Source organism: Manis pentadactyla, chromosome 1, assembly GCF_030020395.1.
Source record: "Manis pentadactyla isolate mManPen7 chromosome 1, mManPen7.hap1, whole genome shotgun sequence".
Lineage (NCBI taxonomy): Eukaryota > Metazoa > Chordata > Mammalia > Pholidota > Manidae > Manis > Manis pentadactyla.
This window is the reverse complement of record NC_080019.1, coordinates 25,881,820-25,953,486: the sequence shown is the minus strand read 5'-3', so window position 1 is coordinate 25,953,486 and position 71,667 is coordinate 25,881,820. Positions and strand designations below refer to the sequence as shown.

The 71,667-nt window shown below is 36.5% G+C and overlaps 4 protein-coding genes and 1 long non-coding RNA gene across 8 annotated transcripts in view; 3 read left to right on the top strand and 2 right to left on the bottom strand.

The window, feature by feature from the left end:
• Positions 1-2,967, top strand: part of FGG (fibrinogen gamma chain) — an 8,140-nt gene extending 5,173 nt beyond the window's left edge. The window contains exons 8-9 of the mRNA XM_057496883.1: positions 328-605; positions 2,017-2,967. Of these exons, the coding sequence (XP_057352866.1) occupies positions 328-605; positions 2,017-2,213 (475 nt within the window). The 3' untranslated portion in view covers positions 2,214-2,967. The remainder of the gene's footprint in view (positions 1-327; positions 606-2,016) is intronic.
• Positions 2,968-5,129: 2,162 nt separating this feature from the next.
• LOC118913720 (uncharacterized) lies at positions 5,130-12,345 on the bottom strand. The gene is made up of 3 exons (XR_005025304.2): positions 12,174-12,345; positions 9,742-9,843; positions 5,130-5,642 (listed from the first exon to the last, which is right to left on the bottom strand). It is a non-coding gene; the product is annotated as an uncharacterized LOC118913720 (long non-coding RNA).
• A 1,641-nt stretch (positions 12,346-13,986) lies between these two features.
• On the top strand, positions 13,987-22,052 carry FGA (fibrinogen alpha chain). The gene is made up of 7 exons (XM_057496881.1): positions 13,987-14,144; positions 16,215-16,340; positions 16,803-16,986; positions 18,066-18,211; positions 18,815-19,317; positions 19,537-20,414; positions 21,136-22,052. Exons 1-7 carry the CDS (start codon positions 14,007-14,009, stop codon positions 21,843-21,845), a joined length of 2,685 nt encoding a protein of 894 aa, XP_057352864.1. The 5' UTR covers positions 13,987-14,006; the 3' UTR covers positions 21,846-22,052.
• Positions 22,053-41,590: 19,538 nt separating this feature from the next.
• FGB (fibrinogen beta chain) lies at positions 41,591-49,090 on the bottom strand. 2 transcript variants are annotated; one of them, XM_036887782.2, is made up of 9 exons: positions 48,956-49,087; positions 48,712-48,729; positions 46,078-46,269; positions 45,440-45,623; positions 44,289-44,516; positions 43,623-43,736; positions 43,095-43,220; positions 42,594-42,879; positions 41,591-41,997 (listed from the first exon to the last, which is right to left on the bottom strand). In XM_036887782.2, exons 1-9 carry the CDS (start codon positions 49,025-49,027, stop codon positions 41,766-41,768), a joined length of 1,452 nt encoding a protein of 483 aa, XP_036743677.2. In that variant the 5' UTR covers positions 49,028-49,087; the 3' UTR covers positions 41,591-41,765. The 2 variants fall into 2 exon arrangements, with proteins under 2 accessions (XP_036743677.2, XP_036743678.2); XM_036887783.2 differs by lacking the exon at positions 48,712-48,729 and having other exon boundaries at positions 48,956-49,090.
• A 2,761-nt stretch (positions 49,091-51,851) lies between these two features.
• Positions 51,852-70,554, top strand: PLRG1 (pleiotropic regulator 1). Of its 3 annotated transcripts, none has more exons than XM_036887872.2 (15): positions 51,852-52,194; positions 58,574-58,680; positions 59,746-59,888; positions 60,591-60,644; positions 61,479-61,572; positions 61,789-61,876; positions 63,138-63,239; positions 64,214-64,306; positions 66,042-66,191; positions 66,278-66,379; positions 66,907-67,009; positions 67,780-67,888; positions 68,949-69,088; positions 69,583-69,776; positions 70,334-70,554. In XM_036887872.2, the coding sequence occupies exons 1-15, from the start codon at positions 52,141-52,143 to the stop codon at positions 70,391-70,393; spliced, it is 1,593 nt and encodes a 530-aa protein (XP_036743767.1). In that variant the 5' UTR covers positions 51,852-52,140; the 3' UTR covers positions 70,394-70,554. The 3 variants fall into 3 exon arrangements, with proteins under 3 accessions (XP_036743767.1, XP_036743768.1, XP_036743771.1); XM_036887873.2 differs by lacking the exon at positions 51,852-52,194 and adding an exon at positions 57,093-57,238; XM_036887876.2 differs by lacking the exon at positions 51,852-52,194 and adding an exon at positions 58,964-59,035.
• The last annotated feature ends 1,113 nt before the right edge of the window (positions 70,555-71,667 follow it).

Below are 71,667 nucleotides of genomic sequence, written 5' to 3'. Positions count from 1 at the left end.
TGGAAAATGTGGAACTAGTCAGATTCACCCACACATTTGGGTTTAATAGTAGGATCTTATAGGCAAAAACCATCCAAATGGCTGAAGTTTTAGTTTTCACAGGGATGCCCAAAAGGCTTCTGGACCCATCCTGGGTGTTGGTGGTAAGATCTGAACCGGTTTACACATCTGTTGCCTCTTGCTGGATTTGTGGAAAAATATTCAATGAGCACATTTCACATTTAAGAAGCAAAATAAAAAATTCCAAACAATTGTCCTATGAAAGAGGGACCTTCTGAGATCCTTAGTGAAGCTCAGGATACGATGTCTCTATTCTCGTTTTTATAGTACTGCCGACTATGCCTCGTTCAAGGTGGCACCTGAAACTGACAAATACCGCCTGACATATGCCTACTTCATTGGCGGAGATGCTGGAGATGCCTTTGAAGGTTTTGATTTTGGTGATGATCCTAGTGACAAGTTTTTCACATCCCACAATGGCATGCAGTTCAGTACCTGGGACAATGACAATGACAAGTATGACGGCAACTGTGCCGAGCAGGATGGATCTGGTTGGTGGATGAACAAGTGTCATGCAGGCCACCTCAATGGAGTTTACTACCAAGGTAAGGCTTTCTTCATAAGATACACGAATTAGTGTACCGTCTATATTTTTATGAAGCAATAAATAGATACAAAGAAATGAGAAATAGCTAGTAAAGATATTGGGATGGGTGGTTATCATATAGTTCTTTATTTTAAACCAGAATTGGATTAATACTAAATTTATACTTCAAATTCCTTCTACAAGAAACCCACCTGCTGCAAAATACTGAGTGGCTTGTCATTGTGCCTGAAACTACCACCATCAGAATTGACACTTTCAGTTATGGTGTCTCCTCTAGACCTGCCATGTATATGATCCTGATGGACTAACATTACCATATCTTTGTAAACAGATTAGTCTGGCTCAGTTTCTGAATCAGATATAATCAGTGAGCAGTGAGCAGGTGTCTGGAGGAGTGGAATAAAGAGCAAAGGACTATGGGTAAGGGCAGGGTCCATGAAAGCTTGAGAGGAGAGGCATCCAACCTGAGGACTATAGGCACTTATTTTGGGGTGGGGGAGCGCAAGCTACAGTTTTCTCTAAGGCTGGAATAGTTCTAAACACTAGACTTACTGACAAACAATTTTTACCACTCAACAGTTACCTGTGGAGAAGCCCTACTGAAGCTAAAAGATCCATTAGACTAGGCAATCCTACCTCCTTAGGGCACTGTCCTAGTCAATAGATAACATGGAATCCTCTTAAAACTATTTAAATTTACCTTTTGGTTTTCACAGTATTCTTCTTCTTCTTTTTTTTTTTAGAAGCGTATCTTGGCACCTACAAATCATATAATTAGAAGAAACTCTCAGGGAAGGTGTTTGATCCATATGACCCAGGGTATTCATGTTGACAGCCTGTGGTACACTCCAGCGTTGGACTTAGACAATCCCTTACAAACTTACATGAGATCTGGGTGCCCAGGGACAAGGAAAAGGCAAATCAACCTGGTCTCCCCTTTATATTGGAGATGTAAAATAATGTTCTAGATCCATTTTCTGAAGTTCCTCATATTTTCCAGGAAAATTGTGTTTTCAGATCACTTGAGATAATAAGACCAGGAAGTTTGACTCCTGCTATTCTAACTTGCTTGCAGAAAGATAATCTATAATCACTGTGTCCAAGATGGCTAAGCTTAGGGAAAGAGACCAACTGGGGAAATGTAGGATTCTAGACCTATTGGTAGTGAATACATTTAAAGTATGGATGTGACCAAGAAGCACCATACAGACATAGGAGTTGTTTAATATTAAGTTTATTTATATTGTAAACCAAGATTTCAGGAAATCCTTAGGGATATTTTCAGTAAGTAGATAACACTATATATTTGATGTGAGTGACAATGGACTTCATAATGGATAGTTTTTTACAGATTTTCTGAAGCAAGGGAATTCAAGAGCAATGATATGTACATCTACAATTTGTTTTAGGTGGTACTTACTCAAAAACATCTACGCCTAATGGTTATGATAATGGCATTATTTGGGCCACTTGGAAATCACGGTGGTATTCCATGAAGAAAACCACCATGAAGATAATCCCACTCAACAGATACTCCGCTGGAGAAGGACAGCAACACTTCCTTGGGGGAGCTAAACAGGTTGGGCCAGACACCATGTTGAAATAGAATATAAATAAATCATCTTACTATGCAAGATAATTGCTAATTTTTGTTAGTCCACAAAGCTTCAGAAAAACTTTCTGAAAGTTTCTTCTCATTTATCTCTTACTATATTTATTAATTTTAAGTCTTTTATTAAGGATAGTTAGCCTTAAATGGAAATTAAAACTCACTTGGACTGTATTCCCACATTACTGAACTTGGAGTTATTTAAAATTTATTTGAGGAGATAACATTTTAGCTTATTTCCTAAGTATATAATAATAAAATTGTTGCCATATTTTGCAGTTTGATATTTGCAGATTGTTTAGTTATTTTGCATAGTGATCATGTGTTGTTTTCTTAGCGATTTTTCATTTTTATTATTTCTTAAATATTTTATTATATACCAGAAATATCTGAGTAAATGATAGCATTTAAAATCCCAAAGTATTTTTCCATGTTTATTACTCCTATGTCATTCATATTTAATTCTTCTTTTTAAATGGAGAGAATTATACATGTTTAATATTCTTTTTTTTGTTTTGGTCATAGGCTGGAGACATTTAAAAGACCACTTCAAAAGTGATTAACTTTTTTTAAAGGACTTTATCTGAACAGAAAAATATAGTATTTTTCCTGTGGGACAATGGACTTACAGAGTCTTACTTCATTTTAAGAGTAAAAACAATGACCCATATTGAAAACTCCACTAACAGTTTTATTTTGGTGATAATTTATCTACATGCCATTGCAATAAACATTTTGTTTCCTAAGACTAGATACATGGTACATTTTATTGACTATTAAAACCACCACTTTGATTCAATTTAGTAATTACAATTGGTCAAGCATCAGTAGTTGCTGAGTCCTTATTTCATGTTATATACACTCTGGGGATTTATGAAGGAAATAGCAATCATTGCCTTTGCCTTTCAGGGGATATAAGACAAATAATGGGAAAATATAGTAACCCAAAGTCACAAAATTTGACATAAGAACATAAATATAAGTCACAATCACATAACTGAGGTTCATGGTACCCAAAGTACAACTGGAGATAAAAAGGCAGTTTGGGGATTCTCCCAGAAAAACCTTTTAACTCTGGACCCCTGTGGCCACATGTGGGTGTTCTGAGAGGACTACAGCTCAGAGCAGGGGGCTTTAAGGAACAATCTTCTTGGTCCCTCACTGGTGAATGATGAGGTGAGTGGAAAAGAGCCATTACTTCATTCTGAATCCAGGGATATTGACTTTTTAGCTGCCAGGGATTGGCAACTTTCTGTAAGGAATAGCAAAGTCTATATAAGTTGGTGTAAGGTTGACAAGGAAAGTAACTAACTGACTTTATGAGAAGAGAGTGTGGTTGTTCTGAAGCCCTGACCTATTGCTTTGTCTTCTCTTTCTCTCCAAAATTTCCTTCCTAATTCTCTCACTTTCTTGTTCTCCTGAGTCCTGATTTTAAAGTATCCTATTGAGGAGAGAAAAACAGTACATCAACTTCTAAGTGTACAACCAAATATGTGTGAAGCTTTGAGAAACAGGAATTAATATTCATTGTCTGCAGCACTCAATCATTCATGCATGCATGAAGCGTTCATTCAGTGAATACTTACTGAATGCCTTCATTGTACTAGGGTATGGGGGTATCACACAGAGTAGGACCTTCCTCTTTCCAAACCTGTTCTATTCCATCCAGGTCTCAAGTTCCAAAAACCCACTGACCCATCCTCTAGTCTTCCTTCTTATTCCCTCCTTTGATCATCAAGCCTGTCAAATACACTTCCTAGATATTTATTATATTCATTTTTCTCTCTATACCTGCTGCCACCATTCTAGTTGGGATATGCAACATCTCTTGCCAAGATAATGGCAATCTTGCTGTCTTGCTGTCTTACATCTTGCCTCCGGCCTTACCTGCTCCTACCTTGTCATGCTCGAAACAACCATTAAAATCAGAATGCATACAGTCTACCCATTGTAAATCTATAAAATCCATTGGATGAGCAATTTGGTGGTAGATAGGAAGAATTCTATAAATATTCATAAGTTTGGATGCAATAATACCACTCTAGTGATTTAGCCCAAGAAAATAATTTTTGAAAAACAAAATACCTATGGACAGAAATACAAATATAGACATACATTTAGTGACAGTGGGAAATTTACAGAATATCTAACAGTGGAAGAATGGACAAGCAAGATGATATATTAGTACAGTGGAATAGAATGATTGCATAATAAGCATAATATATCCATATGAACTTGAAATATTTACAAGTAATAAGGGAAATTTTAAGATGAAAATTCTACAATGATAATTATGTAAAAAGTCTGTGCATATACATTTCGAACAAAATATAATCTTGACAGATATGCATTCTTTGTACATATTTGTTCTCCCCCAACCAATCTATAATGTAGAATTTAACAAACATATTAAAACACAAAATAAGTATAATGAAGTCAAGTCCAAAAACTTCTGATTTTTCCCATGATTGCTTGTCCAGTGCTTCTTCTGAAATATCAACTACAACATTCTTTCAAAAACACTTTGGAGCCCCCTTTTACTGTGAGTGTCCCGACTACACACTTGGTTTACATGTTGGGTAATCCAGCATTGATTGGTAGAGGGGAACCTCTAACTTTCTCTTTATAAACCTCTGTATTGTTTGACATGCTATGAGTACATATTAATTTTGAAGTTAATTTTAAAACCTAAAGGTAGAGAAAAGCAGAGAAATTCAAATTTTACTTAGTTATTAATATTTGGTGGTGAACATTAAAGGGCTACAGTTTAAGAACAAATGCATGAGAAATACTTCTAGGTTCAGTAGGATCAGGCCTCCATCAATAAAATGGAAACTGAAAGAACTATCTTGATAAATCAACTTTAAAAAATCTACTTTTAAGTGAAACAAAGAGTTTGGAGCCTTCTAGAGACAGTTCATTTTTTTCCACAGCTCAAATCACAGGCAGTTCTTACTCAATCCTTTCCTAGGCATATAAAAACTCAGGCCACTGCAAAATAAGGAGCCTAAGTGCAAAGCAAATGTGTGTGGTCATGCCCTTCAAAAAACCTACAGAGGGAAGCTTCCATGAGGGAAGGTACTGACACACATGTACAGATACCATGACTTCAGGTCATGCAGTTCTAAGGCAGAGTTGTTTAATCAGCGGACAGAAGTAATCCTTTATTGGACAAATTATCAAGCTTTATTTTAAATATAGTTCTGAAGTGTTGTAACTTTTTTCAGTTCTTCCTATGTTTAGTAGTTACACATTTGTAAAATAAAATGAAGTCTGTGACCCCCCATGATGGTCGCCCCACAAGCAAAGAAACTATGCCAGCCCTAGAGGGCCCAGGCTGCCGGGTCAGCTCCCGTTCACTGTGAAGATGCCCCGCAGCCATCCTTGCCTGTCACGAGCAAGTCAAAGACTGTGACAAACGTTCACCTGTAACAAGTGGGGTGTAAAAAACAGCCTGGCATGCTTAAAGAACAAAAGACAAAAAAAAAAAAAACTGGTCTGGTCTTGTCTTTGGTAGAATTTTTCAGGAGAAAGATGAACAATCCTAAACCTTGATTCCTCTCACACACAGATAGCATCAGAATGCTCAGACTGTTCTCTTAAGACACGCCCTTGATGTATGGATTAATGTAACTTCTTTCTTGCACATAATTCCCACCATAAAAAAAGTATTAAGTTGTCTCCAAACAAAGGGCTTTGGAGTGGCTACACAGAACTCTTTGATTGTGGTCCTCAGTAAGACTCTGAATAGCTTCTATCTTTCTTAAACACATAGCCAGGTTGATTACAGATGACACTTTAAAGGTTATTTTTTAGATTTGTGGAGATAGGTAGACAGTGAATGGGAAATGAAGAAATATAGTACAGACAAAATACTTGAGAACTTTACAAAATGTAATGTTCTTTGACTCTGACCTTAACCAATATAAACTAGCGAAGGTATTTATGGTAGATACATTTGTTTTATTGAGATGATAAGAGTGAAAACAAAGTACACAATTTAACCCTGGAGAAAATATATCTCCCCAATGATTTCTTATCAGTTTGATGTAACTCAAAAAGAATGGGGGAAAAAAACAAATATAGAAAGATGAGTTAAAGTAGATGGAAAATAGTAACTTGGTGATAAAGAGACCAAAAGTCTGGGAAAGGCTGTTTCATATACCTTTTTGGAGTGTGCGTGTGTGTGTGATTGTGTGCGGGTGTGTGTCCCTCAGCGGCAGAAGTTGAGTTAATCTTACTCTTCGTACACCATTCTCATTCATCTGTGCTGGGTCCCTCTCAGGACTGATTGATTCTCTTTTATTCAAACTTCCTTTTCTTCCCTTTATCCCCATTTTAAACAATCATTCCAATAGATTTGATGTGTTTCTTTATTTGAACACATTCTTGTAAATTGTAAAGAAACACAATTCTATTGAGTAAAACTGAAGATCTAATTGGCTTTATTAAGTGATACATGGATCAGGCAGTACCTCTTCTGCCAAATAGAGATGCTCCAAGAAACTGTACAAAATGGAAGGTTTTTATAGGCTGGAGGGTAGGGCAAGAAGTTATTAACAGAAGAAAAGAAAGGATTGTTGGCAAGGTCACCCTCCCTTAGGGTCTTATCATAGGGATTACCTCATCCTTTGGGTGGGAAGGAGAGGGTTTCTGTGCTGACCAGAAAGTTCCTGATTGCCTGTTAAGACTGCATTTCTGGGGGAGGTTGAAACTACCACTGTGTTAAGCACTAAGCCCAGGTTTGGTGACCTGGCACAAGTACCTTGCTCTTGGGCTCATGGCTTTCTTTTTAACAAAATCATGGATTGTTCTTTTGTGCTGTGTATTTTAAATTATTATAAATGGCATTGTGGTATAAACCAGTGTTACTCAGAATGCTGGTCCTCAAATCTTTTGTCTTTGGTCTGTGCTAAATTAAAAAATTGAGAATCAGCATGTAGAAACATTTTTCCTATATTATCTTTGCTCTGATCATATTCACTGAAATGCAACTTTATGTCTTTGGGATCTAATAATAAAAATTTAGGCCCATATTTTGTATATCTTTAGTTCTTTCATTTGATTTTCTAATAATTGTTTTTATTTCATCTTATAATCTAATGGGTCTGTGATTGGTTGGAAATTAAATAAAAATGATCCTTTACCACAAATACTTCAAGAAGTACTGTTAAGGTCTTCTTTGTACTCGTTTTCTTCATTCAGCCTTATGTTAAGATCTACTCATGATCTGAGTAATTTATCACTTCCCTTGATTTCTTTTAAACCCAAGGATTATAAAGTAAATATTATTTGGCTCCAAAGCTTATAATTTTTAAAACTGTTTTTTAATTATTTACTATTTATTGCCTATGGTCAGAAAACATAATTGCCATGATACTGATTCTCAAGAGAGAGATTTCACAATTTTGGGACAGAGAAATTATCAGAGAATTAATTGACCATAAAAGTGTATATAAACCATAATCACTCCCCAGTCATACCAGAAAGCTATTAATATTTTTTCCTTTAGAAAGGACAATGAACAAACTAAAGATAGACAGTTATTGGCCACAAAAACAAGAGTTCTGGTCCAAAGGGTGGGTAGCCATGGCCTGCTATGAGTGTTAATAGTAGGTATGGCCGCTGGCTTGTAGAACAGTCCTCTGTATCAAGTTTGAAAGGCTTTTGGGAAGGCTGGCTGCACAATTTCAAGCTCTTGCTTCTCTCAGTTTCACTGGGAAATATTTAAAGGTACAAAGTAAGAGAAATTCAGGATCACGACATTTAATCAGGTCTACAACTGGGTCAGAAATGTGTTCCCAGAACCCAGCATTCAGTATTCTTGGCCCTTATTCCCATTTCCCAGGTCCTCACCCAGGTTTTCTTCTGCTGACAATTTCAAAAGCACAGAGTGACCCAAGGTAGATGGGAAACCTCCCTAAAAATAAATCTGAATGTTGACTCTCCCTAAATAAACACAGTAGGGCAGATTCTACTCTGTGATGTAAGTGGCCTCTTTCAAATCCTCAGGGGCAAATAGTTAAAGTGTGACTTTAAAAAAAACATGGCCTAACATGTCAGAGACCCTTGGACTGGAAATGTTTTTCTTCCTTACATCACAAAGCTGTCTGTGGGAAGGGTCAAATGGGATGACACATGAAATTTCTCCAAGTCAAGAATGAAAGACAGACTTGAATGGCTTTGGCTGTGAAGTTGGTATTGCTGCATGGGATTTGAATCCCATGTCAGTTAAGTTTGGAAATACAACTTTAAAACTTTAATATTTTTTGCTTTGACTTCTCGATGGCCTTCTTATTTGGGAACGATTTTTCTACTTACAGAACTTTATAAAGATCCTGCAGAGAGTTCCCCATCCTTGTCATCTCATGTCCTCTCACGTTAACATCTGACATTCCCACGGCTCCTTTGCCAAAACTAAGATACCAACCTCAAGTGGTTACTATTTCCTAACTTCCACAATTTATTCAGATTTCATCACCTTTAACATTAATGTCTTTTTTCTGTTCCAGCATCTTATTCAGGAGACCACACTGCATTTAATTGTCACATCTCCTTAGTCAACTTTGGTAACAGTTTAATCTTTTCTTGTTTTTTATGACCTTAACACTCGTCAAGTATTTTGTAAAATGCCCTTCAATTTGGGTGTTATTATCAATAATTTTTTGTTGACTTTTATCTAAGCAAAATTTTGCCCAAGTGCCTCCTTTAAATTGCCCCAGTTTTACTATAGACTGGCCCATTAAAAATAGGTAATAAGAAAAACCACAGAGAATTAAATGGATCTTATAATTAAATAACCCCATATTTGTCCTATAATTCCTTGGTATGGAAAGTCTAAGTGGCTTACAGATGCTGTTCTCCCAGATTTCAGTGTATCACTATTAAAGCAGTAGCAGCTGACAGCTCGTTTGCTAAACTTAATAGAAGAACCCCAGTGAAACCAGCGAAGAAGAGTGCCAAATGTAATGGTTTAAGGTGTATGATGTTAAGAATGAATTCACTTTTCACGAATAACGTTTATGCTTTAATATGTATTCAACGCAAACATTTTATGAATCTAGTAACATTTAGGAAAGCACATTATAAGTTAAGTTCATTTGTCTTGAAAAATAAATAATTAAAAATGAAAAGCAATAAAGCAGAGGGGAAAACCCAGAACCTCGCTTTCACCCATGTCTCCTCTACATCTCCATCTCCCTCTCTCTCTTTCTTTTTCACTAACAGACATCACACACACACACACTCATAACTACTTAGTGGAAACTTGATTAAAACTGCTTAAGTAAAAGACCATGAAAATTATGCTTAAGGACAAAAAAAAGAAGAGAATGATTGTTATACTATTGGGGCATTATCTAATTTAATTCCAAAGATGCTAAAAAATTATTCAATTAAAAGTTATTAATCTGGGGACAGTTCAATTATAAGAAATAAAGTAGGTTTATTTCCTGAATAAGGAGATTATGAAGAACTACAGTTCTCCATTAAAGTTCTTTTTTTCCCTTCTCACTTTTGTACTTACAGTTCAGAATCATGGCTGTGTATTTAAGGAAATTTCCATCTTCTCCCCACAGCTGTAACTTCTAGGAAAACCATCTGGCATCAGGGTATTTATTGATGAGTTCTGAAAATGAAAGTTCCATTAGTTAGTCTTACATAGATTTTCATACCAGCTCATTCACCTTTCATAGTAAAGAAGCTTGGTTAAAAATAGGCTTTTGCAGTAGCCTTGGAATGCAGGAGACAGGTGGAGAAAAGAAGATACACAAAGCTAATTAGCCTTGCCAGTGTTTTCCCATGAATCCTTTTATAGCTCAGTTGCTGTTGTAAAAAGCTGACGCAGAAGCCCTGAAAGTATTGAGCGCTAGAATCTCCTAAATGTTTGTAATTCAGGCATTTCAAAATTTAGGAGTTAATTTTAGTACTTTCCAATTGTGCATTAATTTTGTTTTAACAAAATATTTCCTATCAAAATACCATTATGTTCATTTTATTAGATCAATACTAAATGTACAGATTCATATAGATTGTTACGCTAGAAGACGTAATGTGCATTTTTCAGAAAGATCTTCATTTTTAGACGTGAATGAAATCTGACATACTTAAGGAATATTTTTAAGGACATTTTTAAGGAACATTTTACACAAAATGTAACAGAAAGCAATACAGAAATGGTATATTACCCTATGTGCTGTGTTATAACAGTACTTTGAATATACCTTGCAGAATTTTTTCCATTGTTTTGTATCAGGGTAAACCACATGAAATGGCAGATATTCATTTCATCTACAAAAATGCAATTTTTATATGGTTTAACATTTTAGCTGCATATGTATTGGATTTCCTCACCAATTGCAAGCAACTTAAGGTATAAGTCTATACATTATTTGCATTTCTATCTCAAGAACATAGTGTGCAGAACGGACAAATAATAGACATACAATAAATAAATTCATTTAAATGAATGAATACGTGAACTGCTCTCAGAATTCCATACATTTAAAACAAATTGGTAAAGAAAGGATGTTCTCTCACTTCCCTGAGATATAACCCAAGGACAAGCACGCCATTCAGAACAAAGCCCCTGAGGGCTTGTTTTGTTCTGTTTTGTATTTTTAAGTTATGTTTACATATGACAAATATTTATATTGTTGGCTATATGTTTTACTCTTCTAAGTTTTGATGTGTAGATACAGTTAAAACTGAAACAGTCACAGCTATAGAATTTCTATTCTTTTTACATACATTACATGCCACACAAGTAAAACCTATGCCAGTGCAGCCAGACGTTACAGCATAACAAATGTATGAATCCCTGCACTTAAATATTTATACTTTGTGGAACATTATGTTAATTTCAAAAGGATAAATAAACGAAACATCACTCATTGTTGCTAAGGGATTTAGGATATAGTCATCTCTGGAAAAAATGCAATAGATAGAAGTTGTGGTTTAATAAACTGAAAAATCCTCAAAATTATTCCTGCATTTTTACATTTGTAAAGATAACCTTATTTTCACATACTTTAAAAAAATGATACTCCTTGTATTATTGTGATCTGTTCATCTGCACCGCCTCCCAGCTAAACAAAACCTATTTCTCCATAGCTTATGCTATGACTTGCTTATGGGGAAGGGGGCCGGGCTAGTGCTCAGTCCTGCAGTGCCAAACCAAAAGAGTGTCTCACAGAAGTGCCTGATTAGAGGATTCTGGCACTGGAGAGATAATCTGACAACTTTCTATTTGGTGGGACATTCTAGGAACAATAAAAGCAACCATCTGGGGGTCCTTGATGTGTATATCTAGCATGCTATGTATGCCATTTTACGTAATCCTCCCGACAGCCCTGCAAGATAAATACTGTCACCCCATTTTACAGAGGAGTAAACTGGCTCAGAAAATTAAATTTGTCAATGTCACTTATCTAGAATCCAGAACTCACTCTCTGCAAAGGCCATTCCCCTTCCACCATCCTGTGCTGCTTCTGTGAGAGCCCCCATTCCTCCAATAAATGCTTGTTAGTGTTTACTCTCTACCTGACATTGTACTAGGCAGCATGTCTTGACATCATGAAGCTTAGTGTTGGGAGACATAATTCATTTTCCAAATACATATCATCCACTGGGGATAAAGTACTAAGAAGGAAAACAAAACTGGGTTAATGGAATGGCTATACTTCAGGTAAGATAGTCAAAAAAGGCCTCTCTGAAGAGGTGCCATCTGAGCAGTGCCCTGGATGACCTAAGGGAGTGAGGTGCACAGGTACATGAGGGACCCACTGGACAGCAAGGATCAGCCCTCCAATGGTGCCTCAGAATTGCCCTGACGTACTCCCAGAGAGGCGGCACTCAAACTATTTTCTGTTAACTTACTTTTAATCAGATTATGTTCAGCTAACTCGCCTGCAGCCTCCCAGGTTACTCTTAGAAACTGCTTCCATACACCATGCTCACCTCCCAAGAGGAGCCCTTCCTGTGGGCAAAGGAAATCGTCCATGGAGGTCAAGCCTTGAGTTGCTGTTCAGACCTGTCCACTTGAGTCACTGTCGAGTGTAACCCAGCTTTCCATAGAATCACTGCTCTCCAGAACCTGGGCAGGGCTCTGGGGCTTCCTCTGGGCACTGCAGCTGCCACTAGAAATCCAAAAAAAGTCACATCAGGAGTGAGCTTGATCAGAACAGGGACTTTCCATAAAGCAAGTGGTGAAGGAGGGTTCTGCACTGTGTGGGCCTTTCATCCATTTACAGTAAGCTGCACATGCTGGCAGTACCCGAGAGGGAGCAGGCCAACCTCACAACAGTGGAACCTGTTCTTGCTTTCTTGCTCAGTGAAGGCCCATACCTTCAGCGGAGGGTATAAAGAACAATAAAATATGCCAGTTGTCAAGTTTGTGATCTAGTGGAAGAGATGACAAGTCTCCCACAGCGATAAATGCCAAAAGTGGTACATGGTCAAAGGAAGCATGGAAGAGTAAGGTTGCTATAAACTGCAGAGAAGACAAGTAGTGACTCTGTAACATCTCACTAGGCTGATGTACAGTGACTGTAATGGGGTGTGTGTGGGCGACTTGATGATATGGGTGAATGTAGTAACCACAATGTTCTCATGTGAAACCTTTGTAAGATTATATATCAATGTTACCTTAATTTAAAAAATTTGCTGTGAATTGGAGAGATGAAATCAGGTACTATGTAAAGTGTCTAGCAAAGTGCCTGATACTTAGCAAACACTCAAAAAATACTAGCTATTACTAGTTTGAGGACTGGCTTCACATAGGAAGCAGACTTTGAGGCAAGGTAGGATTGCCAGACAGATTAAAGAACTACATGGTGCCCAGTTAAAGGTGCATTTCAGAATAAACCTCCCCCTCAAAATTTAAAGTACATCCCAAATATTACATAGGCATACCTAAACTAAAATGTATTTGTTATTTATCTGAAATTCATTTTTAACTGGGCATCCTGTTTTTTTGTTTGCTATATCTGGCAACTTCTAGCCAAGCAAAATTTTTACATGGAGATGAAAAGCCGGGAAAGTAAGTAAACATAACTAAAGGCATAGAAACAGGAGGGAAGTGGAATTTTTCATGGCACTGTATGTTCTTCTGTAACTGTTGACACTCCCTGAGTGCTTACCATGTAACAGTCACTGTTCTGAGGGCTTACAAGGATGAACTCATTTATTCTTCATAAAACCGTGCGGTAGGATGTCGTTACCCTTATTTTTAAAATGAGGAATCTGAGGCATAAAGAGGTAATCTGTTTAAAAGTACAGAGCTGGGAAAGGGTGTAGCTGGGATTCTAAACCAGGATGTTTAGCTCCAGGGGTTACTGTCTCAGCCCTCTGGGTAGAGGAATATCATCTGCTCAAGGTCAGCATCTAGAAGCAATTCAGGGTGAGCCAATCATCACAGTCATTTTTTAAAAGTCAGGTCATCCAGCCATGATTCCTCCATCAAGTGAAATGTCACTCGCCAGCTCTCCGCTTCACAGTGGGCTACAGCTGGCCCGTCCCAGCTGCCTCTGCTGTTCTTTCCAATACTCCAAGTACGGTTATGGGCTGCTGTGTTTCCATTTGCATTTCCAAAGTCCCGCTGTTCCTGGAATGTGGGATCTTCCCCGAACTGCTAATGCCTTTGCGACAGCTTATCAGAAGCAAACACGCTTGGGGAGTTGAGCAAGAACTTCCAGGACACCAGCCTTACAGAAGGGGCAAGGGAGGTAGAGCGCATGTTGACTGTCTAAACAGGACAAAGATAATGATTAATCAAAGGTCCCGCAGATTTAAATGGGATGGGAACCAGGAGTGGAGGTGATCCTTCTCTCCTTCAGCAGGAGCCCTCATCGGGAGCCAGACCCACCCTCAGAAAAGATGCTCTCCGGGAGAATCTTCTGCCTGGTCCTGAGTGTGGTGGGCACAGTTTGGGTATGATCCCCTTGGTTTTCTCTCTTGCTTTCTTTCTGGTGTTTCTTCCATAAAGAGCTTGCAGGTCTAAATCAGCCTCTTGTATGCCCTCCCACACTGTTGGCTTTATAAGCCTTAGGCCATGGAGGCCCCTAGATGGGCCTGACACCTCCAGACTGCAGGGAAGCTATCACATCTACAACTCAGTCTTAGAACTTTGGTGTTTTCTTTTAAAGGGAAGAAATCTTTGCCATCTTTGTCACTATAAAGCCTCAGGAGAGTTAATGTTAGTGAACAGAACAAAGCATTCTAATGATAAGAATATTAAACATCTACTAATTTATTTCTATTTGTCTATAATAAGCAGAACAGTGGTTTAATATAATTTTTTCTGTAAGGTTGTTTTTGTGTTTCTAGACAAATTAAAAGCAAATTAGTTCTCTTTGAAAACATATTACATAGCAAAATCAGAAGAGATTAATTGATTAGGTAATATGCTTTTGGGGAAGCAATTGTATTCTTTTAAGGTAATTACTAAATATTGAAATAATTTGTAAAGTTTGACTCCAGGGACTTTTAGAAAACAAGAGAAACTGCCTTCAGCAAGGCTTTTGGAATACTTTGGTTTTATAAAAACATGATAAATACGGTCAAAAAATTCAGTTACTTCCAGACTGTAAATTATTCTAGTCTATTTCTTCCCATTTACCACTCATAAACCATAGTAGCAGAGCAGAACAAACTAAAGAGGGTTTCTGACTTAACTTTTTCCCTTGTAATAAGATAATAAGTAAAAAAATTAATGCTGAATAAAACTAATATCATTTGTTAAAGTGATATTCTGTATGCTGCTTGATCTTCAGTTATTTCTCTCTTGTTGGCTAATTTAACTTTTGCCAGTTTTTATAATTGTGCCATTTTATTCTGAAGCATGTTTGAATTAATAATTGTATTTCTTGAATGAAAAGATTGACGGTGACTGTAATGGGGCATGTGGGGGGGCACTTGATTATGGGCGGAATCTAGTAACCACAATGTTGCTCATGTAATTGTATATTAATGATACCAAAGTAAGTAAGTGAGTGAGTGAATGAAATAAATAAATAAATATATGTGTGTATATATATATATATATATATATTTTTTTTTTTAAAGAAGGAAAGATTGTACATGTCCCCTTATATATATATTGTTCTTGATTGCTTGAATTAGTATTATTATTACTGGGGTATTTTTAAAACAATAACATGGCAAATTTTAATTGATTACAAAAATAAATTATTCAAGGTTCAAATAATCACAGCAAAATCCTTATAAGTTGATGATACAAAATAAAAATAGCTAAAACCCACATTCGTTTATGAGGATATAAAGTCATGTTGGAAGAATATTTTTATAACCTATTTCACCTTACAATAGATCACAATGGAAATTTTTTTTAATCTGTATTTCTCATTATAGGATGTTTAAAAAAAGTTGTCAGTCATAGGCCATTAATTTTGCTTTCAGTCCTTTTTCGTTGCAAATAAAAAAATAATATTGGATGAGTGAATAACCTTAAAAGCCTTAAGTCTGAATGGCCACATTTTTGTGTTTGGTATATATGACTCAAATTATGGACCATAAATATGGTCATAGAAGAAACTTGAAGGTTAGACAGACATGAAGATGGTGTATTTTCCTACTGAAACAAGAATTATAGTAGAAGGAACTCTGAATCTGTCAGTTATCATTTTATCTCCAGACATTAATGAAAGTGATAAGGTAAATTTTAGCTATTTTTTTATTTAATTAATTTTCCTTATTAGAGTGAACCCTTTAAAATGCCTACCATTTATTGGAGGCTTTTCAGTGTCAAACATAGTTACAAAATTTGTACACTTTTTCTCCTTTAATTCTCACAACTCCATAAAAATGGGTATTAGGATTTTCATTCAAAAGATAAACCTGAAGCTTGTAGAGGCCCCGGAGCTGGTGCTCTTAATTTCTGCCAGAGCCTCTCCTCCTTGGACGTTATAGGCATGCCAGGGTCTCCTCCACACCTGACTAAGGGTGCTTCTCTCTTTTATGTGTGTAAATGAACCTCTGAAGACGGCAGAAACCGAAGGAGGTGAGTTTTTAGCTGAAGGAGGAGGTGTACGCGGTCCAAGACTTGTGGAAAGACAGCAATCAGCCTGCAAAGAGACGGACTGGCCCTTCTGCTCGGATGAAGACTGGGTGAGCTGGGGGCATAGGGAGCAGATGCTGGAAGAGTGCACAGCATGACCCCTGAGGTCACAGAAAACTTTTCCAATGGGAAATAATGGAATAGTTCCTTATATGTTAAATTAAAGAAAACACATGAAAAGGAACCTAGTCTTGAGAGCACTACTTCAATTACCTTCCGAACTTCAGAGCCCTGGTGCAATTAACAGATTGAATTTTAGTTCCATATTCAGGCATATACTGGGAACCTGAGTATTATGGCCTCAAGATTTTGTGGGGCCGAATTTATGGTTAAGTGGACCCACATTCCAGAATTTCTCTAAGATCTCTGACTAGCCCTCTTAAACTATTTGTAAGTTGATAGATGATCTGAAGATACAGGGGAAAGAAACAATGGGGGCTGTATGGAAACCTTCCGAACTGTACTGGATCCAAGACACAGACCCTTAATGTAATTTTCCTCTTCACTTGCAGAACTACAAATGCCCTTCTGGCTGCAGGATGCAAGGGTTGATTGATGAAGTCAATCAAGATTTTACAAACAGAATAAATAAGCTAAAAAATTCACTCTTTGACTATCAGAAGAACAATAAGGACTCTAGTTCAGTGACCAGGAATATAATGGAACTTGTGAGAGGGGATTTTGCCACAGCTAACAGTAAGTATTATATTTAGTGCTTTGATTTTACAGCATACAACAAAAACAAGAGAAGTCCCAAATAAATATGATGTCCACACAGAGCAACTGCAATTTTATTCCAAAATACCTAGTATAGAAACACATGCCTTTACGATATCCCTGAATTTTTAAGAGGGGCTTGTTTTTTGTTATTTTTATAATATAGAAAAGGTTAGGTTAGAACTGTTTAGTCACAAGGTAAATCAGGGTTTTGGATTAAGGATTAGAATAAGTGTGTTCTTTTCAAGAGCATATACAGAAAATGTGATGGGCCCAACCTGTTGAGTTTCTGTTTTTGTTTCTATCCTTCAGAGAGGAAACTTTTAGAGGTTAAAGGACTTGTCAAAGACACAAAGTTATCATGTAATGGAGCTAGAAGTTCAACCCACAGACTTAACTGAGCTGATTACAGCTTTCTTTAAAATTTTAAATGTAGAGCTATATTTCAGCTCTCTCATAGGATTAGGACTAGGTCCCATTAGGACTAGGAAACGCTGGATTCACTCAGCACATGAGCAGCAAGGTTAGTGAGGCCTCAGTTCCTGAAGCTTTGCTTTGACTTTTTTGTATTTTTAGGAGACAAGTGACTAAGTTAAAGTCAGTGGTGCAATAGTAACTGGCAAGTGAGTAATCCCGTTGACCTAAAAATGCTCAGGAACAATTTAAAATATATAGGTAAGAAGAAAGACTCAGTAAGAATATCCAAGAATATGTTCAAGCCCCTTGATTAAGGATATAATGAAATAATTGTAATGTTCAAACTTACTATTTTACCTCCTAATTACACCTTTAAAATTCCAAAGAGATTTCTTTCTTTTCATTTAGTTAGATCACTCCTTGCTAGTAGGGCATCTTAATTGACATCTAGTACTAACAAGGATATAACATTGTCCAAAAATCAAATGCTTGCTACATTTGGAACTCACTAATATAATGTCCAGAGAAAAAAACTTATCAAAAAATAAAGGAGAATATTTGTAAACAAATTTCCTTCTTTTGCTGGCTATTATAAGCAAATCACTCAGCAGTTACTTCAGTATCCATATTTTCTGTTTCAGACAATGAAAATACATATAGTCAAGTAATAGAGGATCTGAGAAGCAGAATTGAAGTCCTAAAGCGCAAAGTCATAGAACAAGTACAGTATATTCAACTTCTGCAAAAAAATGTCAGGGATCAACTGGTAGATATGAAACGACTGGAGGTAAGTAAGCATGTGGCTCTGACACCAGATTACTTTGTTTTTTAAATAACAGTGAAAAGAAAGGCAATGCTCATTCATTGAATACCTACTGTATGTATATATAGCAAAGTATTAGATCCATCATCTGCCTACAAAAAGGTATTATTGCCCCCACCCTACAGATGAGAATAAAAGCTCAGCTACATTAAGCAAATTTTCCAAGGGCATATAGATAGTAAATTTCAAAAGCAAATATTCAGTCCCTGCTTGTCTTATTCCAAAACCCAGATAGTACCTTGCCTCTGAGACTTCAACCTCAGTCTCATGAAGGATCACTTCTTCATTGTTTTCTTTAAGAGGAAATTGTATCTTACTCTTAATCTGCTTTAAGTCTAAAACGAATCCAAATACCTCCTATTGCTTATTCTGGCTTGCTTATAATACTTAACATCTCTTTCACTGAGGATACTATATAAATGGAAAATAGAGTATTATTTGGAAGGTCTCCAAATCAAAGAAATTAAAACAGTTTCCAAAAAATAAACAAACTACAAAGAACTCAATAGACATAATTTGTTTATTTATAGCCACCTTTTTTCTTAATTGTTCTTCACCTCTCTCTAGGTGGACATCGATATTAAGATTCGATCTTGCAAAGGGTCATGCAGTAGGGCTGTACCACATGAGGTAAATCTAAAGGACTATGAAGATCAGCAGAAGCAACTTGAACAGGTCATTGCCAAAGACTTACTTCCCTCTAGAGATAGGCAATACTTACCAGTGATAAAAATCAGCCCAGATTCAGACCTGTTTTCCAGAGAGTTCAAGAACCAGCTTCCGAAGCCCCCCCCAGAGTGGAAAGCACTAATGGAAATGCCCCAGGTAAAAATGGAGTTAGTGGGGTCTGGTAGAGATGGAAATACTCGAGGAGACTCTGCATCTCACGTACCAGGATCAGCACCTGAAAGCCCCAGCAGCCCTGGGAGCTCTGGACCTGGTAGTGCTGGCGCTTGGAACCCTGGGAGCACCGGAACTGGAAGTTCCAGCACTTGGCACTCTGGGAGCTCTGGACCTGGAAGTTCCAGCACTTGGCACTCTTCGAGCTCCGGAACTGGAAGTGCTGGTGGGTCCGAACCTGGTGGTGCTGGCACTTGGCCCTCTAGGGGCGCCAGAACTGGAAGTAGCAGCACTTGGCATTCTGAGAGCTCCGGAACTGGAAGTTCCAGCACTTGGTCCTCTGGGAGCTCCGGAACTGGAAGTGGGGGCAGGTCTGAACCTGGTAGTGCTGGCACTTGGCCCTCTGGAGGCGCCGGAACTGGAAGTTCCAGCACTTGGCACTCTGCGAGCTCCGGAACTGGAAGTGCTGGCGGGTCCGAACCTGGTAGTGCTGGCACTTGGCCCTCTGGGGGCGCCGGAACTGGAAGTAGCAGCACTTGGCATTCTGAGAGCTCTGTTTCTGCTGGTGGTTCTAGGAACCTTGGGAGCTCCGGAACTGGAAGTGCTGGCAGTTGGCCATCTGGAGGTTCTGAGCTTGGGATTTTTAGGCCAGACAGCGGCACAGGACATGGGAGCACCAAGCCTACCAACCCAGACTGGGGCACATTTGAAGAGTTGTCAGGAAGTACAAGTGCAGGGACAAAGAAAGAGTACCACACAGGTAAACTGGTCGCTTCCAAAGGAGACAAAGAGCTTCTGATTGGTAATGAGAAAGTCACCTCTGGTAGTACAACCACCACTCGTCACTCATGCTCTAAAACTGTTACTAAGACTGTTATAGGTCCTGATGGTCGCAAGGAAGTGACCAAAGAAGTGGTAAATTCTGAAGACGGTTCTGAGTGTGGTGACTTGTCCCACATGTTATCTAGCAGGGGTAGCCTAGATGAGCTCCTTGCACAACCTGGTAAAACTTCTTTCTTTGACCTACCCTCCACTGGAAATTCATTCGCGAGTAGATTCCCATCTACAGGCTTAGAATCTGACATTTTCACAGACTTAGGGGAAACTAGCTCTCGCTTGGATGTACCTGAGTTCCATTCCAGCAGCAAAACTTCAAGTCAGAGCAAACAGTATGTAAGTAGCAGCACAACTTTCAACAGAGGAGACTCCTCATTTGAAAGCAAGAGCTATAAAATGGCAGATGAGGCTGGAAGAGAAGCAGATCATGAAGACGTCAGAGAAGCACATACTACCAAGAGAAGCCATGTTAAAACTCGCCTTGCCAGAGGTATCCATACTTCTCCTTTGGGGAAGCCTTCCCTGACCCCCTAGACTAAGTTTATTATTCCTGCAATGTGCTCCCATAGCACCTTGAATTTCTTTCCTAACACTCTAAATGCATTATTGAAATTACACTTCTTGTTATTTTTTGTGCTAGACTGTAAGTTCCATGGGGGCAGGGTCTTTGTCTATAATGTTCATCTCTGTATTCCCAAATGCCTAACAGTACAGAGTTATCACTCAATAAATACATGTTAAATGAATGAAAGAATCCCTTTGAAACTCGATGTTGAGTTTGTTTAACCAAATTTTTTCACCATTCGAAATGTGTGCTGTTGGAATTATCACCTGATTTATTAACGATATTTTTAGTGAATGTCTCAGCTGACATCTAGATCAGGTTATCAACAAGGCATATTAATATTAAATGATGCTTAGATATCTTTCTTTGCTGGTTATTTGCTATTAATCAGTACATGCAAGTTAAGTTCCTAATTCACTGAGGAAAATCCCCTTTGAAATGTGTAGGTTTAAATGACACTCACTTGCATATTTTCCATCCCAGTGTAAGTGAATCCTTTTCCCATTATGGAGGAAAGGAAGGAAGGAAGGAAGGAAGGAAGGAAGGAAAAAAGGCAGTATCGGCCTTCATTTAATCTGGGCTATGCCTATCTTTGTAAAGTTAAATGAGAGTAACGTCCTCCAACCAGCTTAATTTTTTTTTTTAGACTGTGATGATGTCCTCCAAACACATCCTTCAGGTGCCCAAAGTGGCATTTTCAATATCCAGCTACCCGGATCCAGTAAGATTTTTTCTGTTTATTGCGATCAAGAGACCAGTTTGGGAGGATGGCTTTTGATCCAGCAAAGAATGGATGGATCACTGAATTTTAACCGGACCTGGCAAGACTACAAGAGAGGTTTTGGCAGTCTGAATGACAAGGGGGAAGGAGAATTCTGGCTAGGCAATGAATACCTCCACTTACTGACACTGAGGGGTTCTGTCCTTCGGGTTGAATTAGAGGACTGGGCTGGGAATGGGGCTTATGCAGAATATCATTTGAGGGTAGGCTCTGAGGTGGAAGGTTATCCCCTGCAGGTCTCCAAGTATGAAGGCACAGCAGGTGATGCTCTGATTGAGGGTTCTGTAGAGGAAGGGCCAGAGTACACTTCTCATGCTGGCATGGAGTTCAGCACCTTTGACAGGGATGCAGACCAGTGGGAAGAGAACTGTGCAGAAGTCTATGGAGGAGGCTGGTGGTACAACAACTGCCAAGCTGCCAATCTCAATGGCATCTACTACACTGGGGGCTCCTATGACCCGAGGAACAACAGTCCTTATGAGATTGAGAATGGAGTGGTTTGGGACCCCTTCAGAGGTGCAGATTATTCCCTCAGGGCTGTTCGCATGAAAATCAGACCCCTGATGACCCAATAGGCTGAAAGAGTGAAAGTAAGAGCACTCTCTTTTCTTTGTATAATGGAGTAGAGAAAAAATAAGGAAGCTAAAGGAGTCAAGATTCTTTACAACTTACTAAAACAATTCTCAGGTGCTATTTTAATATTCTTTGTACTGTAGCTAAATGTAACTGAGACATATTAGTGCTTTAAAAAATAAAGTTACACGAATTTTTTACCTTTAAAATAGGTCTGTGGGTTTTAAAGTTTCTCTAAGGACACATCAAGGAACAATCTTCATAGCAGGAAGATGAAGTCAGTGGGACGCTCCTTTCTATAACCCTTAAGGATGGTGTTTTGAGAACATCTCCATTTCACACACCACTCAAATTCATAGGATCGTTGTTAGGTAAAAAAAAAAAAAAAAATCATTTCATCCATTCTCTTTGAATGGTTTTAAACCAATATTTTAAGTTACAAATCACCAAACTAACAATGGCTGGACTTTGTATAGGAATTTACAAATTATAAAGTACATTCATCACTTCTGTTAGCAAGCAAATCCAGAAGGCAGGAGAAACAATCTTTCCTAACTGAAGTAAAAATTTATTCTTTATGTACTTTAATGAAGACCATAATATGCGTCTAATATTTTTCCCCAGGATCTAATCAATTTCTTTCAAATATACGTGGAAAAATGCATTTAAAATCTTTTAAATATTTGCAAGTATTCAAAAAACTGATTGAATTTACACACTGATAAACAATCCCCACAGCATTGGTTTGACCACATTTTTCCACAAATCATAAAGCTGAACTATATTAAAATATCCCAAACACATTGGGATCCCAGTACATTTACTTCACTTGCATTATTTCTATCCCAAAGGTACCTGCTTCCTTTCTCTTAGAAAATAAAAAAAAGAAGGAAAAGAAAGAAGGAAGGAAGGAGAGGGAGAAGGGCTCAGGGTGAGGCTGTGAGCCAGAGCATGGGGGGCAAAGGGAAGGAGCGTCAGAGCTTGCAGATGAGTCCCACATGAAGCCTGGGTGTTCTGGCATTTCCCTATGTGCAATTAAAAATCCTCGGCATGACATCTTCAGAATTCACAGAAGTTTCATTTTTCAGAGTTCCAGGTCATCTCTGTGCCCACCTTATTTATGCTCATGCATATGCCTCCACAGAAGTCGAGATGGGAGTAGGAAGAATTTTATTTCCCAGAATGCTAAGGGACAGAATAGGGTCCCCAAATGAAAGTGACCTTGAATGTGAAGCACCATTCTTTTCTCATTTATTTGAAGGCTTTGCGTTTATTAGCAAAGAATAGGAAACCTCTTTTGATTTAACAAACAATAGCCAATATTAGCAAAACCATTGTACTTGATGATACAGTTTCCTTGTGAAAACAAACACAAAATATCTCTTTTCCCTTGTCCTTTCTCTATAACTTTTTACTCTATTTCCCTTATTCTTGAAATTAAATGTTAGTTTAGCTTCTCTGACTTCTATTCACATGGAAGCTCACTTTAACTTGGTTTCCACTGGGTTACCACACTCTTGAAATTACTCTCCTTAAAGTCAAGGAAAACTTTGTAATTCTAAATTTAATGTCCTACATTGAAGGCTCTTCCTGTTTGACCTCTTTTAAATACCTGCTACTCTCATGCCCATCCTACCTGTTCAATCTGCTTTTTTCTCTTGGTTTCTGTTCTACCATTCCCATCTGTCTCACCCTTCTGTCTTTGAAACTGGCAATTCCTTCCTCGACCACTCCTTAAATGTAGTAGTTTCTCATTAAAATAACTTTAGTATTCATTTTCAGCAGTCATAATTAGTTTTGACAGATGTGGCTCAACTAAGACATTTATTTGTTGTTCACAGAAATATCTACAGGCATATACCCCTAGAGTGTCTTCAGGAAGCCATCATCCTCACAAATGGCTTCCATTCTCAAATTTACCTCATGGCTCAAACATCATGTCCATGAATATCTGGAAGAAAGAGGAACGACAGTAGGGAAATGGAGTGACTTTTCTCTTTTTTTTTTTTTTTTTTTTTTTTTTTTTAATAATTATTTTTTATTGAAGGGTAGTTGACACACAGTATTACATTACATGAGTTTCAAGTGTACAACACAGTGGTAGAACATTTATATACATAATTCTAGGTTCCAGCTATCACCCTACCAGGCTGTTACAATATCTTGACTATATTCCTTATGCTATACATTACATCCCGGTTACTAATTTATTTTACCATTGGAAGTCTGTCCTTTTTTTTTTTTTTTTTTTTTTTTTTTTTTTTTTTGTGAGGGCATCTCTCATATTTATTGATCAAATGGTTGTTAACGACAATAAAATTCTGTATAGGGGAGTCAATGCTCAATGCACAATCATTATTCCACCCCAAGCCTAATTTTTGTCAGTCTCCAATCTTCTGAGGCATAACAAACAAGTTTTTACATGTAGAACAAATTCTTACATAATGAATAAGTTACATAGTGAACAGTACAAGGGCAGTCATCACAGAAACTTTCGGTTTTGCTCATGCATTATGAACTATAAACAGTCAGTTCAAATATGAATACTCATTTGGTTTTTATACTTGATTTATATGTGGATACCACATGTCTCTCTTTATTATTATTATTTTTAATAAAATGCTGAAGTGGTAGGTAGATACAAGATAAAGGTAGAAAACATAGTTTAGTGTTGTAAGAGAGCAAATGTAGATGATCAGGTGTGTGCCTGTAGACTATGTGTTAATCCAAGCTAGACCAGGGCAATAAAACATCCACGTATGCAGAAGATTTCTCTCAGAACGGGGGGGTGAGGTTCTAAGCCTCACCTCTGTTGATCCCCAATTTCTCACCTGATGGCCCCCCTGCGACTGTGCCTGTCTTAGGTTGTTCCTCCCTTGAGGAATCTTACCCGTCTCTGGCTAACCAGTCATCTTCCGGGGCCATACAGGGAAATGTGAAGTTGGTAAGTGAGAGAGAAGCCTTATTGTTTGAAAAAGTTAGCTTTTTACTTCTTTGCATATTTATGCCCTGTGGCTTCTATGCCCAGCATTTGTCTTGAGGTATCTTTACCACTTGGAAGAATTATGATACTCGGTAAATTTGATATGAGGCACGAATTCTGTTTAAGGGTTGTAATTAGGAAGGAAGAAGAAAAGCTATAGAAGTAGCAGGCGGAAGAAAACATGGGAAGATTGATTATTTCTTTGATATATCTTCTTGTAGAGTAACTTCAGCATGTATAGGTTTTAAGCTACTACTTAAATTGCACACACACATAAACATAAAAGGAGTATAGTTACATAACCAAAGCATATCTGTAATTACCAGCCATCTGCAGTGAAACCAAGAAAACCAGTTAGGCACCTTAGGCATTTGTGAAAACTTATCTATGATATGGTGGATATTGTCCAAATGAACTTGAACAGTCTGAGAGAAATCAGACAAATTAAAACAACCCATTCCTGGGGACTGTTCACATGCCATATGTTCTTTTAACAATAAATAGTTTGTAGTTGTAAGACTTTGGAGCGCTACAATTTGCACTTCTCCAAATTCTTGGTTGAGTTCCAACAGTATAGATCCAGTCCAATTTTGTTGTTTTACTGTATGCACCGGCCAGCTTAGATATCTCCTTCCTCACTCCCATGGCAGGTCCAGGAACTGGTGGGATGAGTGCATCTACAGCTGTAGCAGTGCGTGGATCTTTGTTGGGGTTTTTTGATGATCATCTTCTGGCATGAGTCTTCCAGAGGGTGCAGATGTTGGAAGTTCTTTTTCATATTGTATCTTAGTTCATTTTCGGGGTAGCCCAATTAGGCTTTGATCCTCTGTATAAACACAAACAGACCCTTTGCCTACACTTTTATATGCCCTTTATACCCTTGTGTAGAACTCGTTGGAGGTTACCACACAGGAACTGCCCTTTTTTTTTTTTTTTTTTTCTATCACTAATCTACACTTACATGACGAATATTATGTTTACTAGGCTCTCCCCTATACCAGGTCTCCCCTATAAACCCCTTTACAGTCACTGTCCATCAGCATAGCAAAATGTTGTAGAATCACTACTTGCCTTCTCTGTGTTGTACAGCCCTCCCTTTTCTCCTACCCCCCCATGCATGTTAATCTTAATACCCCCCTACTTCTCCCCCCCTTATCCCTCCCTACCCACCCATCCTCCCCAGTCCCTTTCCCTTTGGTACCTGTTAGTCCATTCTTGAGTTCTGTGATTCTGCTGCTGTTTTGTTCCTTCAGTTTTTCCTTTGTTCTTATATTCCACAGATAAGTGAAATCATTTGGTATTTCTCTTTCTCCGCTTGGCTTGTTTCACTGAGCATAATACCCTCCAGCTCCATCCATGTTGCTGCAAATGATTGGATTTGCCCTTTTCTTATGGCTGAGTAGTATTCCATTGTGTATATGTACCACATCTTCTTTATCCATTCATCTATTGATGGACATTTAGGTTGCTTCCAATTCTTGGCTATTGTAAATAGTGCTGCAATAAACATAGGGGTGCATCTGTCTTTCTCAAACTTGATTGCTGCATTCTTAGGGTAAATTCCTAGGAGTGGAATTCCTGGGTCAAATGGTAAGTCTGTTTTGAGCATTTTGATGTACCTCCATACTGCTTTCCACAATGGTTGAACTAACTTACATTCCCACCAGCAGTGTAGGAGGGTTCCCCTTTCTCCACAGCCTCGCCAACATTTGTTGTTGTTTGTCTTTTGGATGGCAGCCATCCTTACTGGTGTGAGGTGATACCTCATTGTAGTTTTAATTTGCATTTCTCTGATAATTAGCGATGTGGAGCATCTTTTCATGTGTCTGTTGGCCATCTGTATTTCTTTTTTGGAGAACTGTCTGTTCAGTTCCTCTGCCCATTTTTTAATTGGGTTATTTGTTTTTTGTTTGTTGAGGCGTGAGAGCTCCTTATATATTCTGGACGTCAAGCCTTTATCGGATGTGTCATTTTCAAATATATTCTCCCATACTGTAGGGATCCTTCTTGTTCTGTTGATGGTGTCTTTTGCTGTACAGAAGCTTTTCAGCTTAATATAGTCCCACTTACTCATTTTTGCTGTTGTTTTCCTTGCCCGGGGAGATATGTTCAAGAAGAGGTCACTCATGTTTATGTCTAAGAGGTTTTCGCCTATGTTTTCTTCCAGGAGTTTAATGGTTTCATGGCTTACATTCAGGTCTTTGATCCATTTTGAGTTTACTTTTGTATATGGGGTTAGACAATGGTCCAGTTTCATTCTCCTACATGTAGCTGTCCAGTTTTGCCAGCACCACCTGTTGAAGAGACTGTCATTTCGCCATTGTATGTCCATGGCTCCTTTATCAAATATTAATTGACCATATATGTCTGGGTTAATGTCTGGATTCTCTAGTCTGTTCCATTGGTCTGTGGCTCTGCTCTTGTGCCAGTACCAAATTGTCTTGATTACTATGGCTTTATAGTAGAGCTTGAAGTTGGGGAGTGAGATCCCCCCTACTTTATTCTTCTTTCTCAGGATTGCTTTGGCTATTCGGGGTCTTTGGTGTTTCCATATGAATTTTTGAATTATTTGTTCCAGTTCATTGAAGAATGTTGCTGGTAGTTTCATAGGGATTGCATCAAATCTGTATATTTCTTTGGGCAGGATGGCCATTTTAACGATATTAATTCTTCCTAGCCACGAGCATGGGATGAGTTTCCATCTGTTAGTGTCCCCTTTAATTTCTCTTAAGAGTGACTTGTAGTTTTCAGAGTATAAGTCTTTCACTTCTTTGGTTAGGTTTATTCCTAGGTATTTTATTTTTTTTGATGCAATTGTGAATGGAGTTGTTTTCCTGATTTCTCTTTCTGTTGGTTCATTGTTGGTATATAGGAAAGCCACAGATTTCTGTGTGTTGATTTTGTATCCTGCAACTTTGCTGAATTCCGATATCAGTTCTAGTAGTTTTGGGGTGGAGTCTTTAGGGTTTTTTATGTACAGTATCATGTCATCTGCAAATAGTGACAGTTTAACTTCTTCTTTACCAATCTGGATTCCTTGTATTTCTTTATTTTGTCTGATTGCCGTGGCTAGGACCTCCAGTACTATGTTAAATAACAGTGGAGAGAGTGGGCATCCCTGTCTAGTTCCCGATCTCAGAGGAAATGCTTTCAGCTTCTCGCTGTTCAATATAATGTTGGCTGTGGGTTTATCATAGATGGCCTTTCTTATGTTGAGGTACTTGCCCTCTATTCCCATTTTGCTGAGAGTTTTTAACATGAATGGATGTTGAACTTTGTCAAATGCTTTTTCAGCATCTATTGAGATGATCATGTGGTTTTTGTCTTTCTTTTTGTTGATGTGGTGGATGATGTTGATGGACTTTCGAATGTTGTACCATCCTTGCATCCCTGGAATGAATCCCACTTGGTCATGGTGTATGATCCTATTGATGTATTTTTGAATTCGGTTTGCTAATATTTTGTTGAGTATTTTTGCATCTACGTTCATCAGGGATATTGGTCTGTAGTTTTCTTTTTTGGTGGGGTCTTTGCCTGGTTTTGGTATTAGGGTGATGTTAGCTTCATAGAATGAGTTTGGGAGTATCCCCTCCTCCTCTATTTTTTGGAAGACTTTAAGGAGAATGGGTATTATGTCTTCCCTGTATGTCTGATAAAATTCCGAGGTAAATCCATCTGGCCCGGGGGTTTTGTTCTTTGGTAGTTTTTTGATTACCTCTTCAATTTCATTGCTGGTAATTGGTCTGTTTAGATTTTCTGTTTCTTCCTGGGTCAATCTTGGAAGGTTATATTTTTCTAGGAAGTTGTCCATTTCTCCTAGGTTTCCCAGCTTGTTAGCATATAGGTTTTCATAGTATTCTCCAATAATTCTTTGCATTTCCGTGGGGTCCGTCGTGATTTTTCCTTTCTCGTTTCTGATACTGTTGATTTGTGTTGACTCTCTTTTCTTCTTAATAAGTCTGGCTAGAGGCTTATCTATTTTGTTTATTTTCTCGAAGAACCAGCTCTTGGTTTCATTGATTTTTGCTATTGTTTTATTCTTCTCAATTTTATTTATTTCTTCTCTGATCTTTATTATGTCCCTCCTTCTGCTGACCTTAGGCCTCATCTGTTCTTCTTTTTCCAATTTCGATAATTGTGACATTAGACCATTCATTTGGGATTGCTCTTCCTTTTTTAAATATGCTTGGATTGCTATATACTTTCCTCTTAAGACTGCTTTTGCTGCGTCCCAAAGAAGTTGGGGCTTAGTGTTGTTGTTGTCATTTGTTTCCATATATTGCTGGATCTCCATTTTGATTTGGTCATTGATCCATTGATTATTTAGGAGCGTGTTGTTAAGCCTCCATGTGTTCGTGAGCCTCTTTGCTTTCTTTGTACAGTTTATTTCTAGTTTTATGCCTTTGTGGTCTGAAAAGTTGGTTGGTAGGATTTCAATCTTTTGGAATTTTCTGAGGCTCTTTTTGTGGCCTAGTATGTGGTCTATTCTGGAGAATGTTCCATGTGCACTTGAGAAGAATGTATATCCCGCTGCTTTTGGATGTAGAGTTCTATAGATGTCTATTAGGTCCATCTGCTCTACTGTGTTGTTCAGTGCTTCCGTGTCCTTACTTATTTTCTGCCCAGTGGATCTATCCTTTGGGGTGAGTGGTGTGTTGAAGTCTCCTAGAATGAATGCATTGCAGTCTATATCCCCCTTTAGTTCTGTTAGTATTTGTTTCACATATGCTGGTGCTCCTGTGTTGGGTGCATATATATTTAAAATGGTTATATCCTCTTGTTTGACTGAGCCCTTTATCATTATGTAGTGTCCTTCTTTATCTCTTGTTACTTTCTTTGTTTTGAAGTCTATTTTGTCTGATATTAGTACTGCAACCCCTGCTTTCTTCTCACTGTTGTTTGCTTGAAATATGTTTTTCCATCCCTTGACTTTTAGTCTGTACATGTCTTTGGGTTTGAGGTGAGTTTCTTGTAAGCAGCATATAGATGGGTCTTGCTTTTTTATCCATTCTGTTACTCTGTGTCTTTTGATTGGTGCATTCAACCCATTAACATTTAGGGTGACTATTGAAAGATATGTACTTATTGCCATTGCAGGCTTTAAATTCGTGGTTACCAAAGGTTCAAGGTTAGCCTCTTTAGTATCTTACTGCCTAACTTAGCTCGCTTATTGAGCTGTTATATACACTGTCTGGAGATTCTTTTCTTCTCTCCCTTCTTGTTCCTCCTCCTCGATTCTTCATATGTTGGGTGTTTTGTGCTGTGCTCTTTCTAGGAGTGCTCCCATCTAGAGCAGTCCCTGTAAGATGTTCTGTAGAGGTGGTTTGTGGAAAGCAAATTCCCTCAGCTTTTGTTTGTCTGGGAATTGTTTAATCCCACCGTCATATTTGAATGATAGTCGTGCTGGATACAGTATCCTTGGTTCAAGGCCCTTCTGTTTCATTGTATTAAATATATCATGCCATTCTCTTCTGGCCTGTAGGGTTTCTGTTGAGAAATCTGACGTTAGCCTGATGGGTTTCCCTTTATAGGTGACCTTTTTCTCTCTAGCTGCCTTTAACACTCTTTCCTTGTCCTTGATCTTTGCCATTTTAATTATTATGTGTCTTGGTGTTGCCCTTCTTGGATCCTTTCTGTTGGGGGTTCTGTGTATTTCCGTGGTCTGTTTGATTACTTCCTCCCCCAGTGTGGGGAAGTTTTCAGCAATTATTTCTTCTAAGATACTTTCCATCTCTTTGCCTCTCTCTTCTTCTTCTGGGACCCCTATAATACGGATATTGCTCCTTTTAGATTGGTCACACAGTTCTCTTAATATTGTTTCATTCCTGGAGATCCTTTTGTCTCTCTCTATGTCAGCTTCCATGCGTTCCTGTTCTCTGATTTCAATTCCATCAATGGCCTCTTGCATTCTATCCATTCTGCTTATAAACCCTTCCAGAGTTTGTTTCATTTCTGCGATCTCCTTTCTGGCATCTGTGATCTCCTTCCGGACTTCATCCCATTTTTCTTGCGTATTTCTCTGCATCTCTGTCAGCATGTTTATGATTCTTATTTTGAATTCTTTGTCAGGAAGACTGGTTAGGTCTGTCTCCTTCTCTGGTGTTGTCTCTGTGATCTTTGTCTGCCTGTAGCTTTGCCTTTTCATGGTGATAGGAATAGTCTGCAGAACTGGGACGAGTGACGGCTGGAAGGACTTCCCTTCTTGTTGGTTTGTGGCCCTCCTCTCCTGGGAGAACAGCGGCCTCTAGTGGCTTGTGCTGCGCAGCTGGGCGCCGACAGGGCTTCTGCTTCCTGCCCGGCTGCTATGGAGTTAATCTCCGCTGTTGCTGTGGGCGTGGCCTGGCTCGGGCAGCTACTCCAAAATGGTGGAGTCGCGTTGGAGCAGGAGCTGCTGGGCGGCTATTTATCTCCGTAAGGGGCCTCCCTGCTCCCTGCAGCCCAGGGGTTAGGGTGCCCAGAGGTCCCGGATTCCCTACCTCTGGATTAAGTGGCCCGCCCTGCCCCTTTAAGACTTCCAAAAAGCACCCGCCAAAACAAAACAACGACCACAAAATAAAACAAGAAAAAAAAATTTTTTTAATTAAAAAAAAAAAAAAATTTTTTATTTAAAAAAAAAAAAAAGGTGGTCGTTCGTTTTTCTTTATTCTCCGGTGCCAGCCTCAGGCCTCTGCTCACCGGTCTTTCTACCCTGTTTCCCTAATATTGGGGTCCCTGTCCCTTTAAGACTTCCAAACAGCGCTCGCCAAAACAAAGCAGCAAAAAAGCAAAAAAAAAAAAAATGGTCGCGCGCTTTTCTTATGTCCTCTGTCGCCCAGCCTCCAGTGCCTGCTCACTGTTCTTGCTGCCCTGTTTTCCCAGTATCGAGGGCCCTACACTCTGGCCCGGATGGCTGGGGCTGGGTGTTCGGCAGCCCTGGGCTCCGTCTCCCTCCCGCTCTGCCTGCTCTTCTCCCGCCGGGAGCTGGGGGGAGGGGCGCTCGGCTCCCGCGGGGCCGGGGTTTGTATCTTACCCCCTTCGCGAGGCGCTGGGTTCTCTCAGGTGTGGATGTGGTCTGGATATTGTCCTGTGTCCTCTGGTCTTTATTCTAGGAAGGGTTGTCTTTGTTATATTTTCATAGATATATGTTGTTTTGGGAGGAGATTTCCGCTGCTCTACTCACGCCGCCATCTTCCGCCCCCCGACTTTTCTCTTTTAAGGAACTTTCCTGGATGTTCCATACAGCACTTCCACTTAGATCTCATTAGCCACGGGTCAGTCACATAGCCTTACCCAGCTGCAGGAGAGATTGAGACTCCTGAACTGTCAGTTTAGCTACAAGGCTATCCTAATTAAAGTTAGGATTCTGTTAATAAGGAGGAGAGGTGAATAGATATTGATGTAGACAGTTAGCAGTTTCAGCCAGACCATGTTTTTTCACAATTCAGGAGAGTTTCTTTTCTCCTTGGTTAACTTGATAATCACCATAGCTTCAAGTATCATCAACAGGCTGACTGCTACCCAAATCTGAAATTTCAGCCCTGACCTTCAAATCTCTATTTTCAGCTCATATTGAACATACCCTGTTAGGTATTTCTCATTAGCCTGTCTATGATGGAACCTTCCCATAAAAATCTATTGCATTTTCTGTATGTCTTCTCCTAGTCAGAGCCATCATTAGCCCTCCAGTTTCCTAATCTGGAAAATTTGGGCTCCTTCTCAGCTTCTACTTTCCCTTAATCCCACATCCAATCTATTCCCAGACTATCTTCTATTCTAAAAATGGCCATTCTTACAGTACTTTCATGCTCTTCTGTAATCTTTTCTCATTTGGGCTGTTCAACAGTCTCTTAACCTTTCCATTTGCCAATGTTCTTTTGCTCATTCATTCTCCATAAATAACCTTTCAAAAATAAGTCAGTCATGTTTTTCTACTGCTTCAGGCCTTACCTTACTTAAGGTTAAGTTAAAACTTCTCAGCTTTGCATTGTTGGAGAGGAAGAATTTTCCTCTACCCTTCAAGGTTCTTCTAGCTGACCTAAGAATCAAATAGATATGAGATAGATTAACAGGAGAAAAAAAGATAATTTAATTATGTACAGATGGAGGCCCAATCATATAACTGACACTGAAAGAAATGCCCATGGCATGTAGCTTTCATACATTTTAGATAAAGAAACATTAATCTGTGAGGAATTTACAGTACAAAGAAAATTTAGGTTTGGGAGTTTTGATTAGCTAGAAACTCTAAACAGCAGTTGGCTGGAGTAGAAAATTAGTAAAAAGGAATAAAGTTTGCACATATAGGCTTCTTAGCCTTGAATTTCCTGTCTGTGATGATAAGGATGTGTCTTTACCTCCCGGTGCAGGGAGAGCACCTTTCCTATAATGGATTTATTTCCTGGTTTCAAGCCAAGGGGGGTGGGGGGGAGAAGGGGGTCAGAGAATCTATCGTGCTTCTGATGTTTCTCCAGTATTTTAATTTAAAGTAATCAATGTGCCAGAGTGATGCTTTTGGGGCAGTCTACCCTTGGTCCCTACATATATAAGCTCCTTCACATATTGGTCACTTTTCAGCCTCTGCAAGTCATTCACTCTACACTTCGATTGTATTGAATTTCTCATTGGTATTGGAATATCAGGACCTTAATGATTCTGTTCCTCTCCACATGTATTGCCTAGAAACTTCCCAGCCAATCCATTCAATATAGCTGAAAAATACTCCTGTGAACCCTTCCCTAATGGCCGCCATAGAACGCAGAACCAGGAATTGTTCTCTGGGCCCTCATTGTTCTTGTCCATATCTCAAAAATAGCATATTTATGTTGTTATGACACTAGTTTGTGAATTCCTTTAGGCTCATTTATGTAGTGTTTCTTGCCCTATATAAGAATGTCTCACCCACTTCAAGATTATACAGGTTAAATTTGAAGTTCCTTTAAATATTTTTATTCTTTTTTTTTTTACATGTAAATACTTAATTAACCTAGAATTAACTTTTCTTGTAGATGGATGTTATGCTGGGATCATTTAAGGCATTCTTTGCCAGTGGAATTGAAATGTCAATTTTGTTGAATAAAACTTTCTATGGATCTATATGTAGACTCTCTCCTGTGCTTATACGACCTTGCTCATCTTTAAAATGTAGCTTTTTTTTAACCTCACCCCCCCTTTTTTGAGAGAAATCTTCTGCATCCGTGGATGTTTTGTTGCCCTTGTCTAGCTTGGATTAATACTTAGTCTACAGGCACACACCTGATCATCTACATTTGCTCTCTTACAGCACTAAACTATGTTTTCTACCTTTATCTTGCATCTACCTACCACTTCAGCATTTTATTTAAAAATAATAATAATAATAATAATAATAATAATAATAATAATAAGGGAGAAATGTGGGATTCACATAAAATCAAGTATAAAAATCAAACGAATATTCATATTTGACCTGATTGTTTATAATTCATAATGCGTGATCAAAACCGAAAGTTTCTGTGATGACTGCCCTTGCACTGTTCACCATGTAAGAACTTATTCACTATGTAAGAATTTGTTCACCATGTAAGAACTTGTTCGTTATGCTTCAGAAGATTGGAGACTGTTGAGAATTAGGCTTTGGGTTGATTAATAATTGTGCATTGAGTCCCCTATACAGAATTTTATTGTTGTTAACAACCATTTGATCAATAAATGTGAGAGATGCCCTCTCAAAAAAAAAATGTAGCTTTTTTTAAAAATAACTAACATCAAGTCATTATTATTCAGAGGAATAGAGGCATTGTGGTTATTAATGTTCAAAATGTTTTAAAAATACACTGAAGTACCAACAGGTGAAACAATGTGTTTGCACTTTAAAACACAAGAGCAAAACCGATTTGGGGTGGGGGTGTTGATGGATCAGGACGGACAAAACACTGTTAACTGCTGGAGCTACATGGAGGTTCATTATGATATTTTTCCTTCCTTTTGTGTATGTATGACATTTGATGTAAGATTGTAAGAAGGAGCAATGACTATGTATCTAATAGGTCTGTTGTGATCACTGATTGAGGAGATGTATGTAAAGTGCTCAGCAGAGGGCCTAGTGCAGAATAAAGACTCCAGGTAAAGCTTCGTACTATTATCCTCTGCATTGCCATAACTGTTTGGCCAGGGCCTTCATCTCCTATATTTGTCGTTTATCATTAATGTGTCATTTATATTACTCTAAGAGCCTTCTGTATGGGTGAAAACTTACGTCAAATTCTTTCTCCTGTCAAAAACCTCCTCCACACATGCATTACTTTTTTTTTTGGTATCATTAATCTACAATTACATGAGGAACATTATGTTTATGAGACTACCCCCTTCACCAGGTCCCCCCAACATACCCCATTAGTCACTGCCCATCTGCATAGTAAGATGCTGTAAAATCACTACTTGTCTTCTCTGTGTTGCACAGCCCTCCCCATGCTCCCCGCACATTATACACGCTAATCATAAAATGTAGCTTTTTGATGAAGTATTCTCCCTCTTGCCTTCCACCTATCTTTTCTTTTTTTTTAGTCTAGAAAAGTTCCACTTTCAATTTTTAGTTCTTTTGTTTATTTAGGGGCCACTTAGAAAAACTCTTTCTTAATTTCCAGTTAGTTACTTTTTTAGAGGATTCTTCAGGTGAGTCTTTTATTTTCCTAGAACCCTAACTTCAAGTGAAATTGCTGAGTCATCTTTTAATTATTAATTTCCAAGTATTTCATAAACTAGTTTAACCAATTATTTCATTCTGTGTGAGTATTTTAAAGATGTTCTTTGTAGACACATACATGATTAATTTTTGTAAATGTTTCATACTTAAAAACAAGACTGTATATTTTCACATGTATAGGTTACAAAATTTTATATTACCAAGCTTGTTGATGGTATGACTTAAATATTCTATATTTTGTCCTATTTTATGTAATTGACCTATCATATTTTAAAATATGTACATATGTATGTGTACATATATACACATACATGTTCATATACGTGTATTTATGTGTATAAGATCTCACTATATGATTTTTTTGTATGTGTGTGACGGCTTTGCAGCCTAGGAATTTTGTAGTGAGTGACTGGCTCTTTTATTATCCCTTACCAGAAAGTTTATGACTGCTATTATCTTCTTCATGGAGTGTACTTTTTACCATCACATAATGTCCCTCTTATTTGCTTCATCTTTTTTAGAATTGAATGCCACTCGTCAAATATTAATATTGTCATCACTCAAAATTTCTTTTTCTCTGTATTTACTTAGACATCTTTACATGTCATTTTATTTTTAGCACTTCTTCATCACTTTATTTAGAAGACTTTCCTAAAATAATAGATGAATTTTTAAACACAATTAAAAAATTTGCTTTGTGGTTTCCCCTTTCCTTCATTTTCAAACTTCCTTCCTCACTTAATATAAGTTTTCTTACAAAACAATGAATTTTTTAAAGCCCACTTTTATTTTACATTTACTTTAAAAATTTTGTTTCCTCGTTCTTTAATTTCTGCTTACTTACTCATGATGGTCCTCACCCACTCACCCCTACCCTCCACACCCTCTTAATCTGAAAATTCTATTTAGGTTGTCCATTTCAAAATGACCCCTCACTGAAAAAGTGAATGAATGAATGAGTGAAATAGATATGAACTTGAAAGCTTTGCCAGAAAAGGGCATGGTTTTTAAATATTTCTTCTAGAGAGGAAATGTTGAATTAGGGATTTTGATCTTCAGTGATGAGTGTAAAAAATATTCAACTATATCTTAATTTTACAACTAGATAGATTGGTCTTCATCTTTAGCCTGTAGCTGTATTCTTCTTTAGCATACCATAGTAAATGGGGAAAACCTCTTAATTAATTACTTTTACCTTAAGTTCAGAAACTGTATTTTATTTCCACTACTTCACACAAAGTCTGGCACAAAGTAATGACCCACTAAAATGTTTGTGAATTCAGGAATCTAAATGTTAAAAGGAACTTTAAAGTTCATCCATTTCAACCTCCTACTAAATGCATACATCCCTTTTATATCTGTTGACTGAATTTATCATATTTAGTTTTTATTAGAAGATATTATTTACATTTTGATTCATGTGTTTGGTTTACATATTTACTTTTAATTTCTGGAAACCCTTTAGAATAAAGTATTACAGATCCAGAAAATATTATAAGAATACATTTGATCAATAATTACTAGAGTTCCTTTAATAAAGGGGAGAAAATTTTTAAGTCGATTTTTCTGATGAGAAAATAGTAGCTTATGGAGTTTAAATAATGTGATGATCCAAAGCACATCCAGGGGTGAAGCCCATAGCAATATTCCTACAGGCCCTGACCACTTAAGTTCCACATATCATTTATTATGAGTTCTAGGATACTGATACTGTAGTTCATAGATAAACATGAAAATATTGTACTTAACATTTAAATTTTATTATTTTCCCAGTGGTATGACTGATCTAATTATACTCTGTCATAGGTTCCCCTTACAACCAACAAAATACATTTCTAATTAAGTTAGCAGATGCTAGGGGTACAGCTGGTGAATCAGAACTAGACCTACTCAGCCAAATTCACTAATCTCAAATCACATCTAAGAAGCCTTAAAGAAAGTGATCATACCAATATAAGAACATGCAGGATGCAAAAATCATAAACTAAGTATTTGTTATACAAGAGCGAGACCTCACTTTTTCCATTTCCACATAGTAAAAGCATCACTTCAAAAACCACAGGAATAAGAAAATTTAAGATAAGCTGCCAGGTTTGAGCTGAGAACGTTAAGCTGTTAAGCAGTGCTCTCTGTATCAGCAGCTCACAGCTGAAAGTGGCTACCTGTCAATTGCAACAGAGCCCTCTGGAAAATATTTGTTAAATTCACCTTTGACTCTACCTACAATAGGTCTATGACCTCAGGGTTGCATGCCTACATAAGCTGTTGCAAAACTGCATTAAAAGTATCTTCTTTTGAGAGATAAAGTAAATGCAGCAAACAATTGGTGAAACTAGGTGAAGGACATAGAGGTATTCATTAAACTGTTCTCCCAATTTCTCTGTGAGACTGAACATGCAAAATTAAAATTGTTGGAGAAATAAATATAATTCAGTCAAAACAAAACAAAATTAAACAGAAAATATATCACTTGTTAGTCACATCTTGGTTGGAAGAAGGAAAGAAAAGGTACAGCGGTTAACATGGATACAGTTAAGATTATTTGCATAAGTATACGACTCTCCCAGTCTAATTGCTTCAAAAATAAAATATTGAAATAAATATAGGGTAATTCCATGTTCCATGACTGCTATCCTACAGACATAAAGAATGGTTAAGAATTCATATAAAAAATAATTATGATAGCAGAAAATAGGGAATAGGACATGAAAGGTATTTCTCAAAATAAGACAATTGGCCATTAAGCATTTCAAAATCTCTTACTTGAACTAGTAACTAAAGATATGAAAATTACAGCAATTGTCAGTATTTTAATTGTAACATTCAGCATTAGTGATGGAGAGGAAAAATAAAAAACAAACACCTCTAATTCTGTATGCCAAAGGTAAATTGATCCAACCTTTCTGGAGAGTTGTATATAGTTTCAAAACCTTTGGAATACCAAAACCCTTTATTTCCATCACAAATTATGCTGCTAAAAATTTATTCTAAAAAGAAATAGTTAATATATGTTATATTAAACAATATACACATGCAAAAAATTGTTTGTAGAAGGAGGCTAATTTCAGTGTTCTCTTCACTAGAAAAAGGTTAGAAAAACCTAAATGTCAAATGACAGGGACTTGCTTTAAAAAAGTTAGATTATATTCACATGATGAAATACTTTATGGCTATCAAAAAGCATACTAGAGAAAAATAACATCATAGAAGAATATTTAGTAACATGGTGAATTTCCCATGACAGTGTGAAAGATCAGGCAGTAATACATGTACAGAATAACAAAATTATAAACCAAGATATTAGCTGCTTCTCTGTTAGTGCTGAAATTATAAGTGGTTCTCCTTTTGCCTATATTTACAAAATGTCTACAAATAATATGTGCTACTTTCATTATTTGAGACCACAATTAATGTTGTTAAAATAAAGAGAAGTTATTTCATTTGCTGGTTTAGCTGTGATTAGGCACCAACACATTGTGATTTGGTGTGGAGTTGAACAACAGTGAAAGCTCAAGCCGGGAGTGCCACAGTGCAGGAAGGGATGGAATTCAGAAAGCAGTTTCGGCTCTAAATATAAATGGTAGGTATCATCTTTAATTTGTTTCAACCCTTCAAAAAAAATCTAGGGGTCCAGCCTAGAGAACCACCTGAGACTGAGAAGTACCAGAGTAGAAACAGTGATTCTAGTGTTTAGAGACCATGTTGTTAAACCCAAGTTGAGTTTAAAAATAGGCAGTGGTCACTTATGAGGTCACAATAATTCCAAAGATGGTCACTCATTCTAATTACTGTCTCGTGGTTATTGGTTGAGTGGGGAAAGTGCTAGATAAGAAAGATGGGTGTCTCAGGTAAATGCACATAATGGTTAAACAGAAATGTCACCTAAGCTTCTGCAGCTGGTGGCCAGACACATCACGTTTTTGCTCCATGTGATGATATCAGTGTTCGGCTTAAAAGACAATCCCTTGGTTACACTGTTTAGCTGTTTTTCTTGGTTCACAAATGCAGAGGAACTGGAAGCTTACATCCCAAGTGCATATATCCTTCACAGTTCGTTCCATACTTTCTGCCTCAATTGTATAATAAAATACACTTCTCATGCTGTAGTGGGGGATTAATAATTTTCAACTAATTTTGATATCTTCATAAAACTCACAAGTTAAGCTTTTTAGACACTGTTTTATATATTCTAACAAGAGACACTATCTTTTTACTATATTCAAAATTGTGATGCTTGAACAGGCAATATCAGGTATGTACCTTTTCTCACCAGGTGGTACCTTAAGAAGGCTTACTTTGTCTAGGTAAACTTACATAGGCCACATCACCCAGGAGTGGCCTCTGTGTTTCTGCTACTTGTACATTAACTAACAACTTACCATCAGATTATCTACTGGTTTCTAACCTGCAGTTTTACTTTAAGTTCTAGGGATTCATTAGATCCTCTGTGAACACGTAAAGGGGATGAGCAAAAGAGTGAGGGAGACTGCCCGGGGCTTGGGGCCCTGCCATCCCCCATTCGGTGGGCTTTTATACATTCAAATCTTGCTAGAAAAGTTCTGCTATCAGGTATTTTGCATATTGACTTTCTAGTGTGTGCCTTTATTGCGAAATGGTTGCTATATATTACCAAAAATGGATAGCCAAGGTCTTGATAATATTGGATTTAGTGATCCAAGTTTTTTGAACTAAAGAAAATCAGCCTTTCTGACAGGCTGATGATTCAGGAATCAAAGATGAATAAGAGCTCATTATTGGTGAAGAAGAAAAGTGTGTAAAAACAGATAAATTGCAGTTAAAGTGAGGCAAAAACAAACAGCAATTTGTCAGATGATGTTGGGAGAAAGACTCTGTTAACAGTAGAAGTATCACGTAAAAGGGCCTGACCTTCCCTGGAGTGGTGAGAAACCCGACTGTGACAGAAATGTAGATGTAGAGTAACGGGGGCAGGAGGCGCTGCTGGGACCGAGAAACGAACCGTTTCACTCCCTGCCAAGGAATTAGAGTTTAACATTTAAAAAACAAGGAGCCAGCATTAAGTAGGACAGGAACTTAGAATTTCCTACTTCTAGGACAATATGTGTGATGGCAAAGTAACAGAGTACAGGCAGAGGTAGAACAGCAATGACAGCAGGGAAATGAGGTAAAAGTTTAGGCTATCATATAATTGTAGATTAATGATACCAAAAAAAAAAAAACCTGAACTCAAAAAAATAAAAAATAAAAATAAATAAAAAAATAAAAAGTTTATGCTGGGTTTGATGAGGAATTAAAAGGGTAACAGCATTCCTATAACAAAAACTAATGACCTTCGCAAAGGCTCCAAGAATAAGCTTCAGGACAAGTTTCCGTGAAAACCCATGGGAATGATGCTGCATTAAGGGAAGGAAGACATAGAGTCACAGGGTCGCCCAGGGCAGTTGGGGTGAAATGATGGGAGAATACAAGGCACGTGGAGTTGATACACTCATCTCTTGGGGAGAAGTAGAAAGAACAGAAAAGCCCCTTCTACTTTAGTTCTGGTGTGACTATAGAAGAAAGTAAGATCTCAGTCGGATTCTACAAGCCTAATTTCCAGGGCAACAGCGACTGCTGCTTTCCACCTCACTACCTCCCTCAAAAACAAACAGTGAGGACTTGATCCTGACTGTCCTCTGGGGACCTCAGATCCCAAAATCTAGCTAAGCGCCAGAGTAATGGTTTTTCCAAGGTGCAGAGTGAGATTTTGAATCTTCAAATATTCACTGCCAGTTTATTGCTACTTGAGGTTGTGAATACTTCTCTTTTCTTACAAGTTCAAATCCTAACTCATCGGCCATGTGGATTACAAAATAAGAAAAGATTAATTTATTGTAACAGAGACTGTTTTAATTAATAAATCTTTTTGAAAGTTTTCTATGACAGATCTTCCATAAATAAATAGAGTTTTAAAAGTGGACTTTTAAACAAAAGTTTTTAGTTTGCCTCACAGTTTTTCTACAAGGATAGAAAATTCCTCTTCCTAATCAAACTTTTCACAATCGACTGGAATTGAAATTATTAACACTGACTGTTCACAATTATCCTTCTCGTTACTTCTTGGTGTGCAATATAAATGAAGGATATAAAAGAAAACTGTGTGCTATTTTAATGTCAATCATTGTAAATAGTTTTTTATAAAGTCACACTCACAACTTTTTGATAGTTTTAGAGGGATCTAATGTGTGAAAGAAAATTCTAATGACATAATATACAAAAACGTTGTTACTTATAGAAGAATAAAAATCTATGTTCAGGAGATTATTGCTTTGGGAAGAAGGGCCTGATTTTCATAGACATCTTCTTCATTGAATACCAGGAACCCTTCCAGTTCATCCACACCACACCATCATCTGTGCCATGTTTTGCCATGTCCCAGCTGTAGTGTCCACCCCAGTAGTATCTGCCATTTGGATTGGCTGCATGACATCTGTTATACCACCATCCACCACCATCTTCTTTCGAGCACTGTTTATTGGGATCTGCAGTTACCCTGAAAGGGAATGTGTTTGGGTTATTAGAACATCAGTGCTCAAATTAATTCTTTGCAAAGTACCCACGGAGGAGTGCTGTGTGAAGCACTTTTTTCCTCTGTAAAGTCTAAAGATAAAGTCACACTAACACACAAAAGACCCTCTTTGTCCTATAGCAAGAAAGGGAGAGAATGGACCTACAGGGCAAATTCATTAAAATTGTTACTTTATACTAAATGACAACTTTCAGATCCCTTAGTGTAAGAGAACCCTGGAAAACAAAATGAAGGTTTCAATATACACATTAAAATATAGAGATATAGAAATTTATCTAAACACTCACTGCTCAGAAAATTAACTGTGTTCTAATTCCAGTTCTATCATTTATAGTTGTAGGACTTTAGGTAAATTACTTAACCTCTCTAAATTTCATCTGTAAAATGAGAATAATGGCAACTTTATAGCTGAAATGCTTTAAAGTGGCACATAAAAAGCTTAATACAATGGCTGACACCCAAGAAATGATAGTTATTAGTAACATCAACCATCATCAGTGATTCCAAGTAACAATACTAGTAGTGGGCTTTAAAGCAGGAAAGAAGGACACAATACATACCAGCCATCATTGTCCCTGTCATAGGTGCTGAAATACATGCTGTTGTGAATAGTCATGGTTCGGTTTTCTCCAATCAGTTGAGAAGCTCCTTCCATAAGGGCGTTGCCAGCTGTGCCCTGATACTTGTTCACCGAGATTTGGTATTTGTTAGCCTCATTCTGTACAGTGAATCCTCCATAGAGCGCCTTCACCTTGTCTCCTTTCCAATCCTCCATTTCAACCAAAAGTTCTGTGGGTCCCAGGTTGGTAAGCTGGCTAATCTTATCATTTCCAAGCCAATACTCACCTAAAGGAAAAATAAAATGATATCTCACCAAAAACAAAATGTTTGGGAACTAAAACCTGCCTTTCTTCCCTTATCTTTAGCTTTCACGTCCTTTTGGTAAACTCTTCTCAACCTCCTAAAACTCCCCAAATCAGACTCCCGATACTATGTTTTTTCACATGGAAAAAAAACCCATTTTAAACAGTATGGTTTTAATTTGCACTCCCAGATTTTACCTGGTAGGCCACAGTATTTTTTCCCTTCTGCACTGGTTGCAATATTTCCAAATCCTTGTTTATATGGGTTCCATGTCCTGCCAAAGTCAACACTACCATCCTGACGGTTCTGAATTACTGTCCATCCTTTGGTCAAAAGAAACAAAACAGCACATATTAACCAATAACAAATAATGTCACTGTGAGGGGAATGTCTGCATTTCTAATTTCCATTTGTCTGAGTGTCTAAATGTCCATTTGTTTTTATACACACCCCTTTTTAGTGCTCCAAAATAGGAAATAAATATAAATAAACATAATAACGAAATAAGTATGAGAGGAAAACTCTTAAAATCTTTGGAAACTATGAGTGCTATACCTTACCCCAAATTGTGAGGCACAGATATTTTACAGCTTTTAAAATATCAGATTGAATTCCAAATCAAATGGTTCATTCTTAGTTATGCTGAAACTAGGTTGTATTTCCTGGAATTTTACGGTATCAAAATAATTACAGAAATAATAGATCAATAACTATCAAATACTTACCTCCATTTTCTGTGTTCATATCACAGTATACTTTGTATGGCTTGATAACATTGACAGGCTGAATGAGATACATTTCAGATGTTTCACCTCCTCTCCTGATAATTTCCTCACATTCTGCAACCATAACATAACATTGTATTCAGAGAACTACAACATAATTACTTGGTCTTTAGTCACTAATTTTATAAGATAACTGATTACATAAGTTGCTGAGGAATGTTTTAGACATTTGTATTTATATTATAGAAATTAAATCTTCCTTTTCCTGAAAATCCAACTGTTTGGAGGAGTTCTATCTGCCAAAGGGATGAAAAAAGTCCTTCCCCATCTTTTGTGTCCTGGGATATCCATGAACTAGAACACATGGGGCAGAGAAATTCCCACATCTATCCATGCTTCTGTCATCTCTTCAAGCAAGCATGTACCTTACACAGGAGAAGCTACTGCTGTCATTACACTACATCCTGTGGTGTACAGCATCCAAAGCTGACAATCACATTGCTCTAAGTCAGGACATCTCAGGCTGGGATATCTTCATGATGGGTTGTAATGTCATTAGAAGATGTTGGGGAAAATCCATTGAATTTTTTTTTTTTTAGTTCTCTTATTTTTAGAGTGAGTGAGTTCTTCTGGAACCCTCTAGAAACATGTTTATTAACTAGTTACCTTTGCCAGACACCACAGGAATATTGCAGCTGACAGTGCACGGGGTGCGGCAGTATTCCATCTGAGCTGAGACATCAGATTCTAATTTTTGTATTTTGCTTCTCAAGTTTTCCAAGATCGCACGGAGCACACGAAGGTTAGTGGGGATATTATTATTCACAGTCTCATCTATATATATTCGATGCTTTTCCAGCTCTGAGGAGTACTCAGTTACTACATTTTCATTTTCTGGAAAAATGAATTATGTAGGAATGGTTAGCTTTTTCTCTGAATGAAAAGACTAAATATATTCAGTCATACAATTGTGATTTTAACTTTCTGAGAATAAACTCGTGGTCACTGAGCTACCTTCAGGCAGCTGTGATATGCACTTGTACCTAGGGAATATTATTTGGCTCACAGCATACATAAATTGATATAGAGTCTCGCTACTATCCTAGTAATTTACCTTAGGTGTAAGCTAAAAATTATGCCTAATAATAAGTACAACAGGCAATTTATTTCCTTGGTGAGGAAAAAAGGAGAAAGCAGTATTTTGGCTTTTCATCTCAGAAGTTCAACATCTTATGGAGTGAATACACTTGATTTACTTATCCATCTCACGTAAGTCAGCAGAGCCTTGATGTTTATGAGAGACATGACGTGATTCCTTTGAAAAATGTCCAGATTTGGGTATGCTATTCAGTGAGACGCCTCTGCCAGGCACACCCACCAGCTGGTCCCCAACCACCAAGCCAGCGCACTCCAGGCTCACAGGTCAGGGATCATCATGTGCAGTACAACTGAGGATATCGTCGATTACTCTCTTATATTCAAAACCTGAATGTTCAATCTATAAATAGGTTTTTACCTTGTGAAAATTGTCTTCTGAGTCATACATTTCTTATATACCAAGAATAAGGGCATGCAGTGAAATTTTTCATAGGAAATCATCCTTACTGATGCCATACTGGGAATGAGTTGAGTTGTGTCTATCTGACAAATTGCAAGTTAAGGTGCCTGGGTGAGGACTGTGGGTGATCAGGCCCACACTACGACTGCTGTTTAGGTTAACTTAGAAATGTTACTCTTCTCATAATTGTGCATTTGCAAGGCAATCTAATGGTTCCAATTTTATGACAGAATCAAGCTAATAACATAAGGATATCTACCTTTCAATTGCTTCTGCCTATTTTTCCACATATCTTTTAGCAGAGTCATGTAGTGAACACTGGTAGAAGAGGTCTGGGAAATAGACTCCACATTATTATTTAACTCATTTATACTGTTTCTGATTGGCTTTTCCTGTTTTATCAAAGCATCTTGCAGCTGACATCCTGTAGGACACAACACTCCCTGCAAACAAACAAAATAGAAGGCATTAGATAAAGGATTTGGGTTATGGATATTTGTGAAAGTTGCACATAGTGAAAATTTAATATCATTAGCCAGTATAAAAACATGTAACTGGATTTTCTTTATGTAAGACCGGAAATTCTAGTGTCGTCATCACATTCCCAGGAAGATTAAAAATAGTCCGTACCATAGAAGGAATATAGTTGGGCTACGAAAATTTCACCACCTGAAGAGGGTGAAATAAAAGGTCAAGACAACATCCACATGTTCTAATTTGTAATCTTGGGCCCAGACCAGAGAAAACTGGAACGGAACTCTTAACAAAAGGACCCAATAATAAACAAACAAAATAACCATGAGGGTAATGTGGGTCAGTGTAACATGAGGAAGGCATGATGAATAGGCCTCCTGGGCACAAGAGGGCGGCCACTGTGAGCACCATGAGTGCACTCACCAGGTCCGGGTCAGCATGAAGACAGCCCCCGGCATCAGGGGCTTTTCTTTCCACTTTCTTTTTGCTGGCAGCTGCTTTGGCTGGACGAGCTTTATAGCCAGTTCCACTGATGGGAGGTGGGGCAGGTCTCAGGCTGGGAGCCGGTTCCCTCTTCTTGTCAAGGGGTCGGTGACCACGGGCATCCAAGGTGGCCTTCAGGGAACCGGGCAGAAATAAAATATAGAGTGTCATAGGAGGTTTGAGATGTAACTGTTCCAACACCCTCACTTTCTAATTTAGGTTATCACATGTCTGATCATTTTCTTAAGGTCCATCAACTGGCTAGTTGTTGTCAGTAAATCAACAGGCTGCTTAGGTCTCTTCAGTAACAGAAAAAAGAGAAGCTGCCAAAGCTATTGCACCTGAGTTCTTTTTTTAAAGAGGCTGTTAAAAAACAGCTGTGTTAGGTTATGGATAATAAGAACGACCTCAGATTCCTGAAACCTATACACTGGAATACACAAAATAGTAAGGCATCTGTACCATCAGGAAGAATAAATATTCTTAAGCAAGTTGAATTTACTAAATGCCTGCAATTATTCTTAATTATTTCCTGACTTTCAGTTTTTATGACATGATGATAAAGTTGGCTAACTCCTATATAACAGTATTTAAGAGGCAATACAGATTTACTGAAAAGCGAAATTCACTTAGGACCTATTTCCAATAAGACATCCTTTGACTCTAACACATTTGCAGAGGAGTAGGCACTCTGGGGCCAAACTGCTTGTGCTGAAATCTTCACCCTACCACTGATTAGCTATCTGATCTTAGGCAAGTTATTTTGTCTGTGCCCTTATCTGTAAAATAGGGACAATAATATTTAGTATCTACTGTATAAGATGATTGTAGGGATTTAATGCCATTCCATATATTCCATATAACATAGTACCTAGTACATAATACGTACTCATTATTATTTTTATTGTGACCACACATAACAGATATTATAGTTTAAGTGGCTTCTCCACTACAAACTCCAGTCTTACTCTTATCCTCTATCAACAAAATTACTTGTTAAACCATTCTCATGAAATTTCCTCCATGATTTCTTTATCAAACACCATGATTTTCTCAGATTAAAAATAATTCTCAAGGTATGTGCATTGGAATTAAAATTATTTGCTATCTTAAAAAATATTGCGTTAAAATATAATGAGGTGGAAAATATGCAATACAATACAAAAGTGTTGACTTGGATTAACTATATTATCATGTGATCTTTGCCAGTAATTATATCCTTTGGGGCTTAATTACCTAACAAATTTGAAGCAGAGACTAAACTCTCTATTTTGTGAGCCTAAAGTCATAGAACGACTCTATTTGAAATACTATTGTCATTTAATCATTGAGTTATAATAATATTTAATTTGGTGGGACGGTGTGAGGCTTTAACCCAGGCAAGCTGGCTTCAGATTCCCCTGCTTAAATACTGAACTTAAACTATAGTATTTGTTATATGTGATCGCAATAAAAATAATAATGTGTGAAGATCTGGAAGAAATACAAATATTGCACATTCAAGACATGGTACCAGCCAGAGCTGGTCTGTTCTAACAGGAATTTTATGAAATTTGATTCCTGTTTATTACAAAATCAAATATTTTTGTTTAATTCAGAGTGCCATTAGAGAGATAGATTGTCAGCTTTACTAGAGAAAAGGAAATCAAAAGGATTTAAAGACATTAAATGGGCATTTAAGGTTATGAAAACCATTCATTGAAATAACTAAAAAAATAACTAAATAAATACTAATAACTAAAAAACTAGAAAATACATCTTGGAACCTAAACTAGTAAACTGTAATTAGTTGGTGAGCAGGTATTTGAAAGTACTTAGCCAAATACTTTACCAAAGTTTACTCCTACATATTCTTTACATTTTTCTTACCTAATGTGATTTACCAGACAACTATCTTTTTATATGAATATTTAATTATTAAAACCACTTAAGTTCCCTTCACATTCAACAAATAATCCAAAGGGAATCACTTCAGTTAAGTATTATTGTGCCCTCTTATTTCTAGAGCAACGATACTGTTATTTGCAAGAAACTTGACCATGATTCATTTGATGATAAAATTAAAACTCTTTAAATATTTATTTCCCTAAATTCATTTCTGTATTTTGGTATCTTCAAACCAGTACGAATAAATCAGCAAAGGTAGTACTTGATGGAACACTTCTACAAATGAATAAATTAAACTGAGCTGTCTTTCATAATCATTAATAACAATAAATACTACTTATGAATTAAATTTTCTCATTTAACAAAACATTTAATTTTCTATCACTGCACTTGATCTATTCTGCTTCTAGATTTAGTGTATAATCTTCATTCATAAAAAGCCAATGATTTCAAGAGCTACATATTACCCTCCTTCACCAAGGAGCAACCTACCTACCACAGCTTTTTTCTCTTAAAATACTGCTCTTCCATTATTTCATAGTCTGCAAAATTTTCAGATTTTTGTCCTCATAACCATAATAATGTATTATTACATAATATTATTATTACATACATAATAATAATGCTAGAAGTAAATGAAAAATCACAGTACTCAGGGTAACAACAAATGAGAAAAACACATCATACCTTAGTTTTGTCTTCTTCCTGGGAAAATAAAGGTGATAAACCGGAAAACAAGAATTATTATTTTGGTTTTATATAAGAAATACTATGTAACATTCTTTGAATAAAATGGGTTTCTTAGAATGACAGTTCAATTTCATAACTAAAGTCAATGTTAATTTCATTAAAATAAATATTCACATATAATTACATTCTATTATAGTTTATGTTAATAATATTAGTAATAATATAATTTTTTAAAAGTCACCTCATCGTAGTCACTGACAGCTTGTAACTTAACTATAAAAGCACACAATAGTAGCAGTAATAGATGTTTCATGGTTTAAAATTTTTGGAAGTTCCAAGAAATTGTCTTTTGCTTGTGGATTTAACTGAGAGATCTTCAATCCTATATATACCTGAGTTCTCTGTTAGATATGACTTTAGAAATCATTACCTTCTTTGGTTAATATTCAATTTTTTGACTCACTTGTTGGTTGAACCATTTTATCTCTTAAGCAACATCTTCCCATCAAGTCTTATTTACTTGTCATACAACTCTTCTCTGTTCGCCGAATTTAGAAACATCAAAGTTTTTCAGTGCACTTAATTGGACAGTATGATTGGAAATTAGGACATTCCTAAAAGATATGTGTAACACATTTTCTGTAAATTGATGTGGACACTACACAGGCTCACAAAGGATGTGTGAAGAAAAAAATATTTTTAATCCAAGCACAAAATATCAGACCTACTCACAAGGCATCCACTAACATTGTAAGCTTACTAAAAGTATATCATAAATATTTATGTTTTAAGGTAATTCACATAATTCAGTTCCAAGAAGGGCTTTTGAAATCAAGAATGTTATAATACCATGTGTTTATTCTCTCCTTTAGACATTAATCAGAATATCCAAATTACAATTCATGTCTTAGGCTGTAATAGAAAAAACAGAAAAGAAAATGTCATCTCTTTTGCTCTGATCACCTCTCATATTTTGTCCTTTATTAATATGTTAAAATGTTCAGCAAATTCTAAATAATATTTAATTAGACACAGATTCCTAAATTAAAATCATTATTATGGTGATTACATATATATTTAACATTTTATTTTATTTTTACATTATAACATGTATTCTATATTATATTGTTTATAAAAACAATGTTATTATAACATTAATGCATTTGCAGTCTTCACACATTTCAAATAGATGCTGACACTAAATGTCGCCCACTTTCTTTCATCATGTCCTATAAGCCACTAAATCCATCTCTCTCATCTTTTCATTTGTTTGTTGCAATCAGACTAACAACTCCTACAAGAATCAATAGGGAAACTAAAGCCAGCAACACAATTCCCAGCAACCACGCTGCTTTATAGCTTTGTGTATGTGCTCGTGTGTGTAAAGTGAAACATTCTCATTAAATGAATTTTTAAAATGATTTTATTAGAAAGATAGCAGGTTATCCAGAGTTGAATCAGGAGAATATGTTTTAAATAATGCTTTGAAGCAGACTCTTTATAATGGTATGAGATCCACTAAATTTCTTTCTGTTCTTGGTAACAAAGGTTGCATTCCCAAATTCTTTTAACTCAGATTTATAGAAGCAAAATATTGAGTTTAAATTAAGTAAAATACACGGTTGGATTGTTCCAATTATGTGTCCCATTTATTAGTACTTTAAATAGAGTATTAGAGTATATAAGAACACTTTAAGATTAGCTTAATTTTAATTTTTCTTAGAGAAATACACAATCTGACCATAAAAGCAAGAATGTGTGCTGGCATTAATTAAAATAAGATGCAAGAATATGAAGAATATATTTTTCAAAATGTAACTGAGAAAAAGTTCATTTTAATAATCTGTACTTTAAGTACAGATATTATATTAATGATGTCAGATTCTGATTCTAAAAAAACTACCTGAAAAGACTAAAACAATATTTTTCTTTTGAGGTAACACTGTCTTATTGTTACTTCGGTTTTGAGCACTGACATTTCACCAACTAACAATAGAGCTATTACCTGATTTCTAGAAGTTTTTTTTTTATTTTTTTTATTAAATGTTTGAGAGCTTTTTCTAACATATAATAGGATATCATACAACATTAAAATGAAAATTCCTTTACATTCCCACTTTTTTTTCTACTATGATTGGCATTCTTGCCATCATCAGCAGGAAGATGGAAAGAAACTACTAGAACATACATGCCATAAGAGCAGAGACTTAACATTCATTCCACAAATAGTTCTTGAGAACCTCCTATGTGACAGTGGGCTGGGACTTGGGACTCTTTGGGGAACAAGACAGACATAGAGGGCATTCAGTAAAAAACTGTAGTATGAATGAATGAACTAGCCTTCACTGAAACATACCTCAGATGCCAAGCTCTGATAATTATTTACCTTAATTTGTGAAACCACTAAGTTCTACAGATGATGAAACAGGGTCAGGGAGGTTAAGTAAACTGCACAAGACATAACAGGTAGTAAGTACTGGAGCCAGGACTTGACACAGGTCTGGCTGACCCTGCAGTTTCTGCTCTGTGCCCATTATACTATATAGCCCAACAAAATATAAACATTGTAAAGAATGTATCTGTACATTTTTGGTTTGCTTGTTTTGGCCAGCCCATTGTCTCAGGACTATAATGTCTCAGACTGGCACCCTCATTTTAGCCTTTATTTTCACCCTTATATATATGGATGTGGGTGTGGATATTCATGTCTATGTGAAAGGCATAACCGATGCATGATAATAACTATGAATATTTTAATTCTAGCTCTTGTTAGATATTTTTTCCTAGAGTTATGTACAACTACACTAACACTCTGAAGTGCCTAATATCACATATTTTATGTAAATTACCATATTTTTATAGAGAAGAAATATATTTTCAGAGATTCTGCTACTAAAATACTACATTTAAAAAAAATGTTGATGCCATTGGTGGAGGTGGGAGGGAGTACTATTTGTTCTGTTACGTTTCAGGTCGATAGGGCAGTGTTCTTCCTATTAGCTGATGCTGTTACATAAGTCAAGGACAGTAAATCAGTGATAGAACTGAGATATTCTGTCCTGCCCAGCAGCTCTCTGGCATGAAGGACAGACTTGTGGACACTGATTGTCAATGTTCTTGTTATTGGTACTTTTACAAGTCATGTTAGCTCCAGTGTACAGAGAACAAGACAATTTGAGTTCATCAAATATAGAACATCTAACTTTGCAGCAGGCAGTGTGTTGGGGGTTCACTTTGGTGACCAAGACAGACAAGCAGTCTGTACTCATGAAGGTTTATGTCTAGAGTGGAAGACAGAAAATAAAAACTACTTATAATAACATGCACTGAGCCTCAGACAGGGAAAGTGAGGCTTTGGGAACCGTAATATAAGTACCTGACCTTCTTTAGAGGGAAAAGGGTCTTGAAAGAAAAAAACTTTGGGACATGAAACTTGTGGTTCAAATGACTGTATGGTTTATATCACACACCTGGCACATGGTAGGTATTTGATAATATCTGTTGAACAAGTTTATGAATGTATGAATGAATGATTGAATGAACAAAATGAAATACAGACTCTCTTTGTCTAAATAAGCGTAACCTTTTGAGACATTACTAAATCATTTGTCAGTCACTGTGTATATTTTTCTTGTCTTATCCTGAGCTACAGTTTGAGAACCATGATGAAAGGGAAAATTAATACTTAGAGTCTAGCTTGGATCCAGGTTTCCCAAGCAAGGCTGAGACCCATACGGCAACGACAGATGTAACTGGTTAGCCACCTACAATGGGAAAGCCCATTGCAGGGAAGAATAGGGGCCAGCTCTGTCTCTGGTGGAGAGTCTCCCTCTATTGACCTGGAAGACGTTAGTTGTTTCTCTTAAGGAAGCTGATACAGAGCATGGCGATAAGCGGGAAAACGGGACATTTTCTTCTTCAACCCAACGCTGACCACGAAAACTAGAGATGCTCTCCTGCTTCTGTTACACTGAGACTTAAAACCGCAAAGGGTGTAATGAAAACCTGTTGGAGTGTTTTTCTCTTGGAATGACCACTAAGATGCGGAAGTAGGGTTCCAGTTGTCCTATTAGTACTGTGTTACCCTGACCCTCTACTACAGGTCCCTGACCTAGTGGTAGCTAGCCCTATCAGCTTCTCTCCCTCAATTTAATGCTTGCAAAAGAAATAAGCAGAGAATCAGGTTCATTGGCCTCATGTCACACTCATGCACATTCTAGAGAGAAAGCCTACGAACCTCAACAGCAGAAGTAACCAAAACGTCTAAATTTGATCATTTGATTCTTCTGTCAAATCTGTGACACCTAACGTCCTTCTTAAAGTACCCATGCCCGTTATCTTTTGGTAAGTTAGGCTGAGATGGCTTCTGGGTTTGCTGAACTAATCCAAAGGAAAAATTAATATCAAATTTTCAGAAATCAGACTTTTTTTAAAGCATAAATTGTGCATTAGAAAGAGAAACCGTATTTTCAAACAGTGTAATAAATCACCAGAAATTTTTACACATTAAATATATAGTACCAGCAGTAAAATTCTGTAGAAATGAAAACTTTTAATTTGGAGTATTTTAGTAACATTTGTTTAAAAAACTTTCACTATTTAATAACTATTTCTTAAATTAAATTAAAAATATTTTCTGTTAAACATGTTTGGCAAAATATTAATGGTGTAACAGGAATTTTTATAATTTTGAGTGTTTCCTATCCAGGAATAATATATGCATTTTCATGGATTCAAATCCTTTTTGTGTGTGTCCCTTAATATTTTTTCTAGGTCTTGCACAGTTTTCATTTATTGCTGTCATAAATATCACTCTCCACATTATATTTTTTAACTGCATATATGAAAGCTATTGATTCTTTGAATATTATTTTGTATTCGGATATTTCAGTGAATTCTTAATGTTTCCAATAGTGATAGCAAGAAATCTTGTTTTGTGGCTAATGAGAATGTTTTTAATGTTACTCTATAAACGTGATGCTGACTTTGGTATTGATTTTTAAAAGACAGTCTAAAAAATGTCTAACTTATTATAGTAAAGTATTCCAACAATGAAATGCTTTCATCTTCTTTGTTATTAATGTCAAGAAGTTTTTTTTTTCAGTCTCCAAAATTTATATTGTATTGTCATAAGATATTCTTAATTCTTTCATTTCTATCTCATTTCTTATTCTTTTTTTCTTTTTTGTAGATAATTATTTTTTATTGAAGGGTAGTTGACACACAGTATTACATTACATTAGTTTCAGGTGTACAACATAGTGATTCAACATTTATATACATGACAATTCTAGGTAGCAGCTATCACCATACCAAGCTGTTACAATATCTTTAATGTCAAGAAGTTTTTGTCAAGTAAACCCATATTTGAAAATTATATTTTTACAAACAAATTTAGTATTTTATAACTTAATGTCAGAGTTGTTTTATATAAACTAAGTAAAATTTGGCATTAATTTACCTAAAAATCATGGAAAATAATTCATTTTCATAAAATGTACAAAGATCAGAAAGATTGTCCTCATATAAGCAATTCTCTGCTTTACACACAAAGGTTAAGATTAAATTAATTGTTGCTGAAATATTAGGGTGAGCATGTAACATACATATTGAACACACACAGTATCCTTCCTATAAATACCTGCTATTCCATATCAAAATTAAGGTCTCAATGCCTTTCATCCCCGTTATTTAAGTGTCTAAAACTTAACACCTTTCTTATTCATTCAACAAACATTGAAAACTTATTAGTTGCAATCAACTAGATGCTGGGTGTATGATGGTGAATATCATGTCATACTGCATATACCTGTTGGGGAATACAGACAATTAAACAAATATTACTATCAAACATAGTAGTATATAAAAAACTGGAAACAGCACATAGCTATTTTTTTCTGTGCCAACATAAACATTTGTGCAAAAGTAGAAACACAAAGTTATGATCATGTTGAATTTTGACACTTGTTTTTGTGATACGGGATGGGACTTCATTATGTAGAAGACAAAAAAATTGTGATATGCATCACTTCTCTCATCTCTCTGTCACACACACACACACACACACACACACACACACACACACACACACACACACATCTTTCTAAGATGTTTACAACTGACAGTGCAGCTTAATTATGTCCCAGGTTGTCCCAAGCATTAGCTGTGAGAATAGCTCCTTCACTGTCTCCTGTAGTCTGGTAGCTTTCCTCTCAACTGTGTTACCAGAAAGCGCATGCTAACACTACCTAGCATTGGGGTCCATTTTTAGCATTGTAATAAACAAAGACCAAACTCCTGGAAGAAATGTCCAAGTGTTCTTTTTCAAAAGTTCTGACCTCAGAAATTCAAAAAAGAAACAATAACGTCTACCATTACTCCCTTTTGAGTTAGTAAGGAATTAAAAATCAGAAATTCACTGGGAAAAGGACATATTGAGCCAAACAACTGTAAAGAATACTGGTATAGAGTAGTATTTAAAAAAGAGTATATATTTAACTCTCTAAACGGAGAGAAACAGGAAGAAGAGATAGTATCCATCTTTTGGTGAGTATAAATTTCAGAAAACACTTCCTACAAAAAAAACTGATGAAAATGATACTGAATCTACACTCATGTGACCTTTTATCTCTACTCAAGAGCAAAAGACTCAAGTATTTGAAAGAGAGTAAAGAGATCTTCTGCATTGCTGAGTAAAAAAAGGTAGATTAAGAAAGGATGGAAGGCTTCCTTAAAATTTGTACTATTTGTTCTACACTGTAAAGACTTAAAAATATTTACATCCATATGCATCATGTCTGTTTTAGGGAAAAATCCTATCCTTATGAAGAGCAGCAGTGACCCCTACTGTTCAAATAAGGCAGCTAGTGTGTCTGCTAGGACACAGATTCTTAAGTTTTTCTAAGTCCTGGATCCTTTTAGGAATCCGAAGAAACCTATAGATAACTTCACCAGAAAGAAATTCAGGTTCTTATATAAATACACAGTTTGCATACAATATAGGTAATCCATGGATCCCTGAACTAGATAATAGGTTCACTGAATTCTATCTATCCAAAACTTTCAAGTGGAAATGTAACTTTATAGATTCAAGAGACCTTTTAAAAGGAGCATAATTAGTACAATTGGCCTCAATTACTACAATTTTTTTAATGAGTTTTTAGTTACAAATTTTTTCAGGATGATTAACTAACATGTTAACAGACCTAGCTGGACAGTTACTATATTACCATAGATGTATTAGGATCTTGTTTATATTTCTATAATTTTATTGGTATTTAAAATCATGCTCTTTTGTATAGTTATTACTGTCTATAGATAAAACATAACTTAGCGTTCCAAGTATATATTTTGTAATATGTATCATTTGAACTTATGTCACTTCTTTGCAAAGCCTACTGCCAGTAGCCACTGTTATAGAAAACAGTACTTAGGCCAAATTCACACTCAAATTCAGAGATGATTGGAATTTCAAGTAGAAATATGACCTGCTTTTAATGAATTAAAAATCAATAATTTCAAAATGAGACTATAATTCACATTGCTAAATTTTTGATAGATTTTCTCCCCTTTTCAAAGTATATTCAGTACGCTCTGGGGACAAGTTCTGTAGAACTGATTAGCGTTAAGGCCCAAGCAGAGTCATTTAAGTGTTTGTCTAGCCAAGTTTACAAATGTTCAACTCCTTCAGTTTGTTCTTTTTACCTAGAACATTAATAAAAATAGCTCAACTCTCCAGTTGTGTTTTAATTCCACCAGCTTTGATAAGCCGTATCCTGGCACTGCTGATGCCAAATTAATCAGCAGACAACAAGGAAATGGCCAAGAGCTAAGCAGTTTTGAGAGAGTTTTCAAAATTTCTTTATGTAGCAGAAAATAAATTCGGGGTTTTGTCTATGCTGTTAAAAAACTCTTGAGAAGTTTCTCAATTTGTAACAACTATTCCACGATATTCATTCAACAAACGTTTACTGGAATTGCTTTTAAATGCTAAGGCTACAAAGACGTGTAAATGTTTCCAAATAAGTTTAGCCAAGTAGCGGAACCAAGCCACATAAACCGCGGAGGGGAACTCCCGACGAGGCCGGGACGGTGGAAGGCCTTAGCGCTGACCGGCTTCGCTCTCTCCAGACCCTCCCTGCAACTGATTCCTAAGGTCCTCTAGAAAAGCATTAAGCTTCCGGGGAAAAGAACAAACACAACCCTAAACCAACGTATTTAAGGCTGAGAGTAAAGCAAAAGGTATTAAACATTCCTTCGGAAAAGCAAGTAAAACCTTTAACCACGCCCCTTCAGGGCCTCCACTCCTGTCCGAGACCCCGCCCCAGGGGCGGCGCCGAGGAGCGAGGCTCGGGGTCGACCCCAGGCCGGCGTGCGACCAGCGCGCGTGCGCGTGTTACGTCACATCCGGCGCTTGGGCGCCCGATTCCGGATGGGACTGCATGCTTGTGGCGGCGGGTTGTGCATCGGTGATTAGTGTTCTTTCTGCGGCAGCGGCGGGCTGCGCTACGGCATCATGGTCGAGGTAAAGTGACGCCTGGACGCTGAGGAGTCGTTTGTTTATGGCTTGTCTTTCTTTGGCGTCGAGCGTGGGGGATCTAGGGGAGTTTGGGGAGAGCAGAGGCTACGAAGGGAGGCTGTTTGGGCGAGGCCGGGTAATGTTTTCTTAAGGTTTTAAGAGAAGGAGGGAGACTGGGTAAGAGCAAGAGTTGGACGTTCCGTCCGGGTGAGAAGCCTGAGATAATTTCTCCAGTCCTCATCTGACCCTGGGGCACTTGAGCTGGCCGCCGCGCTCCGAGGCGGAGCTTCTGCCGTTGTTCCTCCGCTCGTTCTCGCCGCCTGCAGGGTTCAGTGATTGTTCCAAAGGGCTGATGTTCTTCCCTGGTGGTCACTTTGTTTCTGCAGTTCTTTCCCGGGAAAACCTGCCAATCTTCAATTTTTGCATCTTTCCCTAGCTTTAACAATTGCTCTGTTAACCAGTCTTGTCCGTCTATATCCACTGCCATCACTTGAACTCAGACCAACATCATCTTCCTCCTGGGCTAGTGTGTTACCTCCAGCTGGTCTTGCTTCCATTGTTGTTATCCACCGCCCCCATCCCACCCACCCCATGAATTGAATTGATCTGTTTAAAACTTAAGTTGATGTTGCTTGCTTGCTTAAAACTTACTGGAGCAAAAATACAGACTGCTGCAGTAGTTTAAAAAGAAACTTACCTGATCTGGACCTTGTCTTCCCTTGGAACCTCATCTTGCATCACAATCCACTTTCTCACTGAACCTGTACAACTCCAGCAGCTCCTGGCATTATTTCAGTTACTGAACACCAGTGTATTTTCTTTCTGTGCAGATTGTTCTTGCCTCTGCTCTGTGCAAGGCTACCCCCCTCTCTGTTTAGATACCACCTCAGAGAGATCTTTCGTAACTCTCTTAAGCTCTTTTTGCATTCTCTGTTTCAGCCCCTCGCTGGTTTCCTTCACAGTAATTGCTATAATGTTGAGTTATTTTGCTTTTTCTAATTTCCTCATGAGCACAGGAACCATGACTGCCTTTTCATTATTCTATAGTTAGCTTCTAGCACAATATCTGCCAGACACATAGTAAGAGCTCAGTAAATACTTATGGAATAAATGACTAATCTTAGGCATCACTCAGTTGATATACCTGGGGCTCTGGCCATGGAGGAGCTTCCTCCTGTTCTCTGAACTTGATTCCTATAGCTTGCTACAAATAGGTGTGGTGAATGATACAATGTGTTTTACATATTTAAACATGTAAAGTGGAGAGCTAATTTGGCTTTAATTTCGGTTAAGATTTCTGTGATTTATAACTAGATATGTAATTACACTCTTTCTTTCTAGGAGGTACAGAAACATTCTGTGCACACACTGGTATTCAGGTCATTGAAGAGGACCCATGACATGTTTGTAGCTGATAATGGAAAACCTGTGCCTTTGGATGAAGAGAGGTAGGTATAGTTCCTTTTCAGTTGCTAATATTTAAACTTCTAATATTGGGGAAGAGAGCAAGGAGAGGGGACCTTTGAGGATGAGTGAGTAATACTGGCACTCAGACGAAATCTACTCAATAATGAGTGGTTTTTGGGTATAATTGAAGCTGATTGAACTTTTTGGCCTTAACTTGTACAGTAAATATCCCATTAATTAATTGCATTTACAAATACCCAGTAATTAGGAGAGTCCCTTTTAGGTATTATATTTTATAATCAATCACTGTATATGTGCTTTCAGCTTCCCACTGCTCTCAGAGCCTTGCTGAGCTGAAATTGTACCTGGCCAGTACCTCTACTCCCATCTTTTCTCGTTAGTATGGTGAAGATTTTTGAGTGTTGACATATATTTGGTTCTTCATCTCCTGCTGCAGTCTGGGATTGCATTATGTGCAGCATTCCTTCTTTGTCCTTTACCCTTTTAAAATCTACTTAATTCCTCAGACAAGCATTTATATTTAATTTATAAAGTGGGCTATTCTTAAAAGTTGTATGATAAGTGCATTTCTTTTAAAAATACTGAGCTAATTAAGTAGGTCAACTAATATTTGATTAGTTCTAACTAATCTTTTTAGGCACATCCAGTAAAGGTTATATAGAAGCTTTTACTATTATATTTAGGCATTTGAAGGGAAGTTTGTTGACTGACGTTTTTAAAAAGATATATTAATTCTGTATGTTTTTAAATCATATAGACCCTTGATAACTCATCATGAAAGATTGTATATATTGGTTAACAAACTAAAATATGTAGCAGTTTCATGTGGATGCTCTGTCGTGGCTTGTGCACAAATGTGAAAATGCGCTTTAGCTTTTTACAATACTGTTTAATTTTAAAATATTAAAAACTTTTCCTATGTGATTAGGTAAAAAGTTTTTCAAATTAAAAAACTACTTAAATAGCTTTTTAAATATGTAAAAGCTATTTAAGTACTTGTTTCCTGGCTGTCTGTGAATATATTTACATTGGTCAATATATAAAGTACTCAAAGATACATTCTTATGTTCATAATTTTTAAATAGCCACAAAAGAAAAATGGCAGTAAAGCTGCGTAATGAGTATGGCCCTGTGTTGCATATGCCTACTTCGAAAGAAAATTTTAAAGAGAAGTGTCCTCAGAATGCATCAGATTCATATGGTCATAAACAATATCCTGCCAATCAAGGTGAGTGTGGCACTGTCAGAAACGTCAAGGCTTATATGTGAATTTTAAAAATAGAAAAATGATATATCTTATTAGTACCCTTCCTGGAAGGACTAATTAGAGTGTCCTATTAAATAGCAATACTAGTACTAAAATGGATGTTTTGACTTCCTCATTGGAATAGAAAGTAAGATTATTAGTTGGTGAATTTTTTTTTCTTACAGGATGTAAAAAAGTGGTGCTATGATGATGGCAGAAATTCTTAGGATATAGGAAAGGTCACAGTGGAGACTGAAGGAGAAATTGCTAACCTGTGGGGAGACTATCCATTTTGGCTCTAATTCAGAAAGATGATATTAAATACTGAAATTGTAGTGAATAAAGATAATCCAAGATTCCCCAGGGACATCATTTGCTTGGAAGTAAAACCAGGGTGAATTGTTGATAGGATGACCTCTGTATACACCATTGCAAATACAGCAAATGCACAAGCTTTCTTGATACCGTGTTAACAAAATGTTCAAGGAAATAGCTGTGTACGTGGTCTTCAGGAGTCAAAACAAAAATATCCAACTTAACTTATTTCTGAGGCTGTGTTTTAGTTGGAAAATTTGAGAAATCCCTTTATAATTATTATTTAATTCATTAAAACATAATATTTGTATATAAGTTAAATTTGCCATTGATGAATTTTCTTTTTTTCTCTCTCTTTTTTTTTTTAAGGACAAGAAGTTGAGTATTTGGTAACGGGTACACATCCATATCCACCAGGACCTGGTATGTGAGCTCTTGCATATTGGAAATGTCTTACTGTCACGTATGTGTCCTTGAAGGAGCCAATATGACTCCCACTGCCTATAAAATTCAGGCTAAACTCAGTAGCTAGACATCCAGGCTCAGCTTTTAGATACTCAGTATAATGTGCACTTACTCAGAAAATATTCTTAAGCACCTGTGTATTTTCAGACACTGTGCTGGAAACTCAGACAAAAAGACTGCTCTAGGCTAACACAAGTTTATTATACAGAGGTTTAGACAGACATGTAAATATCATCAAGCTTATAAAAATGATAGCAGTATTAGTATATAAGTAGGTATGATAGAAACATGTCCTGGTGTGTGTGTGGGTATTGGCATACAGAGTGGCCAGTAAACAAGTTGGAGAACAAAAAGCTTCAGTATGTCTAGGTTCTAGTAATTTTGGTATGGAAAGTATAGGCAAGTTGGTGCTTCTTTAGTGTTTCTTATTGTAGTAATTTACCCTTGAAACATTCTGTTAGTATTTGGGGAACTGCATAATTTTTATATCTGTAGGTAATATCCCAAGATACTTGAAATTTAACTTTACTGTTTAACAAATTTAACTCTGGGTCTTAATACCAAACTGGTTATGATTAAATCTTTTTTTGTTATACATTGTATTAAGCATTGTTTATTGTAAAAAAGTTAGAAACAAAAGATATGCAGAACATAATCAGTATTTGTAGTATCACCACCTGGAGATAATCACCATTACCTTTTGGATAAATTTTCCTCCAGTATTTTATTGTAAATGAAAACAAAAATAGCAACTAGAAGAACTGATATTTTATTTATTTTAAATTTTAACAGGGGTTGCTTTGACAGCAGATACTAAGATCCAAAGAATGCCAAGTGAATCCGCTGCACAGTCCTTAGCTGTGGCATTACCTTCTTCTCAGACTAGGTATGAAATATTAGGTTTCTAACTAGAAAGATTTTGAGAGCATAGTTCTTTGTTCACATTTTTTTCTCCTTTTTTAAAAATTTGTTTCTAATTGTGTATTACATGATCTTTTCCTTTATCACAGCTTAACAAAATTTAAAATATAAAGAGTTGGTTCTGCAGAACACATAGGTGGAGACATTAATTACTTATACTGTAATGTTTCTTTTGCCTTAGGGTTGATACAAATCGTGGTGCACCTGCTGGAGGTGAATATCGCCATCCTGGGGCTTCTGACCGTTCACAGCCTGCAGGGATGACTTCAGTAAGCTTCTCTGTGACAAATCTGACAAATCATGTTAGGTTTCTAACTTTTGGGATTTGTTGCCATACTTTTTTCCCATTAGTCTTACCTTAAGTATTAAATAAATGAACATTTTCCTTGCAGTTGTTTAAGTAGCAACTTGAACTATTTCATAGCCCTAAAATTTACCTTGCTAGTGAATTGACATATTTTTTAGAATTTCAAATTGTTAGCTCTCTACTTGCATGTTGTACATAACATTTATTTTGATGGAGATAATGTGATATTGCACTTCACTCACTATAAAAAATACAGGGAATATTATTCTGAAATGTATGAGTTAGATGTGAAAATATTTTTTATTAAACTTAAGTTTTATACAATTAGAGTTGAGTACTATTAGTATATAATATTCATGAGCTATACAAGTAGTGTCTTATGAATGAGTGTTTAGAAATACATCAAGGTAAAAGGCTGCTGCTGTTATTGGTGAAGGTACTATAGAAAGAATACCTGGAAATACACAGTTTATTTTAGTATGCCGTCACTGAAATAAATGCAGGCTTTACTTCCTCGTTTTAATATGCAGTTGATTTGGCTTTGTGAAGTAAATGAATCTGAAGTCTTCCCACCATATTTTTTTCTTTAGATCTTCATAGGTCTCTCTGCCCAGGCATTCTGACTCCTTAAAAGGATGTAATGTAAGCTTTTTGAGGATGGATGGATGCTAACAGTTGATGGCATAGCATATTTTAAAGTAATTTTTTTTTTGGAAGTTAAATAGAAGACAATACCAGTTTCTCTTTTGCAATATTAAATCAATGTTAGAATGACAGTGAAAAGCAATGGCATTAATCTACTCTAATAATAGGAGCTTACATAAGGCATTTTCTGCTCTGTTAATCTTTATAACAACTGGATAAGGTAGACACTGTTACCTCCATTTTACAAATGAGGCACAAAGTTTCCATAGTTTTTACCGAAGTCAAGCAGCTAGTAATTGGCCTAGCTTGGTTTTGAACCCATGAACAGTGATATATGCTCTTAATTCTAATGTTCTGCTTTGAGATTTTTTAATTGCTTTTCAAAATTAAAATTAACATACAGAAAATAGTTCTGATCAGAAGTCTTAGACTCATTTTCTAGTTGTGCAGACATTTTTAGTTATCTCTTCCTCTCCATTCAAGGAAAAAAAGTTTCATAAGTTCCTTCTTCAAATTTCCATTTTTGAATTGATAACATGAAACCTTAGGTAATATAGTGAAATCTGTTCTGTGTCCAGGTTGCTGTTGAGGGTGGAAATGCCAAGAACTCTGCACTTGTGGCTAAAAAGGCCCCTACGATGCCGAAACCCCAGTGGCACCCCCCGTGGAAACTCTACAGGGTGAGTGAATGTGCACAGCGTCCCTGTGTGTGAAGCAAGCTCGCGGCTTCCCAGTGGGCAGGAGCTGAGGAATAGAATGAGGAACAAAAGGAGTGAATGTGAAAACTGGGAAAGTGATCTCAGGTGCTTAGGCAGTATCTTAAGAGAGATCTTGGAAAGGAGACTTCTTTAAGCCAATGCTAAACTTGCTTTTATATAAAATACTGATAAAAGGCCTCTAAATGTGGAGAGCAGCTGAAGTAAGTTTAGGAAAGTGAGGTGTTAATATCAAGGCCAAGGGGGGGAATAATAGCCAGGGACATACCTTTGGCCCTACCAATGATCTTTTCAATTAAGCTAAAATAATTAAAAATGTACATACTGGGGAAACCGACAGCTGCACATAATTTAATATTTATGTTAAATTTTGCTTGTCTAATTATCATACAGTAATATGGACTTTTTTTGGTGTACCAGCCTAGTAAATTTTAATAGATACGTGTTTGGGTACACCTAACACGATCAGGACTTAGACATTCCATCAACTTAAAAGTCACCCCTGTGTTACTCTTTTCTAGCAACACCATTTGCTGCCTTTAGCAGCCATTCATCTGTTTTGCATACTGTAGTTGTGTCTTTTGAACTTTGTCATTTAAATGGAGTTGTATAGTATGTACCTTTTAAGACTGACTTCCTTCACTTAATGCCTTTGGAATTTATCCAAGCTCTTATATGTATTAACACATTATTTTTTTATTGCTGAGTAGTAGTCTGCTATACAGGTAAACCAGAAATTATGTATCCATTAACAATTAAAGATTACTTAATACTTACTCTAAAGCCTAATAGTTAGCTAATCTTATGAACTTAACATTTGAAGATGTGGAGAAGGGTATAATTCAAATTTGAATAAACTTTATGTGTAATGTTTTGAAATTGAATAAGCTTTAACTTACATGTAATGAGTGTGCTCATTCTCCCTTCTTTTAATGCAGGTGATCAGTGGGCATCTTGGCTGGGTTCGATGTATTGCTGTGGAACCTGGAAATCAGTGGTTTGTTACTGGGTCTGCTGACAGAACTATAAAGGTAATAAGGAAGTACTGAAAAAACAGACATGACTTTGTGTTTGCCATGTAAATTTAACTTGTTTTAAGTTATTTCCTCTGGTGGAAATTGCTGTTCCTTGATATTTTTTTAGATCTGAATGTGGAGTAAAATTATTATCTATACCAAAGTTCCCAATAAATACCTGTTTGAAAGTTGTATTTAAGTAATAATTTTTTTCCAAACATTGTTGACTACTTGCCACTAATTCCTTGATATTTAAGTTTTTTCCCTTCTCTGGTTACAAAATTAAAGCAGTCTCATCAATTAAAAATGTGGAAAATAAAGAGAAGTATAAAAGAGTATAGGCACACACATAATCCTGTCACTCTCAGATACTGTAATGATTACTTTTTAGTATTTATTTCTGAGCATATGTATTGATGCATTTCCTTCTGAACTTTTTTCCTGTGGGAATAAATGTGTATCTTTTAAAATCATGCTTGATATATAATGTTTTAATATTGTTGGATATTAAAGTTTTCAGTTTCCTGATTTTCACTATGATAGCTATAATCTTTGTGCCAAAAGCTTTTCTGCATTTTAAATTACTTTGTTATTCTAGATCCCCACAAATGGAATTAATGGGTCAGATGTTTTTGAATTTGACAGCCAAAGTACAAATTATTTTCCAAAATGGGTGAATTGATACTTGTAGTGTATGGAAGAATCTTTTTAACACATTGTGTATCTTTAAAAATAACTGCTAATATGATAAGCAGAAATGGGTATCTAATCTTTTAGAAACTATATATAAAATTTTTCTAGTGAGATTGTACTTTTTGATAACCTTATAAAGCAGATTTTAGGTATTTAAAAATATATACACGTATTTTTATTGACATAATTGACATACATTATACATTATATTAGGTTCAGGTGTATAACAAAGATTCAGCATTTGTATATGTTGCAAAATGATCTCTACAGTAAGTCTAGTTAAATCTGTCACCATACATAGCTTTAGAATTTTTTCCCCTTCTGATGAGAACTCTTTAAGATCTATTAGCAACTTTTAAATGTGCATATGGTATTATTAACTGTAGTTGCCATTGCTGTACATTACATGCCATGATTTATTTATAACTGGAAGTTTGTACCTTTTGGCTTATTTCACTTCATCCCACCCCACCCCCAACCTCTGGCAACCACCATCTGTTCTTATATTGGTGAGCTCTTTCTTTTTTTTTTTAAGACTCCACATATAAGTAAAGTCAAAGGGTATTTGTCTTTTTCTTACTTAATTTCACTTAGTATAATGCCCTCAAGGACCATCCATGGAATGAATGGTGATACTTCATTCTTTTCTGTGGCTGAGTAATCTTCCATTGTATATGCATACCATATTTTCTTTATCCATTCATCTGTTGATGGACTTTCCTTTCCAAAGCATTTGTTTTTTTAAAGTTGTTGCCATCCTTGGCTAATTTAATACTGTGGTATTCATAGTTTCATTGTCAATGATATCCTTTTATAGATTAATAATATGAACCTTTCATTACCTATGCAAATATTTCCCCAGCTTGAACACACTTTTTAATTCTATTTTTTCCCTGCTTTTATTTCTGCTGGTAGGAGTGTCATTTTTCAGATTTTTCTAAATTTTTATATGTTTATATCTTTCGCATTTTGAAGACTTAATTTTAACATCAACATTCTAAAAATTTGCTTTGGCATAATCAACATAAAAGAAAAACTGAATATTCCTTGATTGCAGATCTGGGACTTGGCTAGTGGCAAGTTAAAACTGTCATTAACTGGGCACATCAGTACAGTGCGTGGTGTCATTGTGAGCACGAGGAGCCCGTACCTCTTCTCCTGTGGAGAAGACAAGCAAGTCAAGTGCTGGGATCTTGAATATAATAAGGTGAGCTTGGAGTTAAGGGTTCAAGCTTTATCAGTCACTGTTTTTCTTTCTAATTAGACATTTTAACATTACTGTTTTGTTGTTAGGTTATAAGGCACTATCATGGACATCTAAGTGCGGTGTATGGTTTGGATTTGCACCCAACAATTGATGTGTTGGTAACCTGTAGTCGAGATTCAACTGCACGGGTAAATGGAACAGAGCTTTGTGTTTATCTATGAACATACTGCATTTTACAGTATGTATACTTGGCATTGGAGTCATATACTGTTTGATAAAGAATTAAAAATGTTTGCCTTGGCCCACTAATACCCTAGTCTCCCAGTTTCTCAATTTACCTGTTATTATCACCCTCACGTACAGTTCTGTGCCGTCACCATGTTTATTATCGGAAGTGCCCTGGCTCTGAAATGTGAAAATGGCATATTCCATTCTGTCATCACGATTATTATCCATTGGCGGTTTGATTCAGTTGTCCCATTATACCCAATCTTGGACTTCCAGTGTCTTTATCTTTTAGCTTTCTCCCCCCGAGTCAGCTACCTCCTAACTACGTTCCCCGGCCAGCTTACAGATCCTTATCTTTAATTTAAGCATATTTTTCATTATATTCAGGCACAGTTGTCTAGTAAATTCCCAGCCTTGAATTGATAGTTACCTGCCTGAGATGTGAATACCTGTTCTCTTTGACAGTATGTCTAATATATTTTTACAGATTTGGGATGTGAGAACTAAAGCCAGTGTACACACATTATCTGGACATACAAATGCAGTTGCTACAGTGAGGTGTCAGGCTGCAGAACCACAAATTATTACTGGTATGATTGATACTTCCCAAGTTTACAGCATATTCATATCAGAATACATTATGATTATACTTTTCACATTCACTGTGACTTGCTTTGTATTATGGATACAGTGTTTCTGTGTTCACTTGAAATTTATTGTGATAAGATTTCATTTTGTTTTTATCTCATACTTTTTACATATCATAAAATATGTCATACACAGTATCATGTAATAGCTGACTACAAAGTGATGCTGTTAGATATAACAAAGCATTGTTTCATAGTATCACCATTACTGATCTAGGAAATTGCTGAAGTTGGAAGATAAAATATCCTGAGACCAATAACCTTTAGAGCTGGTTTGACTCTTGTTTTGCTTAAAATAAGGTTAATAACAATGGATCTTTAAGACTAGAAAATAACTTCTAGTTGTATTGATGTATTTTATTAACTAAAAATAAATGGATGTATTGATGTATTTTGCTTGATGTAGTTAACTAAAAAATCATTAGTTTTTTCCTTCCCCCTCCACTAGGGGAAAACAGAAGTTATTTGTTATTTGCATTTGTTCTAGCTGCTCATTTGATAGTGTATCAAGTGTTTATTGCAGTTTTTTTAAAAGAATTAAATTTAAAACCAGCCTAAAATTTTTGGAACTGTAAAGCAATTAGCCAAGAGTTGATCTAACTTTGATTTAGTTGTATGTGTCTATGGAAGAATGCCTCATATTTTATGTTTTTAACTTCTGTATTCTTTTTTTTGATCTGTGTTTTGAGAATATGTGTGTATTTTCATTATAGGAAGCCATGACACTACAATACGATTATGGGATTTGGTGGCTGGAAAAACAAGGGTCACCTTGACAAATCACAAAAAATCCGTCAGGGCTGTGGTTTTACATCCAAGACAGTAAGTATATTTTCCTAGTTAGTTTCTCTTCTCTGCTTAGTTTTTAGTGTATAGTAGTACAGAAATACCAGCATTAGTACTACTTTGGTAATCATTTAGCCACTGTCAATTGCAGGCTTCTGCCACTTACAAACATGCATTACTTTTATTTTCCCTATATAGTATTTTGCTTCATACCGTATATAGGGTAAGGGGAGTTTCCTACATGGTGAAAAATGATGATGTCAAGTGAGACTGAATAAATCATGGTTTGAAGCTACATCTCACATTAGAAGCTAATAGTAGCTAGATTTAATGTTTTGGACATAAATGTTATTGAATACTGAGATATATATAGGATGTTTTAATTGTTGAGGAAGTTTTGTATATATGCTATATATATATAAAAATATAGAGAGAGAAAAAATATATCTTGTATATACATAAATACATACATAGAAAAAAATATAAATATAAATATACATAGGGGAAAAAAAAGTAGGAAACATTAACATTTTAGTCAGGTTACCCAAAGAGATAGAGGGCGATATCACAGTATATTGTTTATTGTGTCATATCAACCTGACACTTTCCAGGTCACATTCCTGTCTTTTCTCTCCTCCTCCCTCTTTTTCTTAATGTTATTCCCTCCCTCCTTCCTCACCTTCCCTGTCTTCCTCACTCCCTTTCTTTTTCACACCCTCTGTTTCTTTCCTTCTCTCCCTTTCTTCCTGTTGTTCTTTCTCTCTCCCTCTCTCGTTCTCCATTTCTCCAAAATAGTTGCATAGCCCTAGCCCTTGATATGAGTGTAAGGATTTGCGTATTTATTGCTTAGCTCAGTGTAGAGCACTGGGGAAATGAGAAGAAAATTAAACATTTATGGATTTAAAATAATTTAAAAATCTGATTTAACTTGGAACATATATCTTGATTTTTTACTTCTTGGTATGACAGTAATATTTTGCTAAAACTATAGGGCAAGTAAGTACATATGCAAAGTATAATGTAGTAAGCGTTTTAAATCCACCATTTTATTTAACGTGATTTACTTTGTTGTTAATTATTTTTAATCTTATTTCAGTTATACATTTGCATCTGGTTCTCCAGATAACATAAAACAGTGGAAATTCCCTGATGGAAGTTTCATTCAAAATCTTTCTGGTCATAATGCTATTATTAACACATTGACAGTAAATTCTGATGGAGTGCTTGTATCTGGAGGTAAAATAAGATTTTTATGATGCGTGTTTCAGTATGTCATTTTTTCTCTTTTAGTAAATGAGTAAGCATTGGTAAAATTTCTAAACCATTGCATCACATCAGAACTTGCCTGATTAATGTCTGTTTGAATGTTCATATGTGTGTCTATGCATATTCATAATACATGTAGCATATTTCATAGTTTAGCCTTTGAATTCCCACATGATAAATCTAAGTTAGGGATTTATGCTGGGAATCACCAAAAATTTGGTTGTAAATTTCACGAATTGGATGTCATTTTGTGATGCTTTTTGTGATCTATAAAATGAATTTTAAATTAAGCGCAAATGAAAGTAAACAAACTAATACTAAGAGAAGTTTGAGTGTGTGCGTCCTATATATCTTTATAACTGTAATTATTGCCATGGTGCTTGGCTAATAGATGGTGCATAGTAAATATTGGCCAAGCTGAATTGTGGTACAAATACCAAGTTAACTAGCTCTTTCCTTTCTAGCTGACAATGGCACTATGCATCTTTGGGACTGGAGAACTGGCTACAATTTCCAGAGAGTTCATGCAGCTGTGCAGCCTGGGTCTTTGGACAGCGAATCAGGAATATTTGCTTGTGCTTTTGATCAGTCCGAAAGCCGGCTGCTAACAGCTGAAGCTGATAAAACCATTAAAGTGTACAGAGAGGACGATACAGCAGTAAGTTTTCTACTTCATATACATTTTAAAGTAAAATCAGCCATACCAGCTTTACCAGTATTTTCTCATTTTAAATTACTGAAATTATCAGAAGGGAAAATAATCTTTATAACCTTAAAGTATTTTTCATCTCAAATAGTGTCTGCTATGATATAGTTTCTGTATTGGTTTCACTGATGCCAACAAATAGTTGTTTTAATTTTATTCCCCCTTTCCTTATTCCAGTTACTGGGAAAATCTTGCACTAAGAAGAGCCACAAATAAATAGATTGCTATGCAAATTAATTTTAGAATTATAAGGTTTCATATTACTAGAATATCCAAATAGCACTTTTGAAAGGAAAAACTGTAAAATGAATTTGTAGGGAACCTATCCATCCTTCATTAGATTCAAATATTGCCAAATGTTTGTCAGCTATTCCTAAAATTGGGAAAGAACTAAGCATGTAATGCCAAGTAATATAATTTAGAATAGTTACCTTATTTACATTAGAAAAGAAGTTACTAGTATGAAGCAAACTAATGATACTTTAACTTACTTACTTTTCTGTTTTTAGACAGAAGAAACGCATCCAGTCAGCTGGAAGCCAGAAATCATCAAGAGAAAGAGATTTTAATGTGGCATCATTTTCATGTTGGTTCTCTCTTTTTTTTTTTTGATACTGGCCTTGATGTGGATATCCAGTCATTTTGTGCTCTGGCTCGGAATATAAAGCAGAAATGCACATGCTTGAATCATTGCGGCTTCATATTTTACAATAAACTCTTCCCCTACTTCTCCCCCTTGTTTTTATTTCTAAAACAGTTAGAAATCCTAGGAAGTAAGATGAAGATATAAAGATTCACAGATTCGTTGAACATAACTATTCTAAAGAGAGAATATTTTGTCAGTTGTATTAAAAGACTTTTTTTTAAACTTATACAAAATTGCTTACTGTAATACAGGACATGTTTTGAGGGAGGAGCAGGATTTTGTTTTTGTTTTTTAATTCCTTAAGAACTGTGACTAGTAATTTGGGATTAAAGGATTTGAAGTTTTAATTTAACTGATATATGTTTATTCCACAAATGGTTTTAAAGTGCATGTTGTGCAAAGTTGTGTGCCAGATGCTGTTCAGGAAATGCGCATATAAGATGTGTTCTAAGACTCCCAGTTTCATAACTTACAGAAATGCTCAGAGAGAGGTGCAGGTGATCAACTGGGGTAGAAAACACACAAGAATAATCAACTTAATTTTTTTTCAAGTTAAACAACTACTGTATTTTTGAATAAGCATTTCCAAATTAAACATACCCCATCTTGCGTGCTATAGGTGGGAGTATCATTGTTGTAACATCTAGGAGGGTAGTTTTCCAGAGTATATTGAAAATGCTCATACCCTTCAGCTAACTCATTAGAAGTAAAATTACCAAGAAACTGCTTTATAGAAATAATCTGATGATTATGCACAAGTTCATTGCATCTTTGTTTTTTAATAATTTAAACTAGCCCAGGTGTCCTATCAATACAATAAGAGACCAGCTTTATAGGTTATGGTACCTTCATGCAATTTATATCCATTAAAGGAAGACTGAACTCATGCCAAATTTTTATGTAAAAAAGTTGTACAAGCAGTTTTTGTACAGTAAGTTGTTAATGCTCTGAAAAATAAGTCACACTGTTATCAGTGGCTTTCTGAGGGAGTGAAATTATGGGAGAACTTTAATGATCAGCTTTATATATTTCTATAATTTTTTATAAGCATGTATTTTGTAAACTTAAATTAAAAAAAAGAAAGCTTGGGTCCCTGAGAGATTCTAATATGCCTTCCAGCAACAGAAAAATAGAGGTGAATAGTACCCCATCCCCAAAGACCAAGAAGAAATGAACACAAGGAGGTAAGAAAGGTAG

Bases quoted from the DNA above. Each gene is read 5' to 3' on its own strand.
- FGA (XM_057496881.1), top strand. From the start codon at position 14,007: ATGGGATGGGAACCAGGAGTGGAGGTGATCCTTCTCTCCTTCAGCAGG. The intron at 14,145-16,214 runs GTATGATCCCCT...GAACCTCTGAAG, and splicing joins GTGTGGTGGGCACAGTTTGG to ACGGCAGAAACCGAAGGAGG. The intron at 19,318-19,536 runs GTCCGAACCTGG...GCACTCTGCGAG, and splicing joins GGAACTGGAAGTGCTGGTGG to CTCCGGAACTGGAAGTGCTG.
- FGB (XM_036887782.2), bottom strand. From the start codon at position 49,027: ATGAAACATCTATTACTGCTACTATTGTGTGCTTTTATAGTTAAGTTA. The intron at 45,624-46,077 runs GTGAGTGCACTC...GTTTGTTTGCAG, and splicing joins TTCATGCTGACCCGGACCTG to GGAGTGTTGTGTCCTACAGG. The intron at 43,737-44,288 runs GTAACTAGTTAA...TTATGGTTGCAG, and splicing joins TCCTGTGGTGTCTGGCAAAG to AATGTGAGGAAATTATCAGG.
- PLRG1 (XM_036887872.2), top strand. From the start codon at position 52,141: ATGAAACTTGTGGTTCAAATGACTGTATGGTTTATATCACACACCTGG. The intron at 66,380-66,906 runs GTAAATGGAACA...ATATTTTTACAG, and splicing joins GTCGAGATTCAACTGCACGG to ATTTGGGATGTGAGAACTAA. The intron at 69,777-70,333 runs GTAAGTTTTCTA...TTCTGTTTTTAG, and splicing joins ACAGAGAGGACGATACAGCA to ACAGAAGAAACGCATCCAGT.